Source organism: Pelodiscus sinensis, chromosome 20 (assembly GCF_052426305.1).
Source record: "Pelodiscus sinensis isolate ZL-2025 chromosome 20, ASM5242630v1, whole genome shotgun sequence".
Lineage (NCBI taxonomy): Eukaryota > Metazoa > Chordata > Testudines > Trionychidae > Pelodiscus > Pelodiscus sinensis.
Genome location: NC_143071.1, coordinates 17,004,608 through 17,063,541, shown reverse-complemented (window position 1 = coordinate 17,063,541; position 58,934 = coordinate 17,004,608). Strand labels below are relative to the sequence as shown.

The 58,934-nt window shown below is 46.2% G+C and overlaps 1 protein-coding gene across 1 annotated transcript; it reads left to right on the top strand.

Moving 5' to 3' along the window:
- The first annotated feature begins 12,655 nt into the window (after nucleotides 1-12,655).
- On the top strand, nucleotides 12,656-23,980 carry LOC142819176 (CMRF35-like molecule 9). Its single transcript, XM_075904263.2, has 7 exons — nucleotides 12,656-12,816; nucleotides 15,620-15,946; nucleotides 18,387-18,525; nucleotides 20,331-20,440; nucleotides 22,375-22,427; nucleotides 23,037-23,174; nucleotides 23,828-23,980. The coding sequence occupies exons 1-7, from the start codon at nucleotides 12,777-12,779 to the stop codon at nucleotides 23,978-23,980; spliced, it is 960 nt and encodes a 319-aa protein (XP_075760378.2). The 5' UTR covers nucleotides 12,656-12,776.
- The last annotated feature ends 34,954 nt before the right edge of the window (nucleotides 23,981-58,934 follow it).

Sequence of the window (58,934 nt, the reverse complement as noted above, 5' to 3'; positions counted from 1 at the left end):
TGCCTCCGCCTCCTCACCTGCATCAGGGCAAGCCAGAATCAATAGCCCGGCATGCCCCAACATCAAGGCCGCTGGCTGTGTTTGCCTCCGCACCACCATGGTCGGCTTCAGAGTATTCAACCGACTCAAAGGCAGAATCCACATGGTCCTCCAGAGGGTCAAAATCAGGATCTCGGGACTGGTCTCATTTCCATCACTGGTCATGGCACCATAGCACCTCCGTCATCAACAGCAGTATCAATGGGCACAGCCAGCCCCCATGCCAGGGATGCAGCAGTAATAGCCCCCAATAGCACCAACTCCATCTCAGGGCCCTTCTGGACCCGGTGGGTTTACCACCAGATGTAGATGATTGGGTGAGAGGCGTCACTGAAGGAGGGGCTCTGGACCCACAGAAGACCGACTCCGATGTAGGGATGGGCCACATCCTGACTCTGGTGGTGCTAAGTTGGCAAAACACGGTGGTCATTTTATGCAAATTAGGCATGGGATATTTAAATCCCTGCCTCATTTGCAATGTCGACCTGCCTAATCTGCATCCCTCTGCCAACAGAGGGATGCAGTCTAGACATACCCTTTGTGGCTCACTGGAAATAGACTGAACGTATTGGGCTTACATGGTTCACAAGCAGTGACAGCTTCACTATTGGAACTTGAAAGCCCCAAATATGCTCTTGCAGGGATAACACCCTACAACCGATGGAGCTTAGGAGAGCTGCTGCATTTGTTCCTACATTGAAATCGGGCTCCTGAGAAAGTGGTCTATGGAGATGCTAAGAGGGTTTCTAATTCTTATAAGAACATTAGAATGGCCGTACTGGGTCAGACCAAAGGTCATCTAGCCTAGTAGCCTGTCTGCCGACAGTGGCCGGCTCCAGGTGCCCCAGAGTGGGTGGACCGAAGACAATGATCAAGCGATTTGTCTCGTGCCATCCATCTCCAGCCTCTGACAAACAGAGGCCAGGGACACCATTTCTATCCCCTGGCTAATAGCCTTTTATGGACCTAACCTCCAAGAAATTATCTAGCTTCTCTTTAAACTCTGTTATAGTCCTAGCCTTCACAGCCTCCTCTGGCAAGGAGTTCCACAGGTTGACTATGCGCTGTGTGAACAAGAACTTTCTTGTATTAGTTTTAAACCTGCTACCCATTAATTTCATTTGATGTCCTCTATTTCTTCTATTATGGGAACTAATAAATAACTTTTCTTTATTCACCCTCTCCACACCACTCATGATTTTATATACCTCTATCATATCCCCCCTCAGTCTCTTCTTTTCTAAACTGAAAAGTCCCAGTTCCTATTATTAGGAACTTTGTGGTGTTTGGTGATTTTCTTACCGGCCTGGAGTCATGTGATTTGTCAGAATTTCCATTTTTTTTAAAGTGCATTTGTAGCTGCCATGCTTGTGGGGGAAAGGTGATTTGTGCTGAAAGCTTTTTCTCCCCATAATCCCAAGATTTGTAGCATCCTGCAGGAGTCCCTCTCTCTCTCTGCATCCTGTGTAGGGAACAGGTATCTGAATCCTCTTATAATATGTAACAAAACTCTCTAATTAACAGTGTGTATAGAAGGAGGAGGAAACCTATCTTGAGATGTGGGGGTGGCAAAGCAAAGAATCAAGTCAACATATGGTGAAACAATTCTACTGCAATCATGGAGTCAAACACAGGGTCAGAGTCAGAAGAGAATTTACATAGAGGACAATTACCATCTCCACCTACAATAATCTCAATGTAAACAGGGAGCAGTCAGAACAGACCCATAAGGGTACCTGCTCCATACAATTCACTCTCTCCCTTGGTCTAAAATAGCTAATTGTACTGGGTGAGACAAGTCCTGTCTCTGGTTCTAGGTTTCTGGAGAGGAAGGGGAGAACTGAGAATAGATATTTGTATATTGAGGGCTGGGATCTGGCTGGAGTTTGTTATGATGAATGGAATGATCACCTATCTTAAAATGAGAAAAATGTTTATTAAAGAAAGCAACCGACTACAAGAGCAAACAGGTTTTTACATAGCTTGAGTTGCAGCTTTGTCTCTTCTGAGATACCATACAGTGCATGGCAGCTTCTGGCTTAATAGTATAACTACAAGGACACAACTGAGGAGCAGACTTCTCTTCTTAATTTTGAGGATGCTAATACATTTATTTTTGTTTTATTAGCTGATATATGGCACAGTATTTTTAGTGTATGGCAAAGGCACTTAGAATCCTGCACAGGAGATTTAACTTCTCATATATTTGATCACTAATATATTCTAGTAACCAAATGTCATATCCTCCAGGCTCTCCTGTCACATACTGCCCATTGACTCTTTATGTTATCTTCTGGATTTGAAATAAAAACAAAGCAAAAGGAAGCATGCTATCAGGTAAGAATACAAGCAGAAGTGTTGGGGTGTTACTAACAGGCCTGGGTTATAAAAGGGGCTTAAGAGGATGCTGCCCACAGACACCCTTAGCCCAGGGATGCAGCCACTATAGTTCCTGTGCACTGCAGCTCTGCATGGCGGCAGCAGGGGGAGTGCCTCTGTGGGAATTGTGACCAAAGGAAGTAGGGGGGACGGTACCTGAAAGCCCAACGGTGTGTGGAGCCAGCTTTTCTCCCCACCACCACCACCAAGAGCTGCACCTAGTAAAAGTCCCAATCCCCTGTCTGCTCCCATCCCTCACCTCCCGCACAGACCCCACACACCCCTCCACATGTCACCTTGTACCCAGACCCTGCGCCCATAGCCTGCTCCTGCACCTCACCTCCCGCCCACAACCCTACCCTACTGATTACTTTTAGTCTAGTTTCATTCACCAGCATATGAATTAGGAGATCTTCCCCATTCATTACTACTTAACCCGGCTGAGCAGTTCAGAGAGACACACACAGAAGCAGTCACACCGCAGTGGGTATGAAAAAAAACCCAAACCAGCAAAGCACTGGATAATTGGTGGCTTCTGTTTTTTGTTTCAACTCAACTGCCTCATTCAGAGGTGAGGAATAGATCAGAACCAGCAGAAGTTAGCAGACTGTGCTGTGTATCGACCCGATCACCTGGTAAGCTGGATTCTGCCCTCACACAGGGTCAGTGAGATAAGAGTGAGAACTAGACTCTGCATGGGAGAGTGGGGAAGACTTATTTCTGCACTAAGCTGGAGGAGTCTAGTGTGCCAGCTCTGGTTTGTATTAGTTTAGTGTATTTTAAATATAGGGCAAAGGCATCTAGAACTCTAGAGAAGAAAAGTTTATATTCTCCATACATCTAAAATATTCAAATCACTAATACCTTCCAATAACCAAAACTTCCATTCCCCTCACAGCTTCCATAACAAACTAACCTCGTCACACTCTCCTTTCACTTTACTCCTGGCTATGAAGTGTGTAAGACACATGTGAGGTTAACACCAGGAAGGCACCGGATATAAAAAGAAGCTTACGCATTGGAGTGTCACTGATACCGCACAGTGTGAGGCATAATGGGACACGCTAAATCCCAAAACAGACCTTTTAAGTGTGAATATGGATTTCTGGGTGGGCTGGATGGGTCAGTGGGGCAGTCAGTGACATGCTGAAATGCAAAAATATTGTAAGGTCGGGGGGGAGAGGGAAGGTGGGAAATCAATGAGCTAAAGTTCTATTTTATTACATGTGCTGCTTTCAACAGTAAGCCGTGTGTTCTGCACATGGAGAAAAGAAAATAGATGTGAAGGTTCAGAGGGGAAGTCAGTTGTGAAGATTCATGAAACTCCCCAGTTTATTTAATTGAATTACTATAAAAAAAACCATGAAAACTTCTATACAGTGAACCCTCGTTTATCGCGGTAGATAGGTTCCAAACCCGACCGCGATAGCTGAAAATCCGCGAAGTAGGATCCTCAAAGCCTCGGGGGAAGCCGGCGGGGGGGCATCCCAGGCGCGCCTGGGCTGCTCCCCCGCCGGAGCCCCTCCGCGGCTTTCAAAGCCTTGGGGGAAGCCGGTGGGGGGGCATCCCAGGCGCGCCTGGGATGCCCCCCCGCCGGCTTCCCCGGAGGCTTTGAAAGCCGCGGAGGGGCTCCGGCGGGGGAGCAGCCCAGGCGCGCCTGGGATGCCCCCCCCCGGCTTCCCCCGAGGCTTTGAAAGCCGCGGAGGGGCTCCGGCGGGGGAGCAGCCCAGGCGCGCCTGGGATGCCCCCCCGCCGGCTTCCCCCGAGGCTTTGAAAGCCGCGGAGGGGCTCCGGCGGGGGAGCAGCCCAGGCGCGCCTGGGATGCCCCCCCGCCGGCTTCCCCCGAGGCTTTTTAAAGTTTTGGTAAGGATCAATTTTATGTTCACAGTACAGTGAACCCTCGCTACTTCGGGGTTCGACATCGCGGATTCACGTATATACATAATGTAATGAAAAAGTCCGCGAAGTCGTGAATCCGCGATGGTCGAACCGCGAAGTAGCGAGGGTTCACTGTATCCATAAAAACATGCAAAGCATTGACCATCAGACCTTTAACCAGACAAAAATCTCAGGAAAGATTCTGAAGGATTCATCTCTGCCCTTTCAGCCAGTTAGGGAAAAAGGAAAAGCTCTCGTTTTGTTTTATTTATTTTCTAAGTGTTCTCAAAAAAGATAAGCTGATACACCAGGTGTGGTCCATCCCTGCCTTTATTTCATTGTTCTGTAGACTGTACCACTTCCTTATAGCAGACTTGGTTCTCCATTTGTGGACTTGGGTTATTAAGAGTTCCTCCTTTTCTTTATTGCAGGCTAGACGACTGCTCACAGTCAATTCCCCTTGTTGGTCACTGTCAGGCTAGGCCTCTGGCAGGAGGCAAGCATGAATGTGCAGCAAGAATTGCCACCTTGACAAGTGACACACAGAATCCTACCCCTGCCACTTGAAGTGAGCGATGGAACACAGACCTAGAAATGAGGCTTTGAAGGCTTTGGGGGTGAATTTTAAAAATCCCTAGCGCTTGTATGTGCCCTGATTTCTTGAAAGCCAGTTTTCAGAATGTGCTGAGCATCCACCGCAGTGGTTGGTAACCTCTGGCCCATTGGGGTTTTCTGTGTGGCCTGGGGTTTATTGTTGCCCACGCGCGGGGTTGCCAGATTCTGCTGGTTTCCAGCTGCATGGGTTTTTTTCCTGACCTGTATTACCAAAGTGACACACATGTAAAGTCTGTGAAGTGAGCTGTGTGCTTATTGCACATGGCACTGACTGGAAGAGCCGTGCACTCTCTCTGCATCTGTCATAACCATGAGGGCTGGCCAGCACTTGGGGACTAAGAGGTTAACTATGTCTCCTGTCTCTCCAGGTAGCTGGTCAGTCAATAATAATGCAGGTAGGGGTTTCAAACTGAGACAAAGGAATTTTTAACTTTTCCTTCCCTCCTTAGTCTGAGTCAGAGCAGTTTCTTCCACATAACAGAGAGATGGGAAGGCCTGTCTCTCTCCCAAGAATGGACTTCTTATATGTGTAAGTAGGGCAAAGTCTAGCTAACTCATGAGGTCTTATTGTTTTCTGGTTTGGGAATGTGGAAAGGATGTCTGAGCTGTTAAAAATGTTTTTTTCTCTCTTTTGTAATGAAGCTTTCTAACCCAGGGAATTTTGTCTGAGTATATCAGTTGGTGGCTCTTGCCATCTAGCCACTCTAACTATGCTTGCAACAGTAGTATAGTTTTGATAATAAAAGTTTTTCTTTTTCTAATTAACCAGTATTGGTTTATTTGTGTGACCTGGTTTTATCTTAGGGATGAAAATTTCCCAAGTGATTTCTTCCCTGGTTTTCTTACAATTACTTAGGTGGTGGCAGCGGTTTTTATTCTCCAAAGTCTGAATATTAGGATTTTGGGGGGAGTTTTTGTACCAAAGCCTGGAGAGATGGTTTTTGGGGTTCTCTTGAAGGCTTCCACTTTTGCATTTGTTGTGCCAGAGTGGGGAACAGCCTTGACAGCATCCAATCAAAGTGTTGCTATGGTTCAACTGGTACACCCTGCAAATTTTAGATACGCAGAAATGCAGTTAGTCAAACCAACCCTATTCCAGGATACTGTCTTGGTTACAACAACCATGCAGCCCACAGAGATGAAACAGGGTCACTCATACAGCCCACTCAGTAGCCTAGGTTGCCCTTTGCTGATCCACCCTCTTTAGAAGAAAGTGGCTCAGGATGGGCATCTAAACACCATACAGGTTGAATTTCTCTAGTCCTGCACTCTCTGGTCTGGCAATGTCCATGGACCAGCATCATTTTCATTAGTTGAGTGTGGCCAAGTTTCCCACAGTCCAATAAAGTTTGTTTCCAGCCACCAGTCCTGGCCAGGCCAAGGCTTATACAGGGCATATCAGTACAGTCACGCATGATTAAGCTGCATTGCGAGTGCTGGTTCATTTATTCGCCTCAGTGAAATAAAAATACAGAGACCAACTCCCTACTATATTGACCTCCCATTGTCTATACAGAAATGTTTGCTGGAATGGAAACCAATCAATGGCAGACTGATGAGAGCCAAAATGAAAGGTAAACATTTTATTAATACAGTGTTATGCCCCAACAAATGAAAAAGAAGAAAAGAAAGATAGATCCTATGAACAGCTTCAAGCTGAACTAAGAAGAGCATTTCGGCATGATCTTATAATAGTCATGGGGGACTTGAACACTAAAGTTGAGAGGAATAATATGCACAATGATAAAATATTATGAGCCTGGTTAAATTGAGCTGGCTAGAGCGTCACTGATTTTTGTTCAGCCGTTCTGGCTCAGTGTGTCATCTGAGGTGGGTTTTTTTAAAACTGTCTTATCCAGCACTGGGTTTCTTGGACTGTAACAGGAAACCTGTTCTGCTAGCCATAGCAAGCAAATGTTTTTATAAAGCAAGATTCAGAGGGACAACAAGGCCTTGTCTACACATACCCTGAGATTGATGCTGCGGAGATCGATCTTCTGGGGTTCAATTTAGTGGGTCTAAGAAGGGCCAGCTAAATGGAGCACTGACAGTGCCCCCAGTGATCCCGGTACTCCATGGGGTTGTGACGTTTAAGGGAATTCCATGGGAGAGTTCTCATAGCTGGAATTGTGTATCATAAGTCAACTTTCTCCCCCAGTGTATACCTGACTCAAGAGATTTATGAAAAGCGAGATCCCAGATCTGCCTGCCCGCCAGCCATTAGAAATAGACTTATACACAGGGCTGCACGTGTTTGAAAGCAAAATTCAAAAAGTTCAAACTATAATGAGTGCAGTGGCCAGTTTATTTTATAGACAGCATAGATTTAATATATTATGAAACACATACACCATGCAGGACCATCCCTACACATACACAGCTGTGTAGTGCATCCCAAAATGTAGGGCACTGCTGGGACAGCACGTAAGAGAGGGTCATCTCCCGCATGTGCACTTGGAATATAACAGGGTGTCTGAGGCATTGCAGAGAGGTGAAATCAGGGCAAATTGCTTAAAGGCAGGGCTACATACAGCTCAAGACTGGGGGTCCTTCACTATGAGGCATATCAAAGCAGTCACAAAGAGCACTTCTGTTCATCACACTGGCCAGCAAGAAGTCATACAAGCAATTGCCTCGGACACACCAACTTCCCCTATACAACAACCAGCACCACTCCTTACACAGATGAGAGGTTATGAAAACCAATGTCACCAAATCTGAACAAGTTATCCTGATCCCAAAGGACCAGCCACATTCCCAGGTCAATTCATAACTTAGATCTGACCCAAAATAACATGCTGGGCCAGTCCAGATATAAATCTCTGGAATACATCCTTTGTTAGGATGGTTCATCAGCGTTTCAGGCTCAAGTCATAGCAAAAATGCTTCAGAAGTGAGGAGCTGGAATGAAGACAAATGGAGCAACCTCTAGGGGCCTTTTATAACCTTGCCCATGTGGCGGGAATTCCACTGTTCTCACTGTGTGATTGTATCTCCCAAAATGGAGTTTGTCACATGAGCAAGTCACTTGTCCATGCATGACTCTGTCCTTTTTAGGCAAGCAGCCATGGCTTCCATACTGGTCTGAACATTTACAGTGAAGTTCTTCAGATGTGGATTGGCACCACTGGAGGTGCATTGTCAGTCAAGTGCTGCTATTCACTGGACTAGCAACCCTTTCACACTAGGTGGGCAAAACCTGTTACGGACATCTCCCAAAAGCAAACATGTGCTATACCATCAGTACATAGACAGCACTCATAACTTCAAATGCAAACATGATACATGCATACAAGCAGGATGAACAGAATCAGTGATTCATAAGCTTTCTATAGAAATCTCCCTTGGTCCATGTTGCATAAGATTTGGTGCAAACATGTAACAGTGTTTTGCATGTTCATGGAGGAATCCAATAACCTCGCAGCACTCTTGCCAGCCGTCCTCGTGGTGCCCCAAATTCTGACGATGTGAACATGCAAATACTGGAGGCAGAGCATGTGCGGCAGTTACCTCATTACTGCCATCCCCAGTTCCTCCTGGCTGAAGGCCTCCTGAGCTTGTTTCCCCATTCATTGGATGCCGGAGTGGCTCTGACTCCCAGCCAGCACGCCAGCCTCTGCAGAAGCCATGCACTTAACTCCCAGGTAAGATGCCATGAGGAAGGGACAGGGACAGCGGGCCGGGGAGGGGGAGGGGCTGGGAACAAATCACATGCATAGGGCTCCATACATTCTAAAGACGGCCCTGCATACACTCATCTAGTGTACCTGATCCTGTAAAGAGCTAAACTCCTCCCCCACTAATTAGCATCTTTTCCTACTGATGTGAATGCCAAACACCTCTCAGGTATAGGTTAGCATCTTGAAGGATCATGACAGATACGCACTTCCATCTTTCTAGGTCTACTCAGGTTTTATGAGGGGGCAGGTGGATGGTTTAGTTTTATTGGGCCAGATCCTCATCTGATGGGAATTGGCACAATTCCACCAAAGTCAATGGAGTGAAACTAGTTTACATCATCTTAGGGTCTTCTCATCTTAGAGCATTAGAAATGGAAGGGACCAGGATCAGTCCTCTAGTCCAGTAGTCCCAAACCTTTTGGGGTTGCCGGGTGCCCGGAGGGGGGGGCCACGCACACACTGGGTGCCCAGGGCCGGCGCCCTGCATGCACTGTATGCCCATGGCCGGCGTTGTGCACGTGCCGCATGGTTAGGGCAGGGCCGATCCTGATCACTCGGCGGGCATACATAAATGTCCCGACAGGCGCCATGGTGCCCACAGGCACCACATTGGGAACCACTGCTCTAGTCCATTCCCCTGCACTCATGACAGGACTACATGTTATCTAGACCAGTGGTTCTCAACATGGGTCATATGGCTCCCCAGGGGGCCACGCCTTACTTCTAGGGGGGCCACATGGAAAAAACAGAACATTGGGGGGGCCACAGTAAGTTTCTGAGGGGGCCACCCAAACTTAACTGCCAGGCATATGATGAATTTGTCATAATCCTCACATCTCATTCTCTGTGCTAATTTCAGCAGCATTATTTAGGTGGTTTAGTAATCTTATTTTTTCGGATCAAGTATATTATACACCCGTGGTCACCAACCAGTCAATCGTGAGGCCTCGACCAGTCAATCATGAGGTGATCGGCCCCCCCATCTTACCCCCACTCCCGAGAAGCTCCACTACCTTCCTCCAGCGACAATGGAGGTAGTGCCGGCTTCCCGCGGGGTGGACAGAAGTCCTGCAGCTTCGCACCACTTCCGGGGATTCCGGAAGTGGGCTGGCTGCTCCCTTCCCTCATGCCTGTGGCATGCCAGGCATGCTGCAGGAGGGGCCGTTGGCCCTGGAAGAGGAGCCTGGTGGCTTCCCTGCACCACAGGAGGGGTGAGTCAGCCCCGGAGGAGGAGCGCAGGGGTTTCGGCCCCGGGGTTTCCCCGTGTCACGAGAGGGGGAGTTGACCCCGGGGTTTCAAGATCATCTTTTCTGACAACTTTGTGAGGAAAACAAAGAAGAGTTTGAGCGTCTACTGATGCATACACAAGTCCAATGGCTATCAAAAGATAATTGTCTTTGTCACTTTGTAGCACTTTGGGACAGTATTGTATCATTTCTGAGTGGTAAGCAGCTTGGAGAACAGATCGTTGCTGCCAAGTGTGATATATTTTACCTATCCAATATATTTGAAAAGCTGAATTTGTTGAATAAGCAGTTACAAGGAAAAAACTGTAATCTTATATCTTGCAAAGAGGTCATTACTGCTTTCCTTGGAAAACAGTAATATTGTTCTGGGTTAATATTGGACGTCACGAGTTGATGCAGCTTCTGTCACTGGCCACTGTGGACATCAAACTGCAAGATGATGATCTTTCTGAGTATGTTGAGCATTTGAAGAATTTGTACAGTGATATGCAAGTTTGGTTCAGTGACCTGCTAGAGATGAACATTCCAAATTGGATGGTGGATTCATTTGGGGTAAATGCAGTTGATGTTGACATTACATTACAAGAAAGCCTCATTGAGCTACAGAGTGATATAACAGCTCAAGCTAGATTCAAACATGGCAAACATAATTTATGGATAAGCAGTGAAATGGCTAGGAAGTTTCCACTGCTCTGGGAGAAAGCAAAGTTGTATTTTATCGCTTTTCCCACTTCTTATCTTGTTGAATCTGGCTTTAGTCGGGTGGTTTACCTACTATCAAAAGCTTGTAACCGCCTTGATATTGTGAATAGAAGTAATCTTCGTTTGTCACTAAGGGTATGTCTAGACTACATGCCTCTGCCAACAGAGGCATGTAAAATAGGCTACCCGACATAGTCAATGAAGCGGGGATTTAAATATCCCCCACTTCATTAAAATAAAAATGGCCACCATGCTGTGCCGGATTACCTGATTGTCAGCACAATGCGGCAGTCAAGACGTGGATCGGTCGACAGGGGAAGCCTTTGTCGACTGCTCCCTTATGCCTCGTGAAACGAGGTTTACAGGAGCAGTCGACAAAGACTTCCCCTGTTGATCTATCCGTGTCTTGACTGCCGCGCTGTGCCAATAATCAGCTGATCTGGCACAGCGCGGCGACCATTTTTATTTTAATGAAGCCGGAGATATTTAAATCCCCGTTTCATTGACTATGTCGGGTAGCCTATTTTACATGCCTCTGTTGGCAGAGGCATGTAGTCTAGACATACCCTAATAATGCTGCAGCAGATATTGAAAAACCTGCAAATTTGCATCAGCCACAAAGATCACACTGAATAAAGTGCCAATTATCAGAATATTTTTTGTTAGCAGGCCTTATGCTTCTACTATACTTTTTCTGTCTAAGAATTTTCTTTGCTACTTAGAAATAATGTACTGATTATTAGAATATGTATAATATAAATAAAGAGTACATATGGTAAATTGTGTACCTTTTTTCCAACTAACAGCGGCTATGAGGGGGGCCACAGAGGTAAATGAGGCTCAGAAGGGGGCCGTGAGCAAAAAAAGGTTGAGGAAACACTGATCTAGACCATCCCTGACAAGTGTTTGTGGTATCTCCATCACTGGAGATTTTTTAAAAGCAGGTTAAACAATCTCCCTAGACAATTTATCCCAGTGGTTAGCCACCCTGAGAGTTAGGAAATTTTTCCTAAAGTCCAGCCTAAACTGCCCTTGCTGCAGTTTAAGCCCATCATCCTATCCTCTCAGAACCTTTTACTCTTTATTGCTTTTACTTACTTTTTGTTGTTCTTCTCTGGACTTTCTCCAATTTGTCAACAAAAGGGCAACAAAAATGATTAGGAGTTTGGAACGGGTCCCATATGAAGAGAGATTAAAAAGACTTGGATTTTTCAGTTTAGAAAAGAGGAGACTAAGGTATGTGATAGAGGTATATAACGTCATGACTGGTAAGGAAAAAGTGAATAAGGAAAAATTATTTACTCATTCCCACAACATAAGAACTAGGGGTCACCAAATGAAATTAATAGGCAGCAGGTTTAAAACAAACAAAAGGAAGTTTTTCTTCACTCAGCGCACAGTCTACCTCTGGAACTCCTTGCCAGGGGATGCGGTGAAGGCTAGAACTTTAACAGGGTTCAAAAAAGATCTAGATAGATTCATGGAGGTTAGGTCCATCAATGGCTATTAGCCAGGATGGGTGGGAATGGTGTCCCTAGCCTCTGTTTCTCTGGAAGTGGATGACAGGGGAGGAATCACATGAGGCTTACCTGTTGTGATCCCTTCTTCTGGGGCATCTGGTATTGGCCACTGTCAGCAGACAGGATAGTGGGCTAGATGGACCTTTGGTCTGACTCAGTATGGCCGTTCTTATGTCCTTATGTCCATATCTGTCCTGAAAGGCGGCTCCCAGAACTAGAGATTTGAGGCCTAATCAACTCAGCATATGGCAGAAAAACTACTCTTGTGTCTTGCTTACTACATTCTGGCCAATACATCTCAGAATGTTTGCTTATTTTGCTACAGTGTTCCACTCTTGACTCAAATTTAGCTTGTGATCCCCTATGATCATATGCAGTTCATGCTTGTGGGGTATCATTAGCCATTCTATTAAGAGACCAGTGTGAAGAAAACATAAACAGAAAGTTTAAAAATGATAAAAAGTGATACTCCCTGAAAATAACCCAACCACAAAGAGCAGCGCGAACAGCAGCCACTCAGGAAGAAGCAAAGCAAAGAAACAGGAAATCACAAACTACTATTATGTACTTTTCCATAAGGTATCATGCTTTTACAGTAGCCTGTTGGAAGAGAAAGGTGGTCCTGGCTGCCCCAGTACCACAGAGAACACGAAACTTATTGCAGAGCGTGTTATATTCCATTGAACATTCTGCTGCCAGGAGAAGGAGCCAGGACCATGAGAATTTTCCTCGGTTGGGTCTGGATCATTTTCCCAGGTGAGAGAGTTCTTTAGAGATCAGCCTAAGAATCCTGTTGTCCAGAAGTCAATGGGATTTTTGTCAATATCGGTGAGAGCAGGATACTAAGATATTAGGAAGGGTTGGAACAATGACAACTGTTTCAAACCTGCATGCCCCAAATTTAAGCCTGCATGTAGATGCCTAGTTCTAGACACGTACATTTGAAAATTCTGGCTAAAGAATAAATTCCCTGAAGCATTCTGCAGATAGAAATCCAAACAGCAGAAATCCACCTGGAAGTGGTTTTTAATCTAAAAGCTGAGGCACTAAGATACCGTTTTCAAAACTGCTTGAGTAACTTCGTTATTTAGCAGTCAAAGTTCCATTTGCAGTCTAAATGCCTAAGTCTCATTGAAAGTCAACAAGACTTAAGTGCCTAAATCTTTTTGTTCTTAGGCACCTAATGGGGTTTACAAAAACCACATAACCAGCCTAAATACCTAGAGCCACATTGACTTCAATAGGAGTTGGGTGCCTAATCTATTTAGGTACTTTCGTAAATTCCACTAGAGTGGAGTTGCTAGCTACATCTACATGGTCTTGCCGTGAGGGCAGGGGACTGGACCAGATGATGTCTCAAGGTCCCTTCCAGTTCTAGTGTTCTGTGATTCTATCTTTACTTGCTGAAATACCTTTGTTAAATCTGGCCTTAGATCACTTTCAGAAATGTTACCTCATCTACAGCAGATCCAAGTAGTTTGAAAAAATTCGGGTAGCACAGAATGTTAATACTAGCCTGCTAATGATTTTAGAATATTTCTACCCTTATCAACTACTGAAGGTTCAGGAGGTTTGAACTATGGCATTAACATCTCTCCCCTACCCTAAGCTTCATGCACTTTGCTGGGTTGATTATCTATCGTTAGCAATATGACAGATGGTAGTTCTATCCATAAGAACATAAGAACATATGATTAAATCCCTAATGCATTTAATCAGTCTGCATACGCACATTGAGATATAGCCCCAAGTAATTTTTCTAATGGTAGGTTTACTTGTAGGCTGAAATATCTCTGGTCCTACAAGAAATATTTACTGCAACATGCCTGCAGTCTACCACAATGCTAAAAAGACTGGAAATATCATTAGAGGACCAAAGGGCATTTCCCTTGATTATAAATTAACATGTTCATTTCTGTGAAAGTACTTCAATTGGTTAGTGCTGCTTTTGGGTTCAGCATTGGCTAAGAATTTCTGACTTAGGGGTTCTCTGGGGTAACACACTCTCCTAGAGTACGTCTACACTAGCCCCCTAGGTTAAACTAGGGAGGCTAATGAGGGCGACCAAAATTGCAAATGAAGCACAGGATTTAAATATCCCACGCTTCATTAGCATGTTCCCGGGTGGTCGCCATTTTGGAAACTGACTAGCCCGGAATAACTGCCTGCGTGTACACGTGGCAGTGAAACGGGAGTTCAAAGTAAACCCCTAACTCGAATTAGCTGTTACTCCTCATGATCCTGGAATTGTCACGATAGTTCTCTGAAAACAGCTGCTCAATGTGTGGCAACAGTCAAAAAAGTGAACCAAATGTTAGAACCTTTAGGAAGGGGATAGATAATAAGATGGAAAATATCATGATGATGCCACCATATGAATCCATGGCACACACCTTGAATACTGTTTGAAGGTCTGGTCACCCGAATTCAAAACATGTATTAGATTTGAAAAAAGGTCAGAGAAAGGCAACAAAATGATAAGGGAACAGCTTCCCGACAAGAAGAGATTAAAAAGACTGGGACTGCTCAGCTTAGAAAGGAGGTGACTAAGGGGTGTGTGTATGAAGAGAGAAGTGTTATTTACTTCTTTATATCGGGGTCACTCAATGACATTATTAAAGTGATGTTTTAAAACAAGCATAAGGAAGCATTTCAAACAATGCACAAGTCAACTTATGGAGCTAATTTCCAGGGGATGTTGGGAAGGCCAAAAAGATAAATGGGATAAAAAAATTAGATAAGTTCACGGAGGGCAGGTCCATCAATGGTCAGATGCAACCCAATTTGGATGTCCCTAAATCTCTGGCTGTCAGAATCTGGGCTAGGCTGGCAGAATGGATCAGTCAAAATAATAAAACCCTGAGTTTATGAGAACTAGGCAGACCTTTAAGGCCATAAGGATTGTATGGTCTGACCTGCACATTGCAAGCTACAAAACCTCACCAACCTCCTCCTATAATAGACCCATATGCTCTGGCTGAGATACTCAAGTCCTCAATCATTATTTAAAGACATCCAATTACAGAGGATCCACCATTCACACTAGCTTAAACCTACACATGATCCATGCCCCATACTGCAGAGGAAAGTGAAAAAATCCTAGGGTCTCTGCCAATCAGATCAAGGGGAAATTCCTTCCCAATCTCAAATAGGGTTGATCAGTTAAATGCTGAGTATTTGGGCAAGATCCACCAGTCAGACACCCAGGAAAGAATTCGCTGTAGTAATTCTGAGCCCTCCATCTGGCATCCCCTCTCCAGCCATTGGAGATACGTGCCAATAGCTGTCACAGATCGGCTACATGCCATTGTAGGCAGAGTTCGTCCCTCCATAAACTTCTCAAGCTCAGTCTTAAAGCCAGTCAGATTGTGCCCCTCTGCTCCCTTGGAAGACAGTTCTAGAGAAACCTTCATCTAATTTCAAAGTCTAAATGTGTTGATGGCCAGTTTAATCCACATTTGTTCTCTTCATTCCCTTAGAGAGCGGCCAATGTCAAATGCTTCAAAAGATGCTTCCTACTGATGGAGCATTGGTCATTTTAACTCCATTTTTTTTGTAGGATGTTGGGCTTTGATGGGCCCTCCCGAGGCAAGAGGTCCCCTGGGTGAAGACCTCACTGTGCAGTGTTGGTATGGCAAAGGCTATGAGAATTATATTAAATACTGGTGTAGAGGAACAACATGGACATCCTGCCACATAGTTGTTAAGACGGGGTCAGAAGCAACGGTGAAGAGCGACAGAGTGTCCATCAGGGACATTCACACTTTCTGCATGTTCGTAGTGACCATGAGAAACCTCACAGTGGAAGACTCCGGGACTTACTGGTGTGGGATAGATAGACCAGCAATGGATCTCATGTTCTCTGTGAAAGTGAATGTACTTCCTGGTAAGTTCCTGCATGAGTCATCTTTTATTTTTACTGGCTTGCGTCACATTTTTTAAAGAACCCTTATTCCAAAGTTTCTACACAGTGACTTATGCTAGATTATGGGGTGTGAATTATAGCCAGACATCATTATTGCAGTGGACGTTTGTAAAAGATCAGTCTGAAGACATAAGCTAAACTGACAAAAGCAAATTTTAAACCTGGGCTCTAGCAGTGTCCAAGCACAAGGTAGTACCAGTTTAACTCTATTGTTTTAAATTCATTTGTACAGGTTGAAACTCTCTGGTTCAGAAAAATCCATCATCCGGAGTGATTTTAGTTAGCTGGAAGACCATTTTTCATGGGGTGTCGTCAAGTTTCCACGGTCGCATAAAGTTTGTTTACAGTCACCAGTCCTGTTCTGTGTTGTTATTTAGCTCTAATTTACCCCCAAATATCCTCTAACAGCCCAGGGAGCAGTGGAAGTGTTGGTAATGCTGTTAGACAATATTGACCTCCCATGGCCTAGAAAATTCTCTCGTTCAAACCGGTCAAGTCCCAAGGGTTCCATACTAGAGAGGGTCAACCTGTAGTTAAATAAGTGCACCTTTGTTTTCAGACCAAGCCTATGAGGAAGAGATCTGTATAAGGAATATAAACCTGTATGCTTCAGAGCAAAAACCAACCACCAACTGAGGGGAGCTAGAAGTGTCCCCCTCTGAGCAGATTATTCCCTAATTATGGGACTTTCCCCCATTCCTCTAAAGTGGTAGCTATTGACAGAGGCCTATCTATGCGGGCCACTGGATTGATTCAGTACAAGGATTCCCATGCAGGCTAGAGGCTGGGGACCAACTGGCTAAGCAGCAGCTCTGCAGAAAATGACCTGGGGATTAAAGGAGAGTACAAGCTGGATCGGAGTCAACAGTGTGCTCTTGTAGCCTTGTAGGTTAATGGTATATTAGGGTGCATTAGGTGGAGCATTACCAGCAGATGTAGGGAACTTATTATTCCCTTTTATTCAGCACAGGTGAGGCCACATCTGGAATACTGCAACCAATTCTGAGCCCCCTATTACAGAAAGGATGTGGATGCGTTGGAGAGGGTCCAGCAGAGGTCAACAAAAATGATTAGGAGGCAAGAGCACAGGAGTTACATGGCGAAGCTGAGAGAGCTGGGTCTGTTTAGACTGCATAAGAGAAGAGTGAGGGGGGATTTGATAGCAGCCTTCAGCTACCTGAACGGAGGTTCCAAAGAGGATGGAGTGAGGCTGTTCTCAGTGGTGACAGAGGACAGGACAAGGCACTATCATCTCAAGTTGCAGTGAGGGAGGTTTAGATTGGATATTAAGGAAAACTGTTTCCCTAGGAGGGTGGGGAAGCACTAGAATGGGTTGCCTAGGGAGATGGTGGAATCTCCATCCCTAGATGTTTTTAAGTCCTGGCTTGACAAACCTCTAGCTAGGATGATTCAGTTGGGATTGGTCCAGCTTTGGGCAGGGGGTTGGACTCAACCTACTGAGGTCTCTTCCATCCCTATGATTCTATGTTCCAATATAAATCAGTACCAGAGAGCGGTGTGGGGAAAGAATATAGACTTAGCCTAGGCTGGCATGAGGAAGATGAGAAGAGGCCAGGGACTGCTGGCAGATGAAAGGATAGGCACAATATTTATAAAACATAATGTTTGTGATACATGTGTCCACCCAGAGTTGTAATATTTGTGCTAAAAGTCAAACACGTTAACTCATTACAAGTTAACTTAAGTATTTCATGAATGATAGTCAGGCCATTAATAACATGTTTATAATAAGATGGGAAGAGCAGTGAGCACCACATAGGAAACCAAACTTCATCTTTCTAAATCCTTAATACCTATATGCAGTTTCAGGCCATGAGAAATAAAGAAGGAGATATAAGAATAGCCACAGACTTAAAACCAAGTGCCCCATGTCTCTGAGCTAGATATTAACAGTACAGGTTGCACATCTCTAGTCTGGAACCCTTGGGACCTGACCGGTTCTGAATGAGAGAATTTTCTGGACGATGGGAGGTTAATATTGTCTAGCAGCATTACCAACACTTCCACTGATTACTGGGCTCTTGAAAGACATTTAGGATTAAATTAGAGTTAAATAGCAACACAGAACACTGAAAGCCAGGACTAGGGGCTGTAAACAAACTTTATGGAACTGCGGGAAACTTGGCCACACTCACACCCATGAAGAGTGGACAACTGGCTATCTAAAATCATTCTGGATGATGGATGTTTCTGGATGAGAGAGTTCTGGATTAGAGAGGTTCGATCTGTAGTAGTCCATCAAATGCATAAACAGAGTGTTCCATACCCTAAAAGCAAAGGCAGGTGCATACTCAGTTAACAGGAAGTAGTATACCCAGCCAAAATATTCTGCAAAAAATATCAGAGGACTGTTAACGCTGACAAGTTTCCATGTTTACAGCTGTTCCTACCTCACCACCCCCAGCACCAGGAAAAGAGCCCACAGTCAATGCTGCCTTCAATAAGACTCCTTTCACGTGGACTGTCCCTACAGTGGCTGAACCCAACTCCACTGTCCACAGGAGTGACCCTTCTCCAAGGTGAGTCCCCAGACACATTCTAGAGGGACCACGACTTGGTTAAAACACAAGCCAAGTCAAGTCTAGATACCAGGAGACCAGTATCTGAGATAGGCCAGAGAGAAGACCAAGACTCAGGTTTTAGCAGGAGATCAGAATCTAGGACAGACCAGAGGCTCAGGCTCAAGAGGCGGTACCAGGAGCAGGTAACCCAGGAGAGGCAGGCCAAAGCAAAGGAAAATCAAGCTGCACAATTTCCTGTACCTCAGCCTGATTTCCATAGAAGCAGGGAACCATTCAGGATCCTCTGCATTTTGTCACTCAGGGTATGTGTACACGGCAATGTTATTTCAGGATGTCAGAGATATGCCAAAATAGCTACCCCATGTCTTTTTAATGCGCCCACTGTTTCGAAATGCAGCGGACATGCTATTTCACCATCTCTGTAAACCTCATTGTACGAGGAAGAAGGGATGGCTTGAAATAGTACTTTATTTCGAAATCTGCCACTGTGTAGACAGCGCCTCAGATCCCACGACTGGAGTCCTCTGTCGAAGTTCAACTTTGCCTGGTGGTGGCAGGTTGAAACCTATTGGTTCTAAAGAGCTCTGTGGACTAAGGTTCAAGACCCACAGCCCCGAGAAGAAGGCATGGGATGGGGGTGGGCCTGTTTCACAGTGTTCTGGCATGGTCATGCTTTCTACGCTGCCCTTGGGGAGCAGGCACATCCCTGCAGACACCCATAGTGCTGGAGGCTTAGTGACAAGCTCAGCGGCAGTAGCATGGAAGTCTAGGACCGATGCCGGCTGGAAGGCAGCACCAACCCCGATAGGAGGCGCCTGGGCTCACATCTTTGGTCTGAAGCAGCAGCACTGAAATCAGGGCTAGATTAAAGCAATGAGACCCCCATAGCTTCCTCCCTACCCATCCCTGTGCCACTGACCCACCCCCACCTAGAGTCTGGAGCAGCAGGCGAAGTGGCATGGAACCCCACTTATCCCCTCCCTTGGCATGGAAGTGGCATGGAACCCCACTTATCCTCCACCCCTTGGGGAGGGTCGAGGTGGCAAGAGAGGTCACCTTTCTCCTAGGTAGGCAAGAGGGGCAGCATCTCAGCAGCCAGGTCCAGGGGATGAGGCCAGGGGCAAGCACACCCGTAGGTTTGCTAGACACCAGACAAAGCACTCGCCCCACCAGCTGCTCAGTTCTCATCTGAACCCAGCTCCTCCCAAGTCTCCTTTGTAGACTGAATATTTTAATTCTAAACTCAACTGGCTGCTGAAGTCAAGGGGCTTGCACTTTAATTGTAAGGTGGGGAATCAGGAGATCCATGTTCTGTTCCCAGCTCTTCCACTACCTCACACTGGAGGTAACCACTTAACTTTAGTGCCTCAGTTTCTCTGTCTGTGGAATGAGGGTAATTCTCCCACATCGCAGCCAAAGGCAAGGAACTCTTTGATTAAAATGCTCTCTAAGGCTATGTCTACACTGCAATACTATTTTGGGATACCAGATTATCCCGAAATAGCTATCCCACGTCTTGACAGCAAGCCTGTTATGTCGGGCTCACTATTCCGACATCCCCGTAAACCTCATTCCACAAGGGTTAAGGGATGTTTCAGAGCAGCAGGTTATTTCAAAATTTGGTGCTGTGTAGATAGCGCCAAATTACTAAATAAGCTATTTTGAAATAAGATCAAAATAAGATATGCAATTTACATAGCTCAAATTGCATATGTTATTTCGAGCTACAGTGCAGTGTAGACTCACCATTTAAAAGTTTCAAGCAGGAGGGGAAACAAACTCTCTTTTCCTCTTGCTTTTAGTACAAGAGACCCAGTCCTCCAGATCCTGATACCGTGCCTCCTGCTGGTTCTGCTTTTGATTTTGATCACTGTTATAGTGTTCAGACGGACCTCACAGAGGAAAGCCAAAGGTAGAAATGGTCACTTTACCGAGTAATGAGTCATTTCGCTCTTCAGTGCGGCCTGCATGTTCAGTTTCATTTCTCTGACCACCGGCTTCCTTCTACAAGTTTAGCAACAGGAAACTGCTTCCCAATTCACTACAAGCATCTAGTTACTGTCAGCCCCATCCCAGCATCTCTTCACACAGAGAGGGCATGCACAAACCAAAAGGCAGCTGAGCCCATGTGAGCACCATGCAAGTTCAGTGGGTTATACAGTGCCATGTTCAACAAACTCATTCTCCAAAAGCCCCTAGACAATGGAAACTGCTAAACACTGCGCCTTTTCTGAGGACAGCTTCTTTTACCTGTCACTGTATCAAGGTGCCCAGATACTGGTGTGCCGAGGGTCTGAGAAACACCTAGACATATATAAAAAATACAGGTTCCCCGCGGCTCCAACCCCAAGAATCCCCAACCACAACCATAGCTTAGGCACCTAGCACAGGCCAGCTGGATGGGTTGGCTTGTTTACATCTAAGAAGCCTACAACTTATTAAGTTGCATACAGTTCTATACAAATTGACCAAAAACAATGGAGAAACACAGCAGTGGGGTCTCTCCTCATGTGATGGTGAATCACCAGATGATTAAAGTTCCTTTCCCAGTTGCTGCTACAAGGCTTCCAGTACTTCCAAAGGCCCAGTGCTGCCTGCACTCTGGGAATTGCCGAACCTCTGATTTTATTAGCCACAACTGAGCCAGCCCAGAAGCAATAGGACCAATTCCTTCCTTCCCAGAACAGCCTCTATAAGACTTCCTTTTATCGGGTCACACTTACCTTCCTTCCTAACCTCAGTGATCCTACAAATAGACTTTAATGAGCCTCATACCTACAGGCACAACCCCGGAGCTCTCTTTTACCAGCTCTGGCATGCAGTGAGAAAGGACGCCGCAGTGTTTTAGAAAGAAAAAGGGAAGTTAATGATTTTTCCTACCTTGCCTGCATTACATACATTACAGTCAAAGCAGAAGAGCTAGTGTTTGTCTACATGGGAAAGTTGCACTAGCTTCACTTCCCTTTGTTCTGGCAGAAAATGCCTTGTGTCCACGCACAAATGATCTAATGTCTGTTTATCTTGCACCTTATTTCAAAACAATTAAACCTCTATGGAAGCAACTTGACTCTTCTGGTGGGGGTTAGATTAGGGCATCCCCATGTCATTGTACCCACAGCCATTCCATTCCCACTCCTAAGACCTTATATTTGAATCTCAGACTAGTTACAAGTACACAGAGTCTGAAGCCACCTTGTCACAAGGTCTTTCTGCATGGCTGGTGGCAGCCGACTCTCCTTAGATAGCCTGAATAGCTCCCAAGAAATGTTCCCAAACCTGGGCACAATGATCCCACCGTGAGATGCCAATCGGACCAGCATGAAACTCTCTGTAAAGTTTCTGCTGTGCTTAGTTATGGGAAGTCCTCCATTGGTAGCATTGCCTGACTCTTGTCTTCTCCTTGCCAAACATATCTGCAGAGTCCTAACCTCATGGTAGCAGGAAGGAGAAGCTGAGCTGTGGAGGAAGGTTAAACACCCTGGAGCGCCAATGTTCCCACTGCCCACATGCAATGAAAAGCATAGTGGGTCTGGGATCCAGAGATGTATATCTATGACTGTACTGGGCGGTTCACCTGCTTTATTTAGGCCTGCTGGGCAGAGTGCATGTTAGCCCCACCGGCTCCCCCAAGCTCACTCAGTGCCGTGTTTGACCAATTCCTTCTCTAAAAGCTCCTAGACAATGGACATTGCTAAGCATTATGCCTTTTCAGAGGACAGCTTCGTTTACCTGGCATTGCACTGAGGTGCCCAGAGACCGGTGTGCCGAAGGCCTTGGAAACACCTAGACATACCTAAAAATGGTTTGACTTTGTTTTAACACTCTTCCTCTCTCCGGTTCTTTCAGCCCTTAAAAGAGCACCTGCGCACAGGGAAAAGAACTTCCACCCCTATCGGCTGGTAAGGCAGACCTGAGGTAGATGCCTGAATTTAGAATATTTCACACATTATTCAAAACCTGACACAGACGGCGTTCCAGCGTTTGTCCCCTAGTGCTGATGGCTCTCAATACCAGTTCTGTAATGCATGCATCTATCCCCTTGTGCTGAAGTAACAGTAGCTGTCAGCCACGCTCGCCCAGCGTGTGACTCTCTCACCCTCTAGTGGCAGGTCCACATAAAAGAGCTTACTAACAGCTGCCACTTAGCAGAGTTACTGCTGCAGCAGAAGAGGTGGTGTACATAGGGGCTGGAACTAGGGGTGTGGAGGGGAGGGGGTGCTGCAACTAGAAGTGGTTTCCATTATATACAAGGTTTACCGTTTGGTTCAACGGTTCACAGCACCTCCACTGTCAAAAGTGTTCCAGGCCCACTGTTTTCAGTCTTGTAATGCTGAACATGTCAAATTCAGCACCCACTGATGACTCGTTTTGGGATCATTATTCCAACAAAGGTGCAGAGGAGAAACCGATTCCTGGCTTCTCTATCTCTATAGCTCCCCAGTGTGGCACTTTGGGGAGAAGGGCTCAGAGTTTGTCTTTGTTCTGAACACCTCATGTGTCTGTTTCAGGCACCTGGAGGCACAAAATTCTCTGCAACCAGTGATGCTAAACCCGGCAGTAAGGCAGCCGTCTGCCCAACCACGGAGGAGACACCCGACCCAGCAGCTGATGAGGCTGTGTATGAAAATGCCCCCAATGACACCCAGGTAGGAAGCCCAATGGCTCCCACTGCTAGCAAAGTGCTGCTGGAGAGTGCAAGTCACTGGCACAGGAATTCTTCACAAGGCCAGAGCTGGGAATAAGGCAGGTCTGATGTTTTCCATCAACATTTTTCCAACAGAAAATTGGGTTTTCAACCAAAAAAAAAAATCCATGGATAGCATCCGTTCTCCTCACTAAGTTTTGATTTTTCTCTGGAAAACCAGTTATCTAAAAACTGAAACACTTTGCACTTTGGAGACGTTTTTAACTAAAATTGGTTTTTCTTTTCGTTATGGAAAACAAAAAAATAGGGTTTGGTTATTTGATTTTTTTATGACAAGTCCAGGTTTTGTGTGGAAAACTGAGGAATGCCAAAAATATTTGGATTTGTCTTTATTTCCTTTGTAAGGTAGCACATTGTCCCATTAGCTAACAGAGTAATGGAGTAATTAAAAGAATCTATGGGTAAATTCTTCCCTCTGAGCCTTCCTGCACTGACCCTTTTCCTCTTTCTTAAAGATCACTAGTCTCAGTTTGTGGCAACAACTAATGAACTGTACAGGAAAGTGCAACAGAATTAGTTGAGGGCATTTTTCTCTAGTTCCTGGAGCTGCTCCAAATAACCAGCACCCTCTGATTCATGGTGCTTTTGTTTCAGGCTTCAGGATCGATGGAAGAGGTTGTTCCTGACACGGTGACATGTCCAATCTCACATACGCAGATCATCTATACCAATATGGAGCCAAATCCATGCAGTAGGACAACCCCTTCTCGACCTTCAGCAAAGCCTGGGAAGAACGCCACTGGGTGAAGCTTTTCAGTGCTTTTGAAACATTCCCCCTCTGACTTCTGTAATGTTTAGCAGCTTGTTCTCATTTTCCTGCAGTTAGCGAGAAGCTTTCAGTTTCCTGTTCCTCCATTATTCTTCTTATGCCAGGTCCTGGTGTACTGAGACATTAGAGTTGCTGCTGATTGTGTCCCATTTCCATCATTTTGCAGATTTACTTACTACTCCGTTCTACTTGTTCACTTCCAGGTGAAACAGAACAAATTCCCAGTGCTTTCCCCTTCTGAATGGGTGGAAGCATTTTTAGAAGGACCTTGGATGGTTCTGCAGGTTTGACACAGTCCCTCCTCTGTCTGACAGTTTGTTCCTGCCTTAAAGTTAGACAATGGTTAATAAAAAAAGCCCTTTTCTCTTTTCTGGATTCTGTTCCTTGCAATGACTCAATAACAGGGTGCCAGGGACAACATGGGAAAGGGTTAATGTCTAATTGTACCTGTAATAAGTCGTCAGCTCAATTCCTTTGGTAGTGTCAACATGACAATAAAAGGCAACCTGAACTAGGCTGTATTTCCTCCCTCCCAGGATTTACAACCGTGCTGGGTAACCTGAGGCCCATTGGGGTTCTATGTGTGGTCCATAAGATATTTTGTTTACTGTTGCCCATGCGCAGGGTTGCCAGATTTCACTGGTGTCCATCCGTGTCATTTTTCCATGCTGGTGTAACTAAAGTGATATGCATGTAAAACAAAGGCACGTAAAGTGAGTTGCATGCTGATTGCACACAACGCTGACAATAAGAACTGAGCACTCCCTCTGCACCCAGTCAAAGCGCTGCTACTGTTCAATCGGCACAACCTGCAAATTCTAGGCATGCAAGTGCAGTTGGCAAAACTATCATCTCCTGGGAGATCTCGTTATGACAGTCTTGCGGCCCACTGAGATGATGGAAAGCCTTTCATATCCCTAGTCTAGGTTGCTCGTTACTGATTTAGAAGCTCTGAGGCTATGGCTACACTGCAGCATTATTTCGGAATAACTGATGTTATTCCAAAATAACATAGCCTGCATCTAGACAGCAAGCAGTTATTTTGACATAAAGTTGAAATAATGTTGAGTTGGAGGACTGCTTACTCAGACTCCTGTAACCCTCATTTTACAAGGAGTAAGGGAAGAGTGCTCTAACTCGGACTTCCTGTTGCATAGACTGTCAAAAGCCAAAATAAGCTATTTCAACTTAAGCTACGCAATTGACATAGTTCAAATTGCATAGCTTATTTCAGCTGTGCCCTGCTGTGTAGACATGCCCTTAGAAGCGTTCGTCTCTCTGTGTCCCTTGCTCAAGGATATCTGAATCTTCATAATTAATTAGCATCAAAATTTCCCAATGAACTCATGCCAGTGAGACAGATGAGGTGATGAACATGTGAAACGGGATGGTGCAGTGGGAGAGCAAAGAGCCAGATTCACAGATGTCATAAACAAGTGGAACTCGACTGAAATCATGAAGACAGGCAGCAGAGAATCTGCCTCTGAAACAGTCACATGGGCTCACAGTGGCCTCAGTTTAAAGATGGAACTGCTGGCAGGGTGTTCTACACCATGGAATTCAGTCCCGTCTTGCTCCAAAATAGTCAGATGTCCTGCCATTAAAAGTCTATCTCTTCTCCAAGGCTTGTGGGAACGGAGGGACTCAGAGATTGTTAGTATTTATGTAATCTGAGCTGGGATCAGTGGCTGGAGTTTGTTATAATGAATGGAATGATCACCTCTCTAAATGAGTAGTAATAGAGATGTAGCCATGTTAGTCTGGTCTTGCTGAAACAAATGCTATGCAGCATTTTCAAGACTAACAAGATGGTTTATTAGGTGATGAGCTTTCATGGGCCAGACCCACTTCCTCAGATCAAATTGTGGAAGAAAATTGGCATGGCCATATTACCTTATATATATTACCTCATAGACATTAAAATCCCCCCCTTTCCCCCTCTGTTCTAAAATCTGATTTGTCTATTTTATATGTGTTTATTTTTTTTGCTTGTATTCCTTTGGGTATGTCTATACAAGCCACCCGAGTTCGAACTAGGGTGGCTAATGAAGTCATTCGAACTTGCAAATGAAGCCCAGGATTAAAATATCCCAGGCTTTATTTGCATGTTCCCGGGTGCTGTCATTTTTAAACGCCCGATAGTTCAAACTCCCTGCGCGCGGCTACACGCAGCATGGGCTAGGTAGTTCGAATTAAAGCTCCTAATTCGAACTACCATTACTCCTCATTGCATATATACCCTTAGGTATATATATATGGCCGTGCCAATTTTCTTCCACAATTTGATCTGAGGAAGTGGGTCTGGCCTACGAAAGCTCATCACCTAATAAACCATCTTGTTAGTCTTTAAAGTGCTGCATAGTCCTGTCTTTTCTCTCTAAATGAGGAAGCGGTCCTTAAAGAGAACAGATGCAATTACAGACACTTGTGGCTTAAGTTCCGCTTTATCTCCTTTGTTCACTAGTGATAATAACTTGCCTTGATCACTATTTGATACACTATGACAATGAGTGTTATGTCGTGGGGAGTTTCACAGCATAGGAAGAAATCAGTGGAAAGGCAGAGAGCTGGAGTAGGTGCAAGTGTCCATTTTATTGCATAACACAGAATTCACTAGAACAAGCCCAGACTAGCTGGGCTGACCCCAGTGACCTACTCAGTTACCATAACAACAAGATCTATATCTACAACCCAATATACAAGGAGTGCCTGAATAATTATATTGCAAGCAATTGTGTCATTGACGAACATGTGAAACAGGATGCAGCGGTGGGAGAGCAGAGCATGTTTTGTTAGTCTTTAAGGCGCTGCAAGACTATTTGTTGTTTTTTAAGTTTTTCCAGTTACGGACTAACTCGGCTACCCCTCTGAAACTTATTGATGAAAAGGATTGTCATCTGTAATAAGTGACCACCTCAGTTCCTTCTGGACTGTAGACATGCCCATTAAAAGGTTGTTTGCTCTGAAGCTGTATTTCCATAGTCACAGGAGTTGGAATTTCTTAGGGTATGTCTACACTGCAAAGGTTTTTTCCAGAAAAATGGCCATTTTTCCGAAAAAAAACCTCATTTATGTCCACACTGCAATTGCGTTCTTTCAAAAGAACAGAGGAGTTTTTCCGATAGGGGTAAACCTCTTTCTACGAGGAAGAAGCCTTTTCTGAGCACTCTTTTGGAAAATGATGTGTGTGGATGGGGAAGAGGGGTTTTCTTTGAAAGAAGAGGTTCCCAGGAAATAGCACAGGTGCCATGGTGGCTTCTCCGTCCAAAGTAATTATAATTCTATAGTTCCTGTGTCCTGGCCCCTCTTAGAGCTGTGGGTACCCTGGACAAGCCTTGTGGAAGGAAGCCAGCCCTGGAGCAGCACCTGTCCACGCGACTCCCCCTGCCACAGACCTGCTGACTCATGGCATAGCCAGAAGCCCCCTGAGCACAACCAGGGCTCTCTGGACCCGAGGGGTAGCAAGTGGCGGGCACCCTCGTGGTCTGGAGCGGAGATCCTGTCCTCCTCGAGCTGTGGGGGGTGGAAGAAACCCTACAGGATCTCTGCTCCAAACGCCACAATGCGGACATTTATGGCCAGATGGCCAAGACCCTGACCGAGCGAGGACACACACACTGGACCTTAGAACAGGTCCAGAGTAGAGTTAAGAAGCTCCACCAGGGAGCTCCAAGGCAGGACCCCACACCTGCCCCTATTATGCAGAGCTTCACCAGATCCTGGGGGTAGGGAAGCTCTTTCTCCACCTGTTGTCATTGACTCCGGGATGGAGATGCCTGTCATTGCCCAGCCCGAGGTGGCAGAGGAGGAGGAAGATGACGGACAGCAGGAGCACGAGGAGGAGGAGGAGGATGTGGCCACAATGATGCTGTCCCTGGAGCCTGTTGCCACGAGCCTGGACATGTCCCAGGCATCGTCTGATGCCGAGGAGGGATCTTGGGGTGAGTGCTCTCGGTTTGTCACACACACAGGGCGGGGGAGGCAGGCGCAGGGGGGTGCAAGCGTCACTCAGCCTGCTCGGGCTGGACATCGTGCTGCAGTCTGTGCACATGGAACCACGTGCAGTGTTATTGTGTGCCACGTGGACTCAAGAGGCAGCCCCTAAGCCCACTCAGGCCCTGCTCCCAGGCTCAGGGGAGGCCACACACACATCTGGCCCCAAGGCAGGAGGACACCCTCCCACCACCTGCCATGGCTGGAAGCAGGCTAGCCACAAGGGTGCAGGCATAACCCCAGACACACCGAGAAGAGCCGCACACAGCACATGGGCATGCCTGCCCGCACAAGGCAGCACCTGCTCCCGGGGACAGTGCCGCGAGGCTCAGGTGTGTGTGCAGTCCCCAGGGAAGACCAGGCTGCTCCCGGCTCCTCTGCCACCCATGGGATCCCACTGTGGCCAGATACTTCCCTTGCCTGCTTATCCATGGAGGAGGGGGGGAAGCGGACAGCATGGTTCCCTGGGCACCTCGGGGCCCTGTGAGGCAGGGTCTGCTGTGCAGGCCACACATGGCCTTGCTCTCAGGACATCCCCCTCCTCTCAGCTGAGGAGTGTTGGTCACTGGTCACAGATGGGGGCACTGCCTCAGGGACAGTGTCTGCATGGATGACCGACCTCCTCTCCTTCTTTGCATTCTCCCTATCCAAACCAGCCAGGACCGAGGGGCGAGCCATGCCACATGAGCCAGCTTTTTCGATGTGCTGTGGCAGCGTGGACGCTCTTTCAGAAGAAGTGTTTTCGGAAGATCTCTTCTGGAAAAGCGTCTTCCGAAAGCAGCCTGCAGTCTAGACATAGCCTTAGAGGTGTCCGTGTCTGCATCCCAAGGGGAGGAGTTTCCGAATTCTGATAATTTATTAGAATCAAACTTTTGCAAAAAAAAAATTCTTTCACATGAATTGAAACATTTCATTTTGATAAATTCAAAACCTAATTCAAACTTACATGGAAAGTCAATATTTAAATGGTAAAATCAAAATATTTTGTCCTGAAAAAGTCAAAATGGGGGAGGGGTATTGACTTTTAAAAAAAAAATTACCCATGACCTCCATAACCTGCCTTGTTATCTTTTCTTCGCTCTCTTTTAATTTTACCCTTTGGTTTTGTCAGAAGTGTAAGGGAAGTGTGAGGTTAGCACAGAGGAAAAGGAATCAGATAAGAAAAAGAGAAGCAGAAACGTTTAAATGCCTGCCACAGCAGGTTGGCACATTCCAGTAGGCAGTGTCACATTCTCAGAAGTAGTGTTCATTGTTGGTGCATTTTAAAGAAAATGCGCGAGAAAGAGGCGATCGCTGGGAAGATGCAGCTGACCTTTACCAGGGTGATTTTCCTTTTACCAGGTGAGAGGTTTATGTTCATCTGTTCATGCTACCAACTTTACCCAGGAGGTGGATTCGCCACTGGGCTCACATTCCTTTTCTTCCCTTCTCGTCTGTCTGTCTGAGAAAAGAGAGATTCCAATAGAAAAATTGCGAGAGGGAGGAGCAAACAATCTGATCTTTCTATTGATGGTTTGGTACTTTGTAACCTTAGCAGTAACACTACTGGTTGTTGTGCATATAACACCAGTGGTACCAAAGGATATTTCGTATAAGGGTTCTTCTGGTGCATTGTGTGGTCTGGTGCATAGGACAATGATTGACATGGGCTAAAAGAAAGAATCATAGAATCATAGAATCATAGAATCATAGGACTGGAAGGGACCTCGAGAGGTCATCGAGTCCAGCCCCCTGCCCTCAAGGCAGGATCAAGCTCCGTCTACACCATCCCTGACAGATGTCTATCTAACCTGTTCTTAAATATCTCCAGAGAGGGAGATTCCACCACCTCCCTTGGCAATTTATTCCAATATTTGACCACCCTGACAGTTAGGAATTTTTTTCCTAATGTCCAATCTAAACCTCCCCTGCTGCACTTTAAGCCCATTACTCCTTGTCCTGTCCTCAGAAACCAAAGGAACAAATTTTCTCCTTCCTCCTCAAGGAATCTCTTGAGGTGCTGCTCTGAATCCTCTGCCCTTCTGGGGAGAGTCTGTGATGAATTTTGCTTTTTGTTTTGTTTTTCAGGCTGTTTCTCTGCATCAGCTGCCTCTGTGCTCACTGCCTCTGGGGAGATGAGAGGGCCCTGGGTGGGTCTGTGTCTGTGCCATGTCAATACCAGGAAAAATATCAGGGAGACCTGAAATACTGGTGCATAGGAGCAGAGTGGAGCAACTGCTCTAAAGTCATTGACACTGCAGGGATGGAGGCTGAGGTGAAGCCAGTCAGCGTCTCCATCCGATACAATCACACCCTGAACACGTTCACTGTGACCATGGAGAACCTGACTCTGGAAGATGCTGGGACCTACTGGTGCAGAATAAATAAAGCTGCTAGATTAGATGCTTATTCTCTGGTTAACAACACTGTTGTTCGAGAAGGAAAAGGCAAGTCTTGTTCTGCTGTCCTGCTAGTGAGCTGAGGCCCAGCAGTGGCTGAAGGGGGCCGGGGGAAAAGCAGGAGAGAGAGAGAGAGAGAGACAGAGACAGAGACAGAGAGAGAGACAGAGACAGAGACAGAGAGAGAGAGAGAGAGACAGAGACAGAGAGGCTAATTTTATCTGTTAAGCAACAACCAGCTGGAGAGAAGTCTCACTGCAGCTAGGGGAGGGAGGTGCAGTCAGTAGGGACTGAGGCAGGACATTCCCAACCCAACTTTCCCTCACACTACGATGTGCCCAGCAGGGGCACCATTTCAGATTTGGGAGGGGGCAACCTACACATGCCCTGATTTGGCAGGGGGAGTGAGAGCATGGAGGGGGCAAACTGAGGACAGTGGCTTCAACAGTGTTACTGAGCATGCTCAGTACAAGCTAAGCAGCAAATGGGAGGAACTGATTCCATTCACCCTCCCCAATACGCGTATCATTCTCTTTATAAGGTTACCAATGCATTGGAAATCTCTAGGGTGGTTTTTGTTTCTTTCACAGATAACCTAGCAATTAGCTGGCAGGAGCACTGTATCTAATTCCTAAATAAAATAAATAAAATTTAAATAAATATTAATCTCATTCAGCTCTAATATTCATATTCTGATATCTTGTGGCAAGTCACTTAAGGGACACTAGTTAGTCTTAAAATTGTAATGTATATTCTTACTTTGTTACTAACTGCAGAGGGAGAGAGCGAGAGACTGTCAGGACTCCTGAGCTGTATCTCAGCTCTGGAATTGGAGTGTGGGGGGCTAGTTTCATAGATTTCATAGAATCATAGAACTGGAAGAGACCTCAGAAGGTCATCAAGTCCAACCCCCTGCTCTAGGCAGGACCAATTCCAACTAAATCAACCCGGCCAGGGCTTTGTCAAGCCGAGACTTAAACACCTCTAGGGATGGAGACTCCACTACTTCCCTAGGTAACCCATTCCAGTGCTTCACCACCCTCCCAGTGAAATAGTTTTTCCTAATATCCAACCTGGACCTCTCCCACCACAACTTGAGACCATTGCTCCTTGTTCTGCCATCTGTCACTACTGAGAACAGCCTCTCTCCATCCTCTTTGGAACCTCCCTTCAGGAAGTAGAAGACTGCTATCAAATCCCCCCTCACTCTTCGCTTCTGCAGACTAAACAGACCCAACTCCCTCAGCCTCTCCTCATAAGTCATATGCTCCAGCCCCCTAATCATTTTGGTTGCCCTCCGCTGGACCCTCTCCAATGCGTCCACATCTTTTTTGTAGTGGGGGACCCAGAACTGGACACAATACTCCAGATGTGGCCTAACCAAAGCCGAATAAAGGGGAATAATGACATCTCTGGATCTGCTGGTAATGCTCCTCTTAATGCAACCTAATATGCCATTAGCCTTCTTGGGTACAAGGGCACACTGTTGACTCATATTCAGCTTCTCATCCACTGTAACCCCCAGGTCCTTTTCTGCAGAACTACTACTTAACTGGTTGGTCCCCAGCTTGTAACTATGCTTGGGATTCTTCTGTCCCAAGTTCAGGACTCTACACTTGTCCTTGTTGAACCTCATCAGATTTCTAGTGGCCCAATCCTCCAATTTGTCTAAGTCACTCTGGACCCTATCTCTGCCCTTAAGTGTATCTACCTCTCCCCCCAGCTTAGTGTCATCCGCAAACTTGCTGAGGGTGCAATCCATCCCCTCATCCAGGTCATTATTGAACAAAACCGGCCCTAGAACCGAACCTTGGGGCACTCTGCTAGAAACCGACCGCCATCCTGACATCGAACCGTTGATCACTACTCGCTGGGCCCGGCCTTCTAGCCATCTTTCTATCCATCTTACCGTCCATTTTTCCAATCCACATTCCCTTAACTTGCTGGCAAGAATATTGTGGGAGACCATATCAAAAGCCTTGCTAAAGTCAAGGTATATCACATCCACTGACTTTCCCATGTCCACCGAGCCAGTTACCTCATCATAGAAGCTAATCAGATTGGTCAGGCACAACTTGCCTTTTGTGAATTCATGCTGACTATTCCTAATCACTTTCCTCTCATCCAAGTGCCTCAAAATGGATTCCTTAAGGATCCCTTCCATGTTTTTTCCAGGAACCGAGGTAAGACTGACCTGCCTATAGTTCCCTGGATCGCCCTTCTTCCCTTTTTTGAAGATGGGCACTACATTTGCCTTTTTCCAATCATCCGGGATTTCTCCCGATCTCCACGACTTTTCAAAGATAATGGCCAAAGGCTCCTCAATGACATTTGCCAACTCCCTCAGTACCCTCGGATGCATTAAGTCCAGACCCATGGATTTGTGTATGTTTAGCTTTTCTAAATAGTTCCTAACCTGTTCTTTACCCACCACGGGCATCTTCATCCCATCTTGCGTCACTTAGCGCAGAAGTCCAGGAGCCGACCTTGTCCGTGAATACAGAGGCAAAGAAAGCATTGAGTACTTCAGCTTTCCTCACATTATCTGTCACTAGGTTACCTCCTTCATCCATTAGGGGCCGCACACCCTCTCTGATCACCTTCTTCTTGTTAATATGCCTGTAGAAACCTTTCTTGTTATCCTTCACATCCTTAGCCAGTTGCAATTCCATTTGCGCTTTCGCCTTCCTGATAACCCCCCGACATTCTCGAGCTATACATTTAAACTCCTCCCTGGTCATTTGTCCAAGTTTCCACTTTTTGTAAGCTTCATTTTTGTGCTTAAGTTCACCAAGGATTTCCCCTGTAAGCCAATCCGGTCTCCTACCATGTTTGCCTCTCTTGCTACGTGTCGGGATGGTTTCTTTCTGTGCCTTCAATAAGGCTTCTTTAAAATACTACCAGCTGTCCTGCACTCCTTTCCCCTTCATGTTAGCATCCCAGGGGATTCTGCCCATCAGATCTCGGAGGGAGTCAAAATCTGCTTTTTTGAAGTCCAAGGTGTGTATTTTACTACTCTCTTTTCTTCCTTTGGTCAGGATCCTGAAATCTACCATCTCATGATCACTGCTTCCCAGGTTGTCACCCACCTCCACTTCCCCTATTAGTTCCTCCCTGTTTGTGAGCAGAAGGTCAAGCTGCGCATGGTTACAAGTGGGTTACAGCAGGGGGCAGATACATTAGGGCTCTATACAAGATCAGAATGGCCATACAGTGTCAGACCAATGGTCCATCTAGCCCAGTATCCTGGCTTCCAACAGTGGCCAATGCCAGGTGCTTTCTGAAAGCATGATTAGAAGAGGAATTCATTAAATGATCCATCCCCTCTTTCCCATTCCCATCTTTTGGCAAACAGAGGCTAGGGACACCATCTCTACCCATTCTGGCTAGTAGCCATTGATGGACCTAACTTCCATGAACTTATTTTGTTCTTATTAGAACCCCGTTATAGTTTGGGTCTTTTCACCATCTCCTGGCAAAGAGTTCCACAGGTTGACCAAGAAGAAATAATTTCTTTTGTTTTAAACCTGCTGCCTATAAAATGTAATTGGGTGAGCTTGTGTTACAATAGTGAAGGAGTAAATAACATTTTCAAATTCTTTTTTTCCCCCACACAGTTCATGATTTTCTAGATCTCTAACATATTTCCCCATCCTTTATGGGGATCTGAGGAAGTGGGTCTGGCCCACAAAAGCTCATCACCTAATAAATCATCTTGTTAGTCTTTAAAGTGCTACACAGTCTTTTGTTTCAGCAAGATCAGACTAACATGGCTACATCTCTATTACCATTCCCCATCCTTTGGTCATTTCTATTTCAAGCTGAAAAGTCCCAGGCTTTTTAATCTCTCCTCATATGGAAATTGTTTCTTACCCCTAATCATTTCTGTTGCCCTTTCCGTACCTTTTCCAAATCCAATATATCTTTTTAGATGGGGTGATCAAATTTGCTTACAGTATCCAAGATGTGGTCATACCATAATTTAAATGGAGGCAATATGATATTTTCTGTCTTATTATCAGTTCCTTTTCTAATGATTCCCAATATTCTGTTGCTTTCTAACATTTTTTAGATTGCCACTGCAAATTGAGTAGATGTTTTCATGAAAGTATCCACAAAGATTCCGAGATCTCTTTCTTGAGTGGTAATACTACTAGTTAATTTAGGCCCCATCATTTTTGTCTGTACAGTTGGGATTATATTTTAACATGTGCATTACCTTGCATTTACCTACACTGAATTCCATCTGCCTTTGTGTTGTCCAATCACCCAGTTTTCTGAGATTCCTTTGTAACTCCTTGCAGACAGCTTTGCACTTAACTATTTTGAGTAATTTTGTTGTAGCTGCAAATTTTGCCACCTATTTACTCCTTTTTTGAGAACATTTATAAATATAACAGTACTGATCCAAAGGCGAATCCCAGAAGCACAACACTCATTGCTACTTTTCCCTCCTCCCCCATCTTTTAATGCCCAGGCAATGTTTTTATTATGATCTAATGATCCTTCAGTTATTGGAATGATCGGTCTTTTGTTATTCTGAGTCACCTGCTTCCCTCTTTGTATAACAAACTCCCTGCCCCAAAGGCAAAGCTGCAAGCTGCTCAGACTCTGTTGCAGTTAAGACCTGCCTCTGGAGCCAGGGCATGCAGCTTTAAGTAGACCTCAGATATGAAATACAGGGGTTCAAACTTTACAGGGGGCTATTCCCCCTCCCCCAAATTGTGTCTTGGGAGCCCAGCAGCTCTGGCCTGGTATCATCACCCAAAGTTTTGAGATGCTTCTGCTTCACCATCTGCACCTGAGTGGCTGGAGGTGACAATGGCAGGAGAGTCAGACATCAGCACACAGCAGATCTGCAGCCAGGTGGCAGCTAGAGCCCAACACAGCTTTCCTCCGGAGCCACTTCCTCATTCTCAGCCGATGGGAGGCAGCAGGTCTAAGGACAGGGACTGGGTTTCCAAGGTTGGGGGCATCATGAGGAGGCAGGTTTAGAAGGGAGGGGTGGTTCTGAGCCATTGGGGAAGCAAGGAAGGGAGGGGGAGGCATCTTCTTGCTGGAGGCATGAGCATGGGTGTGTTGGGGGTAGTATTTGCAGGCTATTGAAGGCTGTGGAGTTCCGAGGTGGAAAGAGGGAAGAAGGGGTTGGCAGGGGTGGGTGAGATTCTGTGGTCTGCACTGTGCAGGGGGTCAGACTAGATGATCATAATGGTCCCTTCTGACCTTAAAGTCTATGAGGAGGGAATAGTCAACTGGTAAGAGACGGGGGGGGGGGGGGGGGGGCTTTGTGGGATGGCAGGGCAGAGAGACTGGAGGGAAGCTAGTGAAATGGTCCTCAAGTGACAGCTACTGTTTGCTCTCATTCTGAGTGGCTCTCCAGGAAGTGACCATTCCCATGGGAAAGAAGAAGGGAGTGAGACAGGGTTTCCTGTCCTCTTCTTCCTCCCACTGTCCCACACTTCCCCACTGACTCAGTACTTCAGCCACTGCCTGCTGGGGGTACAGATTGTGACCTGCAGCCTATCTAGCCCCACTGCCTATTGTGCCCTGTAACACTGCACAATTCACTGTGTGGTGCCTCCTGCTGGTCACTTTTGGGAATTAGCACTTCAGCCCTGGAGCGCCCCTTTCCAGCCAATGCCATGCCTGCTGTTAGCTGTTATTTTTCTCCATTTTGTGTTAGGACCCACAACCCTCCCAGACCATGGCATGCCCCCTCCCCCCCACATTCTGCCCTGTCACAGGACCCCCACACTCAGGAGTTCTCTGAGGGGAGAGGACCCCACACCCCCATGCCCACCTTGTCTCAGTAACCCACTGCCAGTCATCATCTAGCCCCTGCCTCAGGGGCAAACCACAGCCAAAATGGCCATTCATCATTGGCAAAGAGGTGTGGACCTGCTGCCTTTGCTATCCCTGGCTGCCTCCCCACAGCCCTAGTGCCCCTCAGGGCTTGCTTCAGGCCTTGCAGCCTGGGAACTCGCCTGACCAAAGCCTCCCCAGCTCTGCCTACCTTCCCCCAGCCCTGCTCTAAATCAGGAAGCCACCAGCTTCCCAGCCATCCAAGTGCCTCCTGCTCCACAGCTGGAGCAAGAGTGAATCAACCTTTCCTCCCCTCCAGGAGCCTTTATTTATACAGCCCCAGCTGGGTCCTAATTAGCTGTATCTGCCTCAGCTGCTTGCTCCACAGCCCCAGCCCTCTCCCAGGGCTGGGTTTTAACCCTTATAGAGCCAGCGTGTGGCAGACACCCTGTCACATGCCCATATTAGATGTCTTAGGTGCCCAGCAGCAACTAATGCTGAAGTGGCTTACTGTCCCCCAGCCCTGGGCTAGGATCCCCCAACTGGGCAGCCTCAGCATTTATTTCTAAGGAGGCTGCCTGGTGGTGGTGGAGGACTTGGGGGTCTTCATCCTCACCCTCTTATTTACTTCACATGAGTGTTGTGTGCTGACCAGTTTTTTGGAAAGAGCAGGTAGGACTGAGACAGAAGGTGCTATACAAATAAGAAATGAATATTAACATAGGACAGCAGGGGTGGAGAATGTCAGACCTGAGGGCCACATGCAGCCCCTGGCTTGCCTGGATCCAGCCTCTGAGGCTCAGGGCCCCCTTAGCACTGGGTGGGCTGCACTGGTGCTCAAGCCCCCCTGCTGCCCCACTGCCAGGCTGGAGCACACACAGTCTACTAGCCTGGGCCCCCTCTGTGAGGGGAATGTGGGGAGTGTCTTTCTCCCACTCAACCAGGGGCTTCGTAAGTGAGGGGTTTGGTGTGTGTGTGTGTGTGTGTGTGTTTGCTGGTTTTTTGTTGGTTTGTTTGTTTGTTGGGGGGAGGGGTTGTTTCTCACTTGTGTGCGGCCCCCTACTGATTTTTCTGTGGGTCAATGGTCCCTGACCCAAAAAAGTTTCCCCACCCCTGTAGTACAGCGTATGATATACTGACACCCAATTTAGTTGTCCTATGCTGCTGAGTTTCTGTTTCCATTTTTAGCTTTTCTTTGCTCGCCGGATGCACTGAACTCAGCAATGCTGAATGACACGCATCCGAGCAGTCGTTCCACCTTGGGATCGGAACTGGACTCCAAAAGGTCTACAGGCTTCATTCTTATTGTAATTCGTGGCACATTCAGGGTTCAGTTGGTCCTTCCATTAAGAGGAGCCTATTGCATCTCTGCATCTCCCTATCAGAGAAAACAACAAGCTTTACCTACCCTGGTGGTAACACTTGAGATGCCTCTGTTGCTAAAAGGAAAACTGCACCCCAAATTATCTTAATGGGACCAGATTTGTTATAATGTCACCACCTGGAATTTCTCAGGAATACTGGAGGATGCTTAAAGCTATTTGTGGTCCTTCCAGAGAGAGCCAAGAATCCCTCCCTGCTTTACTGCCTCTACAGAGTCTTTGAGGAGCCAAATCCTTTCAGCAGTAAATTCATTAGCAAAACAAATTCATTCCTTCTATTCCCCACCCCCATGAGAATATGGATTTCTGGGTGGACTAGACGATGTGTAGGTTTGCAGGCAATAACTGATGCAGCAATACAGGTTTGCGCCCTCGACACCTGAGTGGTCCCGAACAAGAAAATGTGCCAGACTAGGGGAGGTGAGGTGTCTGGGCTCTCCCGGGGCTCCCCTCCTGGCTGCTGCCCCGGGAGAACCCGGAGGCTTGACCTCCTCCAGCCCACCTGCCTGGCTTTGCTGTGGGGCGGCAGCTACTCCCAAAGTTCCCTGGCCCCAGCCCTGAGCAGGGCAGCAGCTGCTCTGGAGGTTCCCCAGCCCCAGGTGGAACAGCAACTGCTCCCGGGGTTCCCTGCCGGCTCAACCAAGGCAGCAGCCTCCCTTGGGGCTCCCTGCCTCCTCTGTCTGGCCCTGCACCAGGCCACAGCTACTCCCGGGACTCCCTTCCCCTGTTCCCCACAGGGCATCAGTCTCTCCTGGTACTCTCTACCCACAAGTCCATGGTTGTGTGGGCTGCCACCCGCCGGACCAGCTTCTCTCCCAGCTGCTCTCAACCTCTGCAGCCAGGGCTTTCTGGTCTAGTAACATCTGTGGTCCTTCCGGACTACAGATGTTGCTGGACAACAGAGTCCTGAAGGAGAGAGGTTCAGCCTGTATCTGCAAGGTCCTGTCTGGGACCATCTTCAGGCCTACCTGATTCCTGCTGCCTTTGGGTAAATAAACATCTGGTCCCAGTGGAGGGATGGTGCAGAGCCCCTGAGTCCCTTTGCTCTGCAGAGAAGCTTTGTGCACACTGTCAGATTCAGGTGTGGTTTGGTGGGATGGGTTTGATCTCAGACACTGAGCTTTCCCTAGTTCTCCTCACAGAGTGGCCAGCTCTATGCCATCTATTTCCATTCTCTGGTCCTCTCGAAAGCTCCAGTCTTGCTTTGCATTGTCTGCGCTGGGATCTGGATGAACACACGTTACAACGGGAGCTTCAGGGAGATGCAGCCGGCAGACATGGTGAGACCTGCCACCAATCTTCACACCATGGGCTGACCCCTTCCAGCTGACTGCTCTCCGCCCTGCACTGCTCACAAGCCCTCCGTGTGTGATGCATAAAATGGCTGCTCTGTTAGACATGCTCTGGTTCAGCCCATTGGGGCAGGAATTCCTGGGTGAAAAGATGTGGCCTATGCTAGGCAGGAGGTCAGACTAGATGCAAGAGGGACAGCTTGGTCTGGGCTGGCACACAGTTCTTTATGCTTCAGCTTCTCCTCCAGCTCAATAGTCCTTCACTGAGGCCTACAAGCCTGGGATGCTGGTGACTGTCTGGTCCAAAGCTAAATTCCTCCCCTTCTAGGGCTCTGTCACAGTCCAATGGAATCCAAACCTAAGAATTGTGCAGGACCTTCGCCGAGTTCAGAAATCCACAGCCCTGTTCTAGGGCTCAAATACACTTTCATCCCCTGGAGCTTTTCTCCTCCAGATAAACAAAGAACCCTTCACCCTTCTAGCCCTTCACCCCTCACACTGAGCTAACTAATGAGGCAGCTGCTGCTCCATGCCCGTCCTCATAGCTCTGTTCCCACACAGCTGCCTCATACCTTGCTCAGTGAACCCTTCTCTTGCGCCTCTGACCCAGCTGTTCTTCAAGTCTCTCCCACTAGCTCCTTCCTAGGCTTCCCTGCAAGCTAAGCCTCTTCTGGCTCCATTCCCAGAGCCCTTGCACAAGCACTATAGACAGCCTCCACTTCGCCCATGCTCTGCCCCAGACTGCATTTGTCGGCAGGTACCACCTCCAGCCTTGCAGTTTCATGGCCTGCAGGACAGATCAGTGACGGGGTTTGAACCCCTTATAGGCTCAGCTCAACCTGTGACATTAGGTGATCATAAGGCCAGAAGGGGCTGTTAAGCTCAATGACTGACGTGTGACTATGCAAACAGGGAGACATCCCATGCTGGCTGTAAAACCCTGGTCTGGGATTCACGTAAAGATACAGTACCTATAAGCAGGCATGGGAAGTGGGGCAGCTCTGCAGTGCCTCCTTCATGGCCACAGTTGCTACTGCAGCCAGTCCCTGCCTTAGTCTTCAAGATTTGGTCGCATGCTTGGGACAGGGCATCCCACTACAAACACTTGGCTTCAATCTTTAATCCAATGGTTCTCAGCCTTTCCAGACTTGGCAACCCTGCAAGAGTCTGATTTGTCTTGTGTATCCCCAAGGTTCACCTCACTTAAAACAACTGGCTTCAAAATCAGACATAAAAACAGAAAAGTGTCACAGCCCATGTCACTGACAAATTGCTTATGTTCTCCTTTTTACCATATAATTATAAAATGAATCCACTGGACTATAAACATCACACTTACATTTCAGTGTCTAGTATGTGGAGCAACATAAACAAGTCATTGTCTGTAGGAAATGTTCACTTGTACGGACTTCGCTGGTGATCTTTAAGTAGCCTGTTGTAAAACTAGGCAAATCTCTGGATGAGTTGATGTACCCGCTGGCAGACTTCTAAGTATCCCCTGTCATACACTTACCCCTCCCTGAGAACAAATACTAGTCAACAAACAAAACAGCCACTTGAGAGTCAGCTGTCTTTGCTGTTTGAAGAGGACAAAACCCCTCAAAATGCCAGCATTTGACTGTAGCACTACAGCTCCAGGCTAGCCCTAGGGAGTTCCTCAGCTACGTCTAGACTGGCATGATTTTCCAGATATGCTTTTAATGGAAAAGTTTTCCATTAAAAGCATTTTCGGAACAGAGTGTCTAGATTGGCACAGATGCTTTTCTGCAAAAGCACTTTTTGCGGAAAAGCATCCGTGCCAATCTAGACGCGCTTTTCCGCAAAAAAGCCCCGATTGCCATTTTCACGATCGGGGCTTTTTTGCAGAAAACAAAGCTGAGCTGTCTACATTGGCCCTTTTGCCCGAATGGGAGCAGCATAGTATTTCCGCAAGAACACTGACAATCTTACATGAGATCATCAGTGCTTTTGCGGAAATTCAAGAGGCCAGTATAGACAGCTGGCAAGTTTTTCTGGAAAAGCAGCTGATTTTCCGGAAAAACTGGCCAGTCTAGACACAGCCTTCCTGTATCCGAGTGTTGCCCAATTCTGCCTCTAAGCAAACCCAGGCCAGCCTTTTTAACTTCCCTCCTGGGTCTTAATTGGTCAGTTCTTCCTTCTGGCCTTTCTAGGCCTCTGGAAGACTGTCTTGTTGGTCCTTTGGTCTACATGGATGTCCTGTGGGTGGGGAACATCAGGGTGCTGATGCCTCCAGCAGGGGGAAGAGAAGGCCTGAAAGACCCAATCACACTGACTTGCCTCAAGAGGGGCCTAAATAAAAATTCGTATCAAATGTTCCACAGTCTGTCATTAGTCGTTTGTGGGTTTTGTTGCAGCTCATGAACAGCCTTGTTCCTAGATTAGGAACAGTTCCGAAGAAGGGTGCAGCTCCTAGCTCTGCACAGCATCGACCCCACCTACCTTCTTCGTGCTTCTGCAGAAATGATGACTGTGGAATCCTGAGAACTTGCTGAAGATTTTGGTGCATCCATAGGCAGGTTGACCTCTGCCTGAGAGAGGAGCGTCTCAGCCCTAGTGACCCCCCGTCCCCTGACCAGTTTGAAGGGGGGGGGAGTGTCATATCTTTATGACAGGACATATGACAGGAAAGAAACTCGTCCTGCAGTTGGATTTTTGCCCCCACCTCCTCCCCAGGTTGCTTGGGCTTCAGCTTCTTCTCTCTCATCACTCTTCTGGGCAGAGCTCCTGGGAATGACAAACATAATAAGGCCTAAAGAATGGGCCTACAGGACAGGAGGTAACATCTGTGATAAAGGAGGGTTGTAGTCACTAGTGACAGAACAGTACCAGAGGATTTTGCATGGAAGTTTGTTTCCCCTTGTCTGAAGGGATGAAATCTCAGGGAGGTGTTTTTCATCCAGCTGCAGTTTGAGCTGGACGATACCTGATTCCTTCTCCTTTGCTACCATCAAAGAAAAAATTCGCTAGGGGCAAAGTGTGTGGGCAGGTCTGGTGGGAGAGGCTGGCTGTGAAGAACTCAACCACAAAGGCTACGTCGAGACTGGCATGATTTTCCGCAAATGCTTTTAACGGAAAAGTTTTTCCGTTAAAAGCATTTGCAGAAAAGAGCGTCTAGATTGGCACGGACGCTTTTGCGCAAAAGCACTTTTTGCGGAAAAGTGTCCATGCCAATCCAAACGCGCTTTTGCGCAAGAAAGCCCCGATCGCCATTTTTGCCATCGAGGCTTTTTTGCGCAAAACAGTTTTTAGCTGTCTACAATGGCCCTCTTGCACAAAAGCATTTGCGCAAGAGGGCTTTTTCCCGAACGGGAGCAGCATAGTATCTAATCTTACATTAGATCGTTAGTGTTCTCAAGTGGACAGTGTAGACAGCTGGCAGCCGCTTTTGCGGAAAAACTTGCCAGTCTAGATGCAGCCAAAGAGTTTGTTAGAGGAAAAGGAGGTAAGAGAACAAAGAGCCAAATTCACTAAGTCAGGCCAGGTCGAGACTACAGAATTACCTCAGCACAACAACATTGCTCAGTGAATAATCCACACTGCAGTGCAAGGTAGTAATGTAAAGGTGTTCAAACTCCAAACTTCTTCTGGTAAGGAGACAGCAACGCAAGGTGCCAAGCTGGTCTGTGAGCAGAGCCAGTTTAAAAACCAGCTCCCTGGACAGACTGGCTGATACAGAGGCACCAGCATGGGATGGCAGCAGCCCTTGTCAGGGGGTGTCTGAGCTCCCCATGGACAGAGGCTGCTCTGCCTCCCACAGAGCAGCCTCTGTCTGCAGCGAGCCTGCCACAGACAGAGGCTGCTCCAGCAGCAGCCCCTGTCAGTGCAGGGGTCTGAGCTCCCTGACCTGGCACAAGCCAGTCTGTGCCAAGACTGAGCCAGGTTGCTGTCCAGCTTGCTAAAAAAATGTACTGGCGGGCAGGACCACATTATGACTTTCGAGGGCCGTAGGCACTTTTGCCTTCGTGGACCCCTTCCTCCATTAAAAAAAAATATTAAAAATTATTTGTAATATAATTTTAAATACTTCAACATTTTACTTTTTTCTGTTTTAGGCAAAATTTAATAGATTTTCATGGGCCCTAAAAGTTTCATTTTTTTCTGATGTGAGAAAAAAATTAAAACATTTTCTTCAACCCTAAAAGTTCATTTTTTTCCTTCTGATTTTAAAAGAAATTAAAACATTTTCGTGGGCCTCTAAAAGTATCGTGGGCCCTAAGTACTGTGCCTACTGTTCCTAATGGATAAGTCGGCCCTGCTGGCGGGGGGAGGAGGGGAAAATGCGTGTAGTCTACAGCATTAACTGATAAGCTTTTGCTTATCGATTAATCAACTACAGTGTTACATCCCTAATCAGCTCAACCATGAGTTCTGCCTCCTCCACACCCTTCCCCCACCCATTCTATCTCTCCATCAGACTCACGTGACAGAGCTGAGTCCTCTGATGCTCCTGTGTACCAGCCCTTATGACTGCAAAGAGGCGGTCTTGAGGCACAAGCCACTCATCTCACCAGCAGCTTTGCTTTCTTCACTTGACGTTTCTCAGCCTCCACGGGGTGAGCCCACATTGCTCTTGCCCCCTTCTTGGCCTCTAAACAAGTGAGCTTTCTAGACATGTGACTGTCTAATTCCCAACCCTGCAGACTCTGCAGTCGCCATACAGAGATAATTCCTTCCTTGTTACTGCAGGGAAAATCCAGTTTGTGTCTCTTCCCTGGACATAGTGAAGGTACAAATAGATACGGACACTTTCCAATGTGCAAGGCACCAGTATCCAAGCTCCAGCCTGGAATGGGGTGTGTGTGGGAGGTGGGCAAAAGAAACCAGGTGCCAGCTTATTTGTTTTGCTGCCTTTATTCACAAAAAAAATTTAACAGAAATGCCCCACTTCCTGGAGGGTTACACAATGATCTAGTTGTGTTTTAACAACCCAAATCCCAAATGGTAGCTGGAAAAGACATGAAATTGGACCTATTTTCTGAGCTCCACCCAATCCACAATGTCAAAGTGCTGTCAACACAACTATTTTTAGCACACTAGTGTGAACCTCACTAGCATGGGTCTGTGAACCTGGGCTGATAGGCTCACTCCCAGATGCAATGTGGACATGGCCTTTTGTTCCCAGAGGGATCTGAATACTGTAGTCCTGTGTGGCTGAGTGTCAGAGCATGTGACCTGCAGCCACTATTAGAGCAAGTCCGTCGGTTAAGTTTACCTTCACTTGGTCAGGGAGTGACTGAACCCTGGGAGGAGATGGTACCTTCTAAGGTGGGGGAAAAGAACCTTCCATTGAGCCCAAACCCCTGCCATTCACATACAAACCTGTTGGATGCCAATCAGAAATCAATCAGGACCTGGGAGCCTAGGATACAGCCATGAAAGGACAGGCCTAAGATCAAGTCTTGCTAGGATGTGTGTCCACACCCTACCATTCTGCAGTGTGGACACAGCCTATGCCACAGGCCCAAGCCAGAAGGTATGTGGCTACTTAGGCCACAACTGGATGTTGTATCCAGTTCTGGGCACAACGTTTCAGGTAATCAACAATGGAAAATTAGACACCACTCTCTACAGAAAACCCACCGACTCATACAGTTACCTACATGCTTCCAGCTCCCATCCAGAACACACCATACGATCCATCGTCTATAGCCAAGCCCTTCGATACAACCGCATCTGCTCTAATCCCACTGACAGAGACCAGAAGCTTCAGGATCTCCACCAAGCATTTATAAACCTCAACTACCCACCCGGAGAAATAAAAAAGCAAATTGAAAGAGCCAGACGAATACCTAGAAACCATCTACTTCAAGACAGACCCAAGAAAACCAACAATAGAACACTACTTGTCATCACCTACAACCCCCAACTTAAATCTGTCCAACACATTATCAATAAACTACAGCCTATACTGGAACAGGATACCATACTCCAAGAGGCTCTGGGAGACAGACCCATAGTCTCCTATAGACAACCACCTAACCTCAAGATGATTCTTACCAACAACCACAGGACATAGCACACTAATACCAACCCTGGTACCTTCCCTTGCAACAAACCCTGTTGCCAGCTTTGTCCACATGTTCATTCTGCTGATACCATTATCGGACCTAACCAAGTGAGTTATAAGATCAAGAACACATATTCCTGCACATCAAGAAATATAATTTATGCTATCATGTGCCAAAAGTGTCCGTCTGCTATGTACATTGGACAAACATCTCAGACACTTCACCAAAGGATTAATGCCTACAAAACAGATATCAGACAAGATCACAAAGAAAAAACAGTTTCTTGCCATTTTAACCAGAAAGGACACTCTCTCAATGACTTAACCACCTGCATTCTGCTACAAAGACCTTTTACATCTGCATTTGAAAGGGAATCCTCTGAACTGTCATTCATGTTAAAATTTGACACTCTCAAGGAAGGAATGAACAAATACTCAAACTATTTTACCCATTACCAAGATAGCTTCCCCAATTATCACCTCTAATACCATTAGCTCACAGACATCCCACTCTCCCCACCTCTAATATCATCAATTCACAGACACTTACCTTCCTTCCTCTCCCTCCCACCCCCGCATCCCCTTCCTGTTCTGAAATGTGATTTGTCCTTTTCATATGTGTTCATTTTTTTTATTTGTATCCTTTGGTATATATGGTTGTGACTATTTTCTTCCACTATTTGATCTGAGGAAGTGGGTCTGGCCCACGAAAGCTCATCATCTAATAAACCATCTTGTTAGTCTTTAAAGTGCTACATTGTCCTGCATTTTGCTTCAGTTACCCCAGACTAACACGGCTACATTTCTATCACGTTTCAGGAAAGATATGGACAAATTGGGAAAAAAAATCCAAAGAAGAGCAAGAAAAAGGGAGAAAATTGTTCTCCTTAATGATGATAGGAAGAAGCAATGGGCTTAAATTGCAGCAGTGGAGATTAAGGTTGGCCATTAGGAAAAGTTTCCTAACACTTAAAGTAGTTCAGCACTAGAACAAATTACCTAGGGAGGCTGATTTTTAAGAGCAGGTTAGACAAACAGCTGTCAGGGAAGATCTAGGTGGTGCTTGGTCCTGCCATAAGTGCAGGGAACTGGACGGGATGACCTCTCAAGATCCCTTCCAATCCTGTGATTCTATCATGAAGTAGGCCGCATGGTTGTGAGACCCAGATCCACCAATTTTAAATCCAAGTTTCCAGTGCAGTGTGGACACTCCCACAGGCTTGGACCAAGTTCACAGATGTGGGTGCCAGAGCCATCCCAGAAGAGGTTGGTAACTTTGCTGTAGAGGACGTTTTGCTACCATGGTAATCAACCAAGCAGAACTCCTAACGGGTGGGGCCATTTGTGACTCCTTTTCCACTGACCAATGTTTCAAGACACACAACATAACAGGAAATATGATTCTTATTAAAAGAAACTCTATTTTCATCACATGCAAACAGAGCTAATAACCTCGGATGAAGGAAATGAAGCACTGAAGAGACTCAGATATGTCAAAGACCAGTTCACTGAACCACAGGGGTTTTGTATAAAACTATACAAATAAAATAAATAAAAATTAAATAAAATGAAAATTTGAAAGTCCAGGTGATATTATGGAGAAATCTCCATTTCTCAAAGCAGTCGCAACCAGTGATCCTCACCCAGCCCTTTTCCTTGTCTTGCTTTGCATCCTGCTCACCAATGACATCGATAGAGGCTTTTTATGAAAGAGCAGAAATACACTTAGGCTACGTCTACACTGCGCATTCTTACATAAGAAGATATGCAAATGAGGTGCGGCAATGAATATCACCACACCTCATTTGCATACCTCATGAGCCACCATTTTTGCAGAAAAGGGCTTTTGAGCAAGAAGGAGCTGTCTACACTGCTCCTTCTTGTGCAAAAAAACCCTCTTGCGCAGGAGCTGTTCTTCCTGAAAATAAGCGGCAGAATGGCTCCTGCGCAAGAGGGGGTTTTTGCACACGAAGGAGCAATGTAGACAGCTCCTTCTTGCACAGAAGTTCCTTCCACAAAAATGGTGGCTCATTAGGTATGCAAATGAAGCACAGCGATATTCACTGCCATGCCTCATTTGCATATCTTCTTGTGCAAGAATGCGGCCTATTAGTGGCCTTGCCCATTTGACAAGCTCAGCTGGCTTCTCCATCAGAGCTGGAAAGCCCCAGATACATTCTTGCAGTGATGAAAAACTGCATGGGAGGAGGGACTTCACTTCTCGTTCTTACAAGCTCTACAGAAAACTAAAAATTGGAGAGCCGAAACTGTTTCTCTGTTGACATTAGTCTCCAGAGAGAGTTTTTTATGCTACAACCTTCCTATGTATAGTAGACGAGCTATAGTACTAAGTAAGTACCACAGTTTATATTCTATGGCAGATGATGAGAAATTTACCATGGATCTGAGTAATAACAATTCACTTTTCATTTATTTTTTGATTTGGGGTTCTATTGAGGGGGAAAAGAGGGGTCAGAGTGACTGCAAAATATGAAAAAGAACAGTAGCCAGGGAATAACATATACCCTAAGAATATCCAGTTGCATAACTGATTGATTGATATGTTTACTTTATACACCTCCAAGGCAGCTCAACTGATTTTGCACACACACACACACACTTATGTTTTTTCCTCATTTTTGAGGAAGAACAGCTCTTGTGCAAAAGGGGGTTTTGTGCAAAAAGGAGCCGTCTACACAGTGCTTTTTTGCTCAAAACCTCTTGCTCAAAAGGGATTTGAGGAGGAAATACAAATGAGAGTGTGACATATGCAAATGAGTGCTCTATTTGCATTTCCTCTTACAAAAGAGGATTGTAATGTAGACACAACCCCTGTTAGGTAGTTGAAAGCTGTTACCATGTCCCCTCTCAGTCATCTCTTTACCAGACTAAATAAGCCCAATTCTTTCAGCCTTCCCTCATAGCTCATGTTTTCTAGACCTTTAATCATTTTTGTTGCTCTTCTTGGACTCTTTCCAATTTCTCCACATCTTTCTTGAAATGTGGTACCCAGAACTGGTCACAAAACTCCAACTGAGGTCTAATTAGCACAGAGTAGAGCAGAAGAATGACTTCTCATGTCTCGCTCACAACACTCCCATTAATATATCCTAGGATCATATTTTCTTTTTTTTTGCAAAAGTGTCACACCATTAACACACAGAAAGAAGAAAAGTGAAGTCAGAGGACAGATAACAGTACACCTGATGGTGAAGTTACTGGAGCTTGATCATATATTTTCTGCTGGGTACCTAAACCTGGACACCTTATATCCATCTTCTGCACAGTTTGTTCTAACGCTGCCCCCAGTTCATCTTTCTGTCCCTCCGGCTAGGAGGACTAAACACAAAATCCTCCGTGGAGCACTACAATGTAATCTGCAAGGACAAGGCTTGGAAGCACAAGCCACCTAAAATCCCTTACCCGCCCTGCAGCCTTGCATCCTTTGCCTCATCTGTCCCAGCTCAAGTCACTCTTTCACCCAAACTGACAATGAACAAATCCGTGTTACAGACACTACATAGTTTGACCAAGGCACTGTGGCCTCCTCAGTCTCTGTGTAGAGGTGAATCGTTCCTGATAGTCAACAATGGTTACTGTTTCTGCAGGCAAAGCCACCAGTTTTCATCTCTTCCCTGGAATGCTGGAAGAAAAAGCAAAGTGTGAACCATCTCCAGCTGGCAGCGAAGTGCACAAAGAGGGGAGAGATCAGCACCCAGACTGCCTTATTTCGGGGCACTAATTCAGGAGGAAATGAATGAAATGCCCTCCTCTCTGCACGGCTACACTTGGCTTTCACTCAAGTTTTAATAAAAGTCAAGAGGATGCTAAATGTGTCCAGTTTGCTCTGCTCTGCCCTTCCTGTTGTTCCCACTCCACACACTCACATTGCAAAGCCTGAGGTGGCACCCTTGATTCTCTCCCCTCTCTCAAGGGCACAGGGTGCATTTTATTGTGACTTACACTAGGGTTCTCTGTCTCTCATTCTCTTTGTTTCCCTGTAGGCTGCAAGGCAGTGACAAACCCTGGGAGAGTGCACGAGCCCCCAGGTGGGTCAGTGTGTATAGTGCTGGTATGGGAGAGGCTACAAGGAGTATCTGAAATTCTGGTGCAGAACAGGAACAATGTGGCATTGCCAAGGTTACATCGTTGAAACTTCAGGGCCAGAGGTAGAAGTGAAGAGCAGCAAAGACTTCATTCGAGACAAGCACCCTCAGCTCACGTTCACTGTGACTCTGAAGATCCTCAACCTGGGAGATGCAGGGACAATGAGGCATCTCTTTCCTGATCCCATGCACACTGATGAAGTGTCTGTTTCTCCAGGTAAATCCCTGTTCTGGTGCCCCATGGAAATGGCAGAGATATCAGGTTTGGGGAGAAGTGCCTGGGAGATATATGGGGTTCTGCCCCTGTTAAGGGAGCTGAAGAAAAGACTTGAAACATGATCAACTGAAGGAAAACAGCATGTGAATCAGGATGTAAATCAGGATGTATGGAGTACACCAGCACTCTAGATAGCACTGAAGTGCGGGGGGGAAGGCTCTTGGTGCATGAAGTAGTTTCTGGGTTATAACGAGCTTTGCTCGCCTTATGTGTTGAACACCCACATTGGTCTTATTGCTGCACAGGGCAACAACATCAGATTAAGACAGAGTGGGGAGGAGACTAGGAGAGCAAATAACTTGTAATTTCAAAAGTTATTGGCTCATTTCTTGGGAGTGACCTGGAAGAAATGCATCTTTAGGAGAGAGACCTGTGTGAGAAGTTGGGATGGGAGGGTATTCCATGGATAGAGGCTGGCATGGAAATAGACACAAAGCCAGCAGTGACAGAAGGGGATTAGGGGAACACTGACAGAACAGAGAAGGTGTGTCTAGACTACATGCCTCCTTCGACGGAGGCATGTAGATTAGCCAGATCGGAAGAGGGAAATGAAGCCGCGATTAAAATAATCGCGGCTTCATTTAAATTTAAATGGCTGCCCCGATCTGCCGATCAGCTGTTTGTCGGCAGATCGGGGCAGTCTGGGCGCAACGCGCCGACAAAGAAGCCTTTCTTCATCGGCACAGGTAAGCCTCGTGAAACCAGGTTTACCTGTGCCGATGAAGAAAGGCTTCTTTGTCGGCGCATCGCGTCCAGACTGCCCCGATCTGCCAACAAACAGCTGATCGGCAGATCGGGGCAGCCATTTAAATTTAAATGAAGCCGCGATTATTTTAATCGCGGCTTCATTTCCCTCTTCCGATCTGGCTAATCTACATGCCTCCGTCGAAGGAGGCATGTAGTCTAGACACACCCAGAGGCAATAGGCAGGCTCATCTGGTCCAGCATTAGGCTCATCTGCTGCCACAGTTTACCTTCGTTTCATTCACTCCAGCCACCACATCGCTGGTACTATTGCATTTACTCTCCCCTTCCACTCACATAGTCAGACTCAACAGTAAATAGTCCGGCCTTCTTCCTTTACATTCAATAGTCATTTCTGTTTGTACCAGGCTTCACCCTTCTTCTTCCAGGACTTCCAAACTAAAGCATCAATCTCTCTCCCTCTCTCTCTCTCCATACAGAATAGTGATAGAAATGTAGCCGTGTTAGTCTGGGGTAGCTGAAGCAAAATGCAGGACAATGTAGCACTTTAAAGACTAACAAGATGGTTTATTAGATGATGAGCTTTCGTGGACCAGACCCACTTCCTCAGATCAAATAGTAGAAGAAAATAGTCACAACCATATATACCAAAGGATACAATTTAAAAAAATGAACACATATGAAAAGGACAAATCACATTGCAGAACAGGAGAGGGATGCGGGGGGGGGGGGGGGAGGAAGGAAGGTAAGTGTCTGTGAACTGATGATGATAGAGGTGGGGAGAGTGGGATGTTTGTGAGCTAATGGTATTAGAGGTGATAATTGGGGAAGCTTTCTTGGTAATGGGTAAGATAGTTCGAGTATTTGTTCATTCCTTTTTTGAGAGTGTCGAATTTTAACATGAATGACAGTTCCGAGTGCAGATGTAAAAGGTCTTTGTAGCAGAATGCAGGTGGTTAAGTCATTGAGAGAGTGTCCTTTCTGGTTAAAATGGCAAGAAACTGTTTTTTCTTTGTGATCTTGTCTGATATCTGTTTTGTGAGCATTAATCCTTTGGCGAAGTGTCTGAGATGTTTGTCCAATGTACATAGCAGACGGACACTTTCGGCACATGATAGCATAGATTATATTTCTGGATGCGCAGGAATATGTGTTCTTGATCTTATAACTCACTTGGTTAGGACCAATAATGGTATCAGCAGAATGAATATGTGGACAAAGCTGGCAACAGGGTTTGTTGCAAGGGAAGGTACCAGGGTTGGTATTAGTGTGCTATGTCCTGTGGTTGTTGGTAAGAATCATCTTGAGGTTAGGTGGTTGTCTATAGGAGACTATGGGTCTGTCTCCCAGAGCCTCTTGGAGTATGGTATCCTGTTCCAGTATAGGCTGTAATCTATTGATAATGTGTTGGACAGGTTTAAGTTGGGGGTTGTAGGTGATGACAAGTGGTGTTCTATTGTTGGTTTTCTTGGGTCTGTCTTGAAGTAGATGATTTCTAGGTATTCGTCTGGCTCTTTCAATTTGCTTTTTTATTTCTCCGGGTGGGTAGTTGAGGTTTATAAATGCTTGGTGGAGATCCTGAAGCTTCTGGTCTCTGTCAGTGGGATTAGAGCAGATGCGGTTGTATCGAAGGGCTTGGCTATAGACGATGGATCGTATGGTGTGTTCTGGACGGGAGCTGGAAGCATGTAGGTAACTGTATGAGTCGGTGGGTTTTCTGTAGAGAGTGGTGTCTAATTTTCCATTGTTGATTTGTCGCCCCCCTTCCTCCCCGCCCCCAGCTCCTCACACATCTCTGAATCATTCACTGACAATCGCCAGGCTTGCTTTATGACCTTGGATGGCAACAGGTCATATGCTCTGTCACCTGACCCACAAGATCACAATTCCCTGCTCCATTAGAGAGGGACATATCCCAAGGTGTCCGCTTGTTAAGCCACTAACCCTCAGTCTCTACTATCGGAATTTCCTGACAGCTGGAGACATTTGATTATTATATCATTGTGTGCGCTAAAACAAAAGCTATGCCCAACACTGGGCTAATTAATGTTTAATTCTGATGTTTATCTGACAATTATTGGTCAAGCTCCTTTAACTTCCTGAATGATATAGAAAAGGGGGCTTGGGCTTGGGACGGTATTGGCTGGCCCCAAACTTCCCTAAAAGGAATACAGGTGGAGGGAGATATGATCAGATCAGAGATGTGGACTGGAGTGGAGCCGGACAGGGCCTTGAAGGACTGGACAAGAAGTTTAAACTGTTTTTTCTTCCTGTAGTTTAATAACACTCTCGCCTTCAGCCTCCAGAGGCTGGTCTGGAAGTCAAGAAGCCTTATAGCATCCTTCTGCCGTGATCACCAGACAGCATCCCTCTGCCGTGATCATCCAGCTGAGCACGAGACAAACAGCAGCACAGCCCTTTCAGCGGGTGATCCCCCCCCAGAGAACGGACAGCAGTGAGCTCGTCTGCATCACTGTGTTCTTTCAGATGCCCTGTATTCCTCGTTTCATGAGGAATAAGGGTTCTTCTGAAAGAGGAGGTTTTTCTGAAATGTGGCCCAGTGTAGATGGGCCAAATTTCGGAAAAGCCTCTTTTGAAAAAACAATCAAAAAAAGGTACACAAATTGCAAAAAAAATGGCAGTCTAGACGTAGTCTTAGGGTCACTGTGGGCCATGATCAATGGTCCCTACCTATCCTCCCACTCCATCCTACTCAGAGATTTCTACTGCATCTCTGCTCTTCCTGCCCATCAGTATTACACACGGGCATTCTACCTTAGCCACATGCCAGGTGATTTTCAGTCTAGTGCTATAATCCACATCCCCTTAACAGAATCTTATTGAAACCAGATTTTTTTTCCACATTGAGACCTCTGAGTGAATGATATTTCTCGTCATGTAGAGAGAAAACTCTGTAGCCAGAAAAGCAGAGTGCTCACATCCTAGGGCTACATCTACACTGGTGTGATCTTGCACAAAAATTCTTTAGCGCAAGAGTTCTTGTGTTAAAGTAGTTGCACAAGAGAGCGTCTACACTGGCATGTGCTTTTGCGCAAGAGCAGCCTTGCCAGTGTGGATGCTCTCTTGTACAAGAAAGCTCTGATGGCCATTTTAACCATAGAGCTTTCTTGCGCAAGAAATTCATGTTGCCTGTCTACACTGCCCTCTTGCGCAAGAACAGTTGCGCAAAAGGGCTTATTCCTGAGCTGGAGAGTCAGAGTTCTGGCGCAAGAAGTCCTGATTTCATACATTAGAACGTCAGTTCACTTGTGCAAGAACACACGGCCAGTGTAGACAGGCAGCAAGTTTTTGCGCAAGAGCAGCCGCTTTTGCGCAAGATTGTGCCAGTATAGACACAGCCCCTAGGTGTTAGGGTACCCAGAACAAACTAACATAGGGACTTTGTGGGTTAGATTCCCTGGCAGGAAGAAGGGGAAGTACTGGCCAGGAACTATCTGGGTGCAGTCACTTGAGGGTCCAGGTGTCTGGATGACAGTCCCCTGTAGATCAAAGGCAGTTAGTGTGATTAACTGGTGAGATGTCCTAGCAAGGGAGTGTGCTGAGGCCTGTGGGTGTGTCTACACAGCACCCTAAACTCGAAATAAGATACTCAAATTACATATCTTATGTCGATTCTATTTTGAAATTTGGCTCATCTACACAGCGCCAAATTTCGAAATAACATCCCTTAACCCTCATGGAATGAGAATTACAGGGATGCCGAAATAGCAGGCCTGTTATTTTGAAAAATATTTCAAAATAACAGGAGGCTTGTTAAGACATGGGGTAGCCGCATAGTGTAGACATATGTGTCCCTCTTCTCCTTGTTCATCCATCACCCAGAGCAGCCAAAGAATGCTCAGTTGGGAGCAGTCTGGTCATATCGACAGGGTTTCATAGCTGCATTTTACTCTCTCTTCCATAGATCCAAGCTCAGCAGCATCCATTTCTTATTCCTGGTCATCTGGAAAGTCCCCATCTTTCTGTGCATCCTCTGGGTGAACATATGGCATGGGAAGAACTCAAGGGAGATGCCAGACAGACATGGTGAGAGTCACCAGATTCACACCCTGGGGTGACACATTCCATCTAATTATGCTCAGTGCTGCTAATTCACCAATCCTTCCTGTATGATGTGTGTGGGAGTTTGTCTGTGTGTGTGTGTGAGAAAGAGAGAGAGAGAGAGAGAGAGAGGGAAAGAGAGAGAGAGAGAGTGTGTATACATGTGGACATCCCCTCTCTCCTGTTCTATAGCAAGATCTGTTTTGCAAGAGAAACACATGCTCCGTGATAGGTGTGAACAGAAAGATACCAGTTCCAAGCATGTCTTATCCACTAACTGGTGGTATGTGTGTTTTTGTTGCAGCTCCTTCCTAGATGTGAAAGGATCAGAACTAGCAGAAGAAGGCTGGAGCACCCAGGTCTGTGCACAGCAGCTACTGCCACCTAGACCTATGTGGATCTGTGTAAATTAAATCCTGGAGCACGCTGCCTTGCTGAAGGGTTCAGTGGATCCAGAGCTTACTGCAGTGTGAGGAGAAAGGAGCGGATGAGCCCCAAGCGGCACAGTTCCCCATTCCAAACACTGAGGAAGTATAAGCTGTCAGAGCCTGCGTGGCTAGGAGGAGAGACTCATCCCTTCCTACAGTTTGATTTTGGCTCTTTGCAAGCTGGATGCTTTTTCTATAGCTCCTTTTCTACAGTCACTTCACCCCTCCTGTCTCTTCTACAGTGAGCTCCTAGGAATGACTCGAACATCACTTGGTCTCAGGGGTTAACCTCAGCTTGCATCTCACATGTGGTCATTTCGCGAACCACTCACCTGTAACATACCCCTGAAATGTATTTTGCAATAAAGCTGCTTCCTCGGGTTCTGCAGAGACTCTCTGGAGACATCTGTCTGCTCCCTGCTCTTCTGGCAAGCAGGTGTCTGAATCCTTTGCACTTATGGCATCAGAGAGAAAAACTCCCTGCCAGAAGCTGCAGGAGCATGACAGGAAGACAAGTGAAAAAGGGCTCCCCAAAGGAGAGGGCGTATGGACAAAAAGCCAAAGTCACTGTAGGCATTAGCCTCTATAGTGCCAATGACATCAGGCACCAGATTGTCCTCTCTGGTCTATCAGTACTACCCAGTGTAGTGTGTAAAGACTTGGCCTCCAAGTGCCCCAGTGCCACCAAAGTGTTTGGCTTTACTCTTGCTTTGGGTGAGCATGTGAGCATTTCAATTAAGGATGACAGTGGTTAACCAGTTAACTGGTAAGCATCATCTTTACCTGGTGATTCTTACCGGTAACTGGTTAGCCAGCAGCCCAGTCCAGGTGGAGTAGCCCACCATGTCCCCAGCCCTAATTTCAATACCACCCACTAGATAGGCGAGTGGCAGTAATTACAATGGCTCTATGGGGAAGGAATGATCAAATATTGTCCATTTAACAGGAGTTTTAAACCTTTATTGTATACAAATTTCTCACTGAAGTGGCAAAATCCAAAATACAGAACATGAACTTTGAGCACAATTCAAATTGTTCCATCCTTGAGGGAAAAGGTGCCCATTTTGTAAGAAATACAAGACACTCTGGGCTCTGGCCCATTATACATAGTGGCTGTGTCTAGACTGGCCAGTTTTTCCAGAAAATCAGCCGCTTTTCCGGAAAAACTTGCCAGCTGTCTACACTGGCTGACTGAATTTCCGCAAAAGCACTGACGATCTCATGTAAGATTGTCAGTGTTCTTGCAGAAATACTATGCTGCTCCCATTCAGGCAAAAGTCCTTTTGCGTAAAACTTTTGAGCAAAAGGGCCAGTGTAGACAGCTCAGATTTGTTTTCCGCAAAAAAGCCCAGATCGTGAAAATGGCACTCGGGGCTTTTTTGTGCAAAAGCATGTTTAGATTGGCACGGACGCTTTTCCGCAAAAAGTGTTTTTGCGGAAAAGCGTCCGTGCCAATCTAGACGCTCTTTTCCGAAAATGCTTTTAACAGAAAACTTTTCCGTTAAAAGCATTTCCGGAAAATCATGCCAGTCTAGACATAGCCAGTGGGTATTTTCCTATAGAGCACTAGAAGATTTACCCAGCATTTTCCTAAAACTTCAGAGAGGTAGCTGAGATAGTCTGTACCTGGAAAAACTTAGAAAACAACAACTAGTCTGAAGAAAAACAAAACTTATTTGAGTTAAAGAACAGAACAATGCTGGAAAAACAACGAATAGTCTATCAGCACCTTAAAGACTAACTGTGACAGGGTGTTCGCCCTGCACTGGCCCTTTAAGGGCAAACCCCAGCCTGGAGCAGGGCCGGGGAGTTTAGCCCCAGCTGAGGCTGCCTTAGTGGATTAGGGCCCAGCTGGGAGCTCTATAAAAACAGGGGCAGCTGCTCCCAGGGTGGGGGCAGTGAAAGTCTGGCTGCTGGGGGAGCAGGAAGCTCCCTGGGGCCGGGCCGGGCCAAGCCAAGCAAACCCCCAGACTGCAGGGCCTGAAGAAAGGCCTGCTGAAGGAGAAACAACCCCCGGAAGGGGGGCTCAGAGACCGACTTGGGCACTGCCGGAGGGCAGTGTGTTGAAGAAGATGATGCGGCCTGGAAGAAAGAGGGGAAACACCACTAGAGGGAAGGTACCCTGCCAGCGAAAGGGGTGGATCCCGGAGACAGATGGTAGACCCCCGCTATGGTGGTGAATGAACCCTCACACTAACAAAACAAGTAGATGGTATCATGAGCTTTTGTGGGTGCAACCCACTTCTTCAGATGAATGGAGTTAATAAAGGTCCAGTTTCAGTTCCCATATTTATTTTTGAATTGGATCTTTAATAACTCCATTCAACTGAGGAAGTGGGTTGTGCCCATGAGAGCTCATGATACCATCTACTTGTTTTGTTAGTCTCTAAGGTGCTGATAGACTATTCGTTGTTTTTCCAGCATTGTTCTATTCTTTAACTCAAATAAGTTTTGTTTTTCTTCATTAAAATCATCGCTCTGCAGTGGGGTTGGGGATGAGGGGTTCAGTGTGCAGGCTGTCCCAAGGAGAGAGGTCAACCCCAGACTGCTCTCACTGCAGCAGCTTGGGGCTAGGTGAGAAGTGTCTATACATGGCCACTGCAGAGGCAGCGGACACAGCCAAGAGAAGAATGCATGTCCCCCAGCTGGAGGACAGACACACAAACGGACAAACTCTCTGAAATATATAGTAGATAGCTGTCCCTTTCTCCACCCATACCTCCTGCTGGCCCAATGGGATTACAGCTGTCCCAGTCTGCATCTCTGACCCCCTTGCTGCCTCCTGTGATCATTATAGAGCATGACTTTCACCTACCAGACTCCTCCCTTTCTATTTTATGAATTTCAGGCACATCCCATTGTCCTGGCACAACCAAACCTTGACTTTGCTTTAAGTTATGATAAGAGAAAGCAGCATACCAATTTTAACAGTCCTAGCTCTTACTGTTTAGGAGGAGTTCTTGAACAAACAGACTCGCAGATGGTAGTAAGATGATGTAACTTTCTAATAAGTACGTCAACAGGAGAACCCTTCCTGCGCTGCTAAGTGGAGTCTATACTAAAGTGCTACAGCAGCACAGCTGTACCAATGTTTCTGAGGTCTTTCAAGCAGGGAGAAGCCCCCAGTCACTGTTTCCAACCGCAAACCCTTCACAAGCATCTAGCTGTGTAACTTGCCAATTGATCAGAGTTGCTGATCTCTTGACACAGACATAAGAATGGCTGTACTGGGTCAGACCAAAGGTCCATCTAGCCCAGTAGCCTGTCTGCCGACAGTGGCCAACACCAGGTGCCCCAGAGCGGGTGGACCAAAGACAATGATCAAGTGATTTGTCTCATGCCATCCATCTCCAGCCTCTGACAAACAGAGGCCAGGGACATCCTTTCTATCTCCTGGCTAATAAGGGTTTGTACTGGTCACATTGGTCACCGATTTGCATTGGTCACTGATAAGGGTTTGCATTAGTCACAAGCTTGATGAAGTTGGATACATGTTGCTTAATCACTGTTAGAAATCGGAGTGCGTAACACTCAGTCCTGCAATCAATACGAAGGTGGCAATGAATGCCAAAGCCTTTGCCCTTAGCTTTTTATTCCAATGGGTCAACAGTTTTGGATGCAGTAGGGTGTGTTGGGATTCAAAGTTGGGATTGGTCCTGCCTTGGGCAGGGGGCTGGACTTGATGACCTCCTGAGGTTTCTTCCAGCTCTATGATTCTAACTATTTCTAGCTTTGCAGCACCCAAAGGATCCAAAAGAGATCAGGGCTGGTTGTGCTGGGATCTGTGCAAATACAAAGTCAGAGGCAGTCCATGATGGGAAGTGTTTCTGATCTAAACAGGGATAAGATAGATGAGTATAGGACTAGCAGAGCTGGTCAGAAAACAGACACTTTTCCCTATGAAAAATTTAAAAAAATAAGTCAAAATCTTTTGTAACCCAAAGGCACTGCACCCACTGACAATGGAAAATGAAGTCTATTCTACACCCTTAGCTAAGAGCCAGTTGGCTATTAGTTCATGTGGTAAAGGCACATGGATTTAACCCCTAAAGTCCCATGATCAATTCTACCTGCTTTCATTCTGGGGTGTGTTGGCTTTACCCTTTACTTTGTTCAAAAGTTCTGTTGAAAATGTCCAGGTTTTTCCAGAAGAAGTTTGGATCTAAAGAAGAACACGGATTTTCATTTTGAATCAACCTTTTGATTTGATTTAAAATACTGTTTCACTTCTTTCTCCTCCCAGACCCAAAAAACTAAAGGAAACAAGAATCCAAGTCAAAATAAAACTAAAATTGTCACTTCATTTTGAAACACGGATTCATATTTTAAAAAATCATTTCACTGGAAATTTCCTGAAACATTCAGTTTTCATTAAGCATTGCTCTGCACAGCAGGCATTCTTTCCTGAAAAATTCAATCATCTCTAAGAACAGACCTACAACCTTGAGGTATGCAGTGCCACTGGATGGGTTTGGTTTT

Bases quoted from the DNA above. Each gene is read 5' to 3' on its own strand.
- LOC142819176 (XM_075904263.2), top strand. From the start codon at position 12,777: ATGAGAATTTTCCTCGGTTGGGTCTGGATCATTTTCCCAG. The intron at 15,947-18,386 runs GTAAGTTCCTGC...CCATGTTTACAG, and splicing joins GAAAGTGAATGTACTTCCTG to CTGTTCCTACCTCACCACCC. The intron at 18,526-20,330 runs GTGAGTCCCCAG...TCTTGCTTTTAG, and splicing joins AGGAGTGACCCTTCTCCAAG to TACAAGAGACCCAGTCCTCC.